The sequence below is a fragment of the Triturus cristatus genome, chromosome 5_1, assembly GCF_964204655.1.
Source record: "Triturus cristatus chromosome 5_1, aTriCri1.1, whole genome shotgun sequence".
Taxonomy (NCBI): Eukaryota; Metazoa; Chordata; class Amphibia; order Caudata; family Salamandridae; genus Triturus; species Triturus cristatus.
The window spans coordinates 749,002,908-749,074,996 of NC_140587.1; positions in this window are offsets into that span (position 1 = coordinate 749,002,908).

The window sequence follows — 72,089 nt, forward strand, 5'->3', positions numbered from 1 at the left end:
GGGGAGGGGGATATGTTATGGTTTTCAATTGCACTTTTTCTGATCTTTCATTGGTCTGTATTAGAAATTTGGAGAGTTCCAAGTTTATCAGTTGAGATATGGAGCTGCTCAGGGATTGTTGGTGAAATCCCAGACTCCAATATATGCCCATTTTACACCTACTTGGATGGTTTCTTTTCTTCACTGTAAGATTTGGCATGTCCTCTAGTGGGGCAAGGATGCAGGGTGTAGCTGAAGATGACTCCACAACCCCAGATACCTTCTCTGTGAGGTCCAGCTGAAACAGATTTGCTGCAGCAGAAATGTTAAGAGCAGGGTTTAGCCCAGTGACAACGCACCATGGCCAGTTTGGCTTGGATCGACTCCTGGAACTCTGAAGTTGTTTGGAGCTAAAAAGCTTCTAAGTCCCATTTTTTCAGGATGTTAGGAGGAGCACACATTGACACAGCCAAAGTTTTAAGGGCCTCAGGAACTCACTGACTCACTCCAGCAGAAGACATCAGCAGGGTCTAAGACAGGTCCATGTTGAACTGTTCAGCTGGGCTCTTCTGTTGAGGTTTGTGACCCTGTAGCCAACTAACCCTTGAATTCCACTTCTTTTTCATTAGTACAAGTGGACGCAGACAGAGCCTTTCAGGTCCCTTCACAGGTCTCAAACAGCAGGAAGAATCCTTTATCTATTCTTCGAAAGTTCCAGAGTGTTCAGTGGTACCACGTTTAAGGTTGGCACTTGCTTGTGATTGGAGGGGACTCCTGGCCCATCTCTAACAAATAGGGCACATTTTCCCAACACACGTTTGCAGCAGTTCCTGTGCCCTACTGCAAACATTTCCATAATGTCCCTCACTGCCTAAATTTAAGAAGGAGAAACACTTCTCCTGTTATATAGTGCCTGTGTCCCCACCCAGAGGAGTGGACATGGTAATAAAACAAAATCCCTCCTCTTTGGTCACTTCACAGTAGTTCTGCAGTCAACCTTCTCCCTACTGGGGTTGGAGCATACCTGACTGGGGGAACAAAGAAGGGGACCTGTCTTGGTGCCATTTGACATCTGCATGTGACAGGGAAGCCCCTTTGAAATGAATTACATTCCTGGGCACTGCCTAAATGGTCATCCTGCCAGATGAACAGAAACACCTCCCAACACTCAGTCCATTGTCTGTGCTCTGGGAGCAGTTTTCACACCCCATTCAGGGCTTCAGCAATCAGAGGGTTGCAGCTGAGGGATAATGCAAATTAGCATCTATAGACTTTAGTCAGAGAAAAGATAACTTTCTAAAAGTATTGTTTCCCTATACTTATTAATAATCTGACTTCACCAGTGAAATGGGCTATTAATAAATTGTACAAACAGTCTAAGAATGACATTTCTATGTGTTTCCTAGTCAAATATGGCATTATTAAAATGAATAGTGGTTCCCAGTGGTTCGCTATGCAGCAGCCTTGCAACTGGAAAAATAGCTTTTAGGTGCTGGTCACAAGTTTAATATTAACTTTCTACCAAAAGGGGATATTTTGACAGGTTAAATTGTAGTTTTTAAAGTGCCACAGTCAAACTACAATGGCAGACCTGAAACCATTTTTACACTGTCACTGGAGTGGGTGGCACAATAGGTATTGCAGTCCACTAGTGACATTTAACACACAGGCCCTGGGTAGACTTTGTACCATATACTAGGGACTTGTAGGTAAGTTAAATATGCCAGTTAGGATTATAACCAATTTCAACATGCTTTAGGGATCAGGGCACATACACTAGGGCCTGGTTGGCACAGAGCAAAGAATCAAACAAACCAGCAGCATCCATCCACAAAACAAATAGGGGGGGGGGGGGGGGCAAAAAAGAAGAGGTATTTTTCTACACCATGTGAAGGTTACATTAGACATATGTTTCTGTGAATGAGCAAGGAGTCAAATGCTGTTTGCATTTTTTCATAAGTTATGAAAAAACCCAAACAGTGTTAGGCTCCTTGGTGGGCCACAGATACACAGTTCTGTTCCCAAGCAAGGGACCAAGTGTAGTTAGTATTATTTCTTAGCCAGAGAAAAATTCCAAACATGTTCAGCCTCTTACTGGGGCACAAATGAGGGTCTATGTGCCCCAGCATGGAGAGTAAGAGGCTGATTTGATTTTTAATTATCCTAAAAAAATATTCAAACAGTTTCCGGCTCCCTGCTGGGACACTTGCATGTGTGTCTTTGCTCATAGCAACATGAGTTTCTGTTCCCAAGCAAGGAAATAGATGCTGATTTGATCTTTTCTTAGCCTATTAAAAATTCCAAACAGCATGCTGTTCCTTGCTGGGACACAGATATGTGCTTCTGTGCTCCAGCAAGAGGCAGAAGCTAACTGGATTCTTAGTCTAAGGAAAGACTGTACTTGTGTCGCAGAAAGAAGCCAGGCACAGTCTGGACTTTTTCTTAGGCCAATTAAAAATCCAAATGGCATCTAGCTCCTCAATGGGGCACATAAGTTTGTCTCCACACCCCAGCCAAGAGGTAGACACTGGTTGAATTGTTTTCCTACTGAGAAAAAATCTAAACTGCATCTGGCTCCTTGCCGGAGCAAGAAAGTGTGTCTGAGGAGACAGTCTCTCTATGCCTTTTTCAGGAGAAAAAAGTCTCCAAACAGTGTCTGGATTTTTGCTGGGGAACAGACACAGAGCTATTTTGTTTTACAATGACTCTCTTGGATCAAGAAGCACTGTGAAATTTTGTAGCTATCTGAGGCTGAATATCAAGTGGGGTTGGAAGGGAGAAGACAAGGAACAATTCTAGTCCATCTCCTTCCAATCCCCACCTCCTGGTTCTTTTCCTCTTTTGGTGAACTGGGAGGATGGTGGGAAGAGTAGTTGTAGGAGCTGGACTCCTCGTCCCACCCTCTATCCCACTTATATTTCACCCTGCTGCAAACTAAAAAGGGGACTAAGCTAGTGGGTAAGGCTAAGGAGGAACCAGAGGCAGTAATAGCTGCCTTCATCCCTTCCCTTTGCCCCATCTACCATTTCGATCCTAGGAGGAACCTGGCGGGACAAAGGAAACTATGAAAGACTAATTCACATGTGTGTGAGTGATGTCAGTAGTGACATCATCTGTATATAAATATGATGGCCTGAAAATGTGTGTGTGTGAGGGTATATGTGTGTGCATTTAAAATCACTGAAAAAAACAAAGGTTAAAATGACATTATAATTAGGTATGGTAATTTGTTAAAAAAAACCTCATAAATTCTCTGAAAGAAAGAAAGGTTAAAGTGACGGTATAGTTAGGTATGGTAATTCGATATAAAATACTCCAAAATTCACAGGGAAAACAAAGGTGTAAATTACATTATAGTTAGGTATGGTAATACAATTTTATCTTACATTAAAAGAATTCACTGAAAAAACAAAGGTGAAAGTGATGTTATAATTAGGTGCTGAAAAGCTAATGTTAAAACAAACAGAAAACACTGAAAATCACCAATTCGAGTTTACTGAGCTAACTGTAACTTGTGCCTCAGCAATGCACTACTTCTGACATGACTGACAACATGTTAACTGACATCATTGATGACTTCACTAGTGTACTTTACTAGCACATATGTAAAGGTCTCTCATGCACAATTTAATTCTGCGTGGATAAATCTGATATAGTTAACTTGGTTTTTTTTGCTGTGGGGGAATTGTATTTTTGTATGGAGAAATCCCTACCCCTTAACCCCTATTAAAGAAGGGGTCACTCTTCCTGTACCTACAACTGAAATATAGAATATATTTTCTCCCACAGCAATGCATTTGCCAGCGTTTCTAGTGAGGATATCTATCTGCCAGTGGTAAGTGTGGGTTATTACCTACCTGTGCTCATAGGATCCTTCCTGGAAATAGCCCAGACTCACGTCTGACCCTTAAAATGTAAATTTGTAGTCGCATATCCTCTTTTCAAATGACAATTTTCTGATTCTTTTATTAGGCTTGCCCCACAAATGCATGTATTTGTACATCTGGATTGGAGAAGGTGCAGAAATCGCATTGTAGGCAGGATCTAACATTTGCTATTCATGTTTATGAATTCCATTCCAAAACTGTTTAGTGCAATATTTTGTGTTATATCCCCGTGCAGGCGAAGGAAAATATGAAAGAAAAGATATATCACTTTAGTTCCAGAATAGAGAAACGTTTAGAATTAAGCACCTATAGTATCCCTCCACATAGACAAAAAATGTTTTCCCTTTGTTAAAAAGGCACCTCGTTGACCTTTTCATGGCTATTATTTGTACGTCCATTTATTATTATCGCAGTAGCGCATAGAGCAGAATATTCTGTTTTCAAGAGTCCCCCTCTGCAGGTCAGCCTGTATTTTAATGAAAATACTAGACCATGCAGTTAGCATTCCAGGACAGCAGAAAGTTTATATTTAATAACACAAGCTGCTTATAGGTTTGTACCGATTGTAACACCATGAACAGTGCCTTCTTTCGACACCCAATACATTTCTGTTTCATTTCTGTGTAATGGACCACCAGGGAGCATATAGCAGACATTCCCATGGCATGCACAGGGAGAATGTGAAAGCTGTTTGTACATCAGAGCATGACTTGCTAAAGATGTCTTTAGGCAACGTAATGCGTACTTCATGTATATGCATTTGAGATGTCCAAGGGACAGAGGTGCCTCTGAGGTATATTTAATGCAGGGCAACGTTTTCCAAAGTGAGTCATTGAACAAAAGTGAATCCTGTGTGGGCGGCGAAGGCCTGCAGGTTCTGTACAGTTTCCATTACATTAGATTTTGTCATTTACTTGTTCCTTTTCCCTATTAGTGGAGTCTGAAATTATCATTAGCTGGTGATGCTCTCAGCGCGCCAAGTTGTGACTTTCAGCGTGTTTTATGAGCCATTTTAAAAGAAAGATTTACACAGATCTGGAATAAAGTTTCTGTGTAGTTGTCATTACATGTAATACTCATTATGACACAAAAATACACAGTTATTGGTAGAATGTGTGTAGAACCAACCTTGGGGGAGCAGGGGTGCTCAGATACTAAGTTAAGGCACATGCAGGATGTTCAGTCCTCACCTGTTTATTGAGATGCCACTGAATTAGGTGTGGAAATCACTATTATGAATATCAGTTCAGCAGTTTGAATGCTGCCCATTACAGTCAGCCATGACAGTTCATAAATGAATTAGAACCATCTATCAATGACATCATGGTATGTGCTCATTATCCCCGGGCGCTGATGCTGCCAATGCAGAGAGGCTACATTCATACAACCAAGGTCAGCAAAGATTGAAATCGCCACCCAACCAAAAATACATTCTCACAGAGGAAGAATTCATCTTCTTTCTAAATCTGACCCTTCCACGTGATCTTAACCAAAGGTAGCCAAACCTCTTCAGGACCTGGTGAAATAGGGAAAATCATAGAACAAGGCGGGAAGAAAGTTATGCTTGTCAGAATAGAGCAGACACAGTCTCAGGAGCAGGGAGAGGAATAACTCTGGACACTCAAAGAAAAAGAAATCTGTAGATATCGAACTGACCCATGGTTGCCAACCAAAATGACAAAAGGAAAGTTGTGGAAACGTTCAGAAAAAAAGCATAACTGGAATGATGGAAAGCCTATGCCAGAGGCAAAACGAATCTCAAGAGACTAAATCCAGAAAATAGGTACCGACAAAGAGGAGATACATCTGTAGGGCACAGTAAAAAAAACGCATACAGAGGACGTCAGGGATAGTGAGTGAGAAAGAGCCACCAGATGAAGGAAGATATGGAAAATAGGTAGAGGTTGATGTCATCAAATTAGAATGGGTGATTGAAAGTGACATATGTTGGAATAAAGCAGGGCACATAATTTTATTGTCCTGGCAAGGTTTGTCAAACCCATGCGTTTTAGGAATGCCATGATATGTTCAAGCCTACAACTATCTGGTGCCTGAATATTGGACAAATATGGGATAGTTGCAGTCTTGAACATCTCACACCATTCCTATAGTGCATAGGTTTGGGATACCTTAGACTTATATACTAGAGTCGAGAGTCTGTCCACAGACCATTATTTCTCCTGCCATCATCCATTACTTGAAGTGTGTGTATACAAAATATGCCATATATTAATCATTGATTCATGATAAGTAACCCCACAGCAATGTTGACTCTGTGCAGAGAAAACCACCAAAAACTAAAACATTATGGGGCATATTCTCAAGAACGTGTGATAACCATCGCAAAAGTAACTTAATGCAACCTACCACATTGCAGTCCATCACGGAAAATTTACACCGTGTTAACCAAGTATTCACAACACGCGGTACCATGCGATAGTCACCAGATAACGCGTCAAATGGCCGTGTTAAAAGCAACGCCACGCCACAGAAATGCAAAACACGAACACAAAAAAAGCTGCAATGAGGCCAAGCGCGATACAAAAAGTTGTGAAAACCAGCCCCAGGCCTGCAAATCCCACATGTCTGGTGGGAAAATGCACTATAAAAGCAGAACAAGTAAAACACACCAGAAGCAATCAAAAGTGCGCAGCACCATGGATGCACCCTGACCCAGTGCAGAGGCCAAAGCGAACCCCACAAGCCCCACAGACCACCAGGTCAGGAAAGGCCAAGGAGAAGAGGGAGAGGAAGACGGGGTGCAGTCCGCAGGGAAACAAGACCAGCTTCACGGACGTGACAGAACACAACCAGCAACTGACCCACAATCAGACTACCTGGAATGCAGCTGGAGTGTCGAGGAGGACAATGGATGAGGCCAAGAGGCGCTGGCATGACCTGAAAACCTAAACCAGGCACAAACCGGCTGTCAACAGGAAGGCAGCAACTGTGACAGGAGGTGGGAGTCCTGCTCCACAGGAGTAGCAGGAGGAAATGGAGGCCAGTCATCAGTGTGGAGACGGTGCAAGGAGGTGGGAGTACGGACACAACTCGAGAGGACCGTGCACAACAACAACAGGGTGAGTAACGGCCAGGGACTGGGGGATGGGGGAGATGGGCACAATGGCACACATGCACAAATAAGCAGAGCACACTGCACATCCACAATGACCCAGGATCATGTCTCTCATCCCCGTGGCACACTGCAGCACACACACATAGCAATAACAGCACATCTACCTTGACGACAATGTGGCACAATGTGCAACCCCGACACTGCAGAACAGAGGACACAACTGGCTCCGCACACACACAGAAACCGGCCTACTACATCTGACAGGGCTGGAAACTGTGAAATGGAAATATACGCATACAACCTCATATCCGTCATGTAGTCCAAATGTACACTGTTGCTCATCTAAGTCCTGCACCACCCAAACAGTCACAATGTACATTGTCACACAGTCTGCATGTAACTAAGAAAATTGCGGCAACATACATGTCAACACAATGTCAACAGGCATCTCCCCTTCACATAGCAGAGGGACACACAACACCTCCAGCAGAGCACAGAAGACCACACATCAGTGATGCCGGAGAGGTCCACCACACCATCGACACTGATGCCCTACAACAGCCCATGGACATCCCACGCAACCCACCACCAGGACCAGGGCAGTCAAGCTACTTAGAGGAGAAGCCAGCCCCTGCAACAGACCACACAGCATGAAGCACCCGCTAGCACGGCTGGCTCACAACATGCCAATGACCCACACATGGCACCCCAATGCCACGTGTCAGGATGCCAAAAGGAGGTGACCCAACAGGTGTGGGTGTGGTCCGAACCCATCGAAGGTGAGCTAGCCCACATACGTGGGTGTCTATTACCCTTCAGGGACAACCAACACCCCACAAAGGTGACCCCCACTGCCATAGAGACACATGCAGATGCACATTCCCAGGACAGAACTATGCCCAGGGGCACGCACACATCAGTCACACACCCACTTTCACTCTGCGTACGAATGCCCAGTCCGCTCCCCCTAAGTGGGTGACGACAAAGCTACATGTCCAAGCTATAACCTGCTGCCTGTGGTGACATGTCCGCGTCCGCTGTACACAGCACAATGTAATGTTGTTGGGCCCAGGGCCCTCATGCATACAACAAGACCACAGGGACACTCACAGATACCATGTTGAACTGGCTACGGGCACGTGCGCCCTGCCCTTTTATTGGCAGGGCCACATGTACAGTAACGCCTGTGCCGGATGTGTGTGGGGTGAGTATAAGCCAGCCCACATGGAGTGCTTGGTGCTGGCAACAACTTGAACGGTGGACACCAGTGTAATGGAAACAGAAAACACATGCAAAACAGAGTCAACTGCTGGGCAACATGGGTGGAGCCGGAGCCAGTACAAAGGTCCCCCAATATTCAGTCAGGAGATTCCGTGAGTTGCAGTGCACTGAGGTGGGGGCACCAGGGCTGAGCATGCTCATGTGAGATATTGTCTCGGATTGTGTCTCTTCCAGGTATCCCTGCTGCAGCTGCAGTAGGGTGTGTTACACCTGCCACATCTCACCCATCATCGTCCCAGTTCCTCCACACTGCCTGAGGTGACAGTTGCGTCCGTAGTCCACAGCGCAATACCCAGTAATAGATTTGGGTGTGTAGCTTGACTACCAACTCCAGTCTGCATTCCTGCCATTGGGTTGTTGCCTCCTACCCTCCCATTGTCTGTGCCTTCTCCCGTCCGCATACTTGACACATCTTCCTCATCATAGTTCCAGGTCTTCCCCACTGCATGAGGTAACATTGTTGCGTGCGCTGTCCACAGCACAGTACTCAATCAGAACAGGTCCGTGAGTTGTGGTGCACAGAGTTAGTGGCCCCGGATGCAGTGCGGCCGGCACAAGCACAACGCCACGGGACGGTGATGTACAGTGCAGTGAGATAGGGACACCAGAGCTGAGCGGGTCCTCGTCGATGTCCAACGTGAATGACATGGAATGTCTCAGGGGACAGTGGAAAGTGTTCTTCAGGGCCTGATGCAAATGGCAGAACCAAGCAGACACAGGCAATATGTAGGAGATGAATGCTACAGACATATACAAATCAGTATTGGCTACATGATGATGATGACAACACCGAGGCCATAGTCTCCCACGCCACAAAAGTTCAACCAGGGAGTGTACATGGATTAAGGGGCACAGAGTAAGTGGCACCAGTGCTGAAAGAGATGCGGTCTGCGACGATGCATGTACAATGGCATAGAATATGCCATAAATAAATCATGTCTCAGTTTCAAATGTGTGACCCACTTGTCCACTGTGTATGCCGGTGGAGTATGTCAACGAAAAAGGAGGACTGAGTGCCTTGCTCGAGGAGGCCGTGATGGACTGAGCAGGCTGCCAAGGTCACGGACTTCGGGCTTGGAGGTTGCCTCGGCATGTGGTGGGCCCTCCTTGACACACGCCGGTGTCGGCAGGTGAGCAGTGAGGCCTGGCTGTGCCGGGGTGGGAAAGACGGGTTCGGGACCAGCGGCCCCGGGTAAAGCAGGCACACAGGATCGCAGGAAACTCCACTCAGGACTACGGCGTAGGCCTCGTGGTGGGGTAAGAGGCGCCGCCCTAGCAGAGACGGGCATTCCGGAAGAGGACCACGCCCAGGGCTACGTGCTTTTTATTTACACCCCTGCGCTGGCCTGGCATACACAGGGCCTGCCCACTCCGCTCACGCTTACAGGGGGTGACGTGACAGGGTACATTTCCGCAATCTTCCCCCCTGGCTGGGGTGACATAGTTGTGTCCACTGTCCAATACACTCCATACACCAGTGGTGTATGTCGAAATGGACATGTGTGTGGTCTGCATACTCCAGTCTGTCCAGCACATCCATGCCACACTTGGCATTGTGTACATACTCATTCATGGGTCACTTGGCTCCTTCGCACATGCCTAGTTCCCACCTCTTTCTGCTATGGTGTGGCTGAGGTGCCATGCCATTGATGGCTAATGTACATGGCTGGCCCAGGTTGTTCTTCAGGCTTTGGTTTGGGCTGGGCTCCTTTTGTGGTGCAGGCTGCCGTCCGACTGGGCAAGGCTAGCACCGCCATTATGGCGGTTGTGCCGGTCCCCGGTGACCTGGGGGGGCAGGTGTGTCACCGTGCCAGATGATGACGCCCCCCCCATTTTTCCATCATGCAGCCAATGAGGGCATGTTGGGGGCATGAACCGGACGCACTGTTGTGCTTCTGGTTCACATGATCCTAACAACTTCGGGGCAGACCGGTTTAGACCAGCATGCCCAGTGCCTCCCCTTTGTAAAGGGGTGCAGGGAGCAGGAACAGTCTCTTGTTCCTTCGCTCCCCCGCAGAACGGCACCCGTTCAATAGGCTCACAAGGTCTTTCATTTGGTCAACAGCAAGTAGGTTGATATTTTGATGTCTTCCCACCGATCTAAACGACATAGACTTGGGATAGTATGAATATAGGAACTCTGTTCCTTTTTACGTAGAGTGTGTGCTTTATGTTTCATGTACGTTTCTTTTTTTGTCTTTGTCCTTTTCACCCATCCTATCTTCACGCCAGAACACGTTATAACGTTAAAATAGCGTTAAAAGGAGATTATCATATCACTTTCTTACAGGTCACTGAATGCTCACGATGGATTGATCATTTAGTAACGTGAATATGTTTTTTATCTCCCTTTTGTGTTTTCTTTTAGGTATATCGACTGCATAGACCTATTGAGGCATTATATATTCCTAGGAAGTCATTTCTTCTTGGCACACACATTATTTTTTCACGTTATTACACGACACAGTGAGTATAGGAAGGGATCCTTAAGGTCCTGAAGAAGAAGCCTGGGGAGCTTCGAAACATGTCGGCAGACATAGGAGGCACAGCTCATTGAGGCATTTACACCTCCTCCCCCCACTTTTTACTAATACCAGCTCAACTGTATATTAAAATTTTCTAAACCAACGAGCCAGGTATTTTTTATCTCACATTTCCATTCACTCCAGACCCTTCCTCTCACACCCCCACACTACACATAGTTGTCTCATAACAACAGTGCTCCCACGCAAACGTAGGTTGTAGCACGCCCCGTCCCGTAGAGGGGCGGGAGGACCCCTATGATGAAGCATGACACCAAGGGCCCTTTTGTTTGTGAGGGGTATTTTAACAACTAGTGTATATTCTACACCAATGTGGGATATATACTTCTTTTTGGGAGATTCAGACATACAAACTTACCTGTGGGTGGATCACTATGTTTATTGAGTATTTGTAGTGGACCGGGACCTGGCGGCTGCCAGTCATTGACTTTGCCGTAGGCTCTAGAGGAGGTGCGCAGAAAGTAAATATATGCATGTTAGATTACGGTAGGAGAGGTCTCTGTTTTAGAACATGTTTAAAGTTAGTCAAGTGACATCATGTGTCTAACAATGTATCTGGACGTTCTGCGTAATTGTACATAATGTCAATATTATTCAATTGGTTTTAATTTCGTAATAAATACGGCTGGAGGGTCACACCGCCTGATCCAAAAACTGTGTGGTGTTAAATGCTTGCCTTGAAGGAGGGAGGGAGTCCCCATCCATCCAAGGGTGGGTCAGTTTGGGTCCAAGAAGTAAAAAAGGGGCCTTAGGCAGTACCAGGCCATATTTGCACCAGGTCGGAGCAGGTTTAATTTTCCTGCAGCTAACGTGCCTTATCGCATGTTTCGTGGTCTTTTGGCAGATCTGTCTGGTAGTTGAGAATGTTGTGGAGTGGTGTTGTCGCGGCTTCTTGCTCGGGAACTCCTACTCTGCATCTCATTAGTGATAGTTGCCGGGGCCAACTGTGGCAATGTTTTTTATAACTGCTCTTGCGGTTAAACTGGTGTTATAGTCTGTTTGCACCAGCTTGTGAATGGGGAGATACATTTATCGCAACTATGGCTGTGCTAAAGTGCCATTAACTCGGTGATAGCTCCTTGAAAATATGGCCCTATGTGAGGCTTTCCAGGCAGAAAGCGTTTGAAACCACAATGATTTCACATTGCCTGACAAGATGAATACTTACAAGTTCTTCCAATTGAGAAGAAAACAGATAGTCTGTGTAAGAGTCATGCATCTATGAAATGGACTACTTTTGTTCATAAATTATGCTAATAACAAGAAGGCATGCATGAAAGAAGCAGAGCATTGCACACTAAAGAAAGCAAATGGACTGCTGAGTGCTACCAATCCTAGACAAAGGAAGAGAAATTTGGACCCAAGGACTTGGATACATTCATTTCATTTCAAAATCTTTATTCGGTTAGAAGTGTATCAATATAACTGTTCACATAACAGCAAAAAATACACAAATATGTTAATCATAATAGCAATAGAATAAAATCATATATAAACAAGCATCATACTATGAACAGATAAAAACAGTTTTCAGTAAAAGCCCTCCTAATTTAAATCATTCAGGGTCATTGTGAGCAAATACAGAACTAATCTACAGACAGTATCCATTTGATTCATATTAAACATGATGACAATAAAGATTAATTCAATAAAACAACCTTCATAGAGCGCACATTGTGTTGCAGGCATGTAATGCAACTTTTAAAAATGTGCCTACATGAAAAGTTAATTAATCTTCCAATTTGAAAATTTCCATGCAGGCTACATCTAAGTGAATAGGCAATTTCTTTTTAAACGGTATCAAAAACTGTTTAGCGTATTCCATGTAAAAATTACAAAAAAATAAAAAGTGAAGTATTGTTTTTCCCACTCCGACCATCACATGGGCATGGCAATTGATCTAGATTAGCATTATACCCAAAGGGACACAAAGTAAGAATTTAGCTATGCCAGCCCTTAAACAAAACAGGAGTCCTCTCTCCCAGCGACCTATCGATTTTAAAAGATAACTAGATGGCATGTTTGAGACATTTTCAATAGACATGTAGGTTACCACAGTCATTTTTCTGGGACTCCCTTTTGTATCTTATTGAGCTATAATGAGCATATAGGGCCCCCTGAAAGACTTTTTTGGTCATATTATCTATTTCAGTAGGAATTGAGAAGACCTGTGCATGATTAATACAACTCAAACTCTCCCTCACTGCAGCAAGCCACGGTTTTTCCCTTGCCTTCTCACACTTGAGGCAGTCTCTTATTATCTCTCTAGTGAGGGACCCTGCTGGGTTTTTCCAAATAGCTAGCCAAAATAGGGCAGGGCGGGCCTTTATATAATCTTCAATGTAATGCAATTTTAATTTGCTGTGGCAAACATATTGTGTTGTGGAGATCCGTGCTCCGACGAGTTTTCGGCAGAATCTTCACGCTTGGTACTGTTATTCTTTGTGAAGCCCCAGACCTCCGCACCATATGTTGCTGTTGGAATACACTGCGTTTTATGGATTTTCATAATTGCTAAAATTACCCCTGTCCTTTTGGGCAGTGGGAGGCCAAGAATTGAATGAATAGCTTTAGAAAACATATTCCTGCTATATACACATGGTCAACCCCAGAACCATTAGCAGCAAAGACTAGCCCCAGGTAGGGAAAAGTGCAACTGTGTTGTAGTTTTTGATTGTCCACAGTGATGGAATTTAAAAAATACTTTTACGGCCCACAAGACGTGATAAACATTTTTTTACATTAGTGCAAAGATCTAAATTAGCTATAAAAATGACAAAATCCCGCACAAGAATACGTAAGGCATTGGGTGTGCGGTCCTTTCAGAATGCTTCATCAGTATACAATAGGGTGGGGTGTATCTTACCATTAATTCTGAGTACTATCAAAGATTTGTGTAAGCCATTGATATATAGAATGAAAAGCAGAGGGGCCAAGACACACCCCTGCCTGACCCCTCTGCCAACTTCGATGTTGTCTGAAACCTCCCCACCCTTTTTGATCTTCAACGGGCTTTCAGGTCTTTATGCAGGTAAGCTAAAAAAATGAACTAAAACCTCATCCAAACCATATTCTAAAAGAATAGACTGGTTAATAAAATCGAAGGCTGAGGTAAGATCCATAAAAGGCTAATATATTGGGGATTGCTGGGCTATAGTGTACTTCCCAATAATTAAGTTAAGATTTAGGCACTGTTCGATAGTGCCTTTTTTACTTCTAAATCCTAATTGGCATGGTTGTATAATACAATCCTCCTCAGCCCATGTTTTTATCCTTTTGTATAAGATCCTCCCTAAGATTTTCATCATCATAAGGGAGATTGGTCTGTAGCAGTTTGGCTGAGAGCGGTCACCCTTTTTAAAAATTGATACGATAATGCTTGTTGAACAAGTACTTGGAAGCGGGGCATTAGTTAGATTATTAAAAACATTTAATAAAAGCAGTGCCCAGAAATCGGGCTTAAGCTTAATCAAATCAATGGGCAACCCCTCAGGTCCCAGGGCTTTATTTCCCAAGCTCTGTTGGATGGCATCTTCAACTTCGAGTAAGGATATTGGGACCCCAGAAGGGACCTGGTGCTGTTGTATTTGTTGAAGCTGAGGAGATCATAGAAAATGGGCTTCCCATGACTCACTAATATGTTGCAGCTTATCGGGGTCAATAATTGTCCCATGGATCTCCTGTCTTTGACCGCAGCTCAAAAAGCATTCCCATTGTTTAACGTGGCAGACTGTTCAAGTGCGTCCTAGCACTCATTCACAAATTCTTCCTTCCTTTGTGAACCGGCTACCTTGTACTTTTTCCTTAGCAATTTGATAAGGGTAGGATTTCTGGGGTTTATTGAGAGTGCCTTGTGAAGCTGTCTATTAGTTAATGAACATTCACCGCTAAACCATCTCGGTCCATGCTGTTCTCTTGAGATTGGTTTAGATAATAAAGATGTGATTCCCTCACATAATTTTGAAAAGTCACCGATTACCTCTGGATTAAAATCTTGTAGTGACAAACATGAGTCAATAAGTCTCGGATAGTCCCTTATCATCTTGGAGAAGAGATTAGTGTAATTGACTCCTCTCCAAGCCAATCTTAGATTGTCTGTAGAGGGTGTCAAATTCCTAGCGCCACACTCATTATTATATATCGGCTTGGGGGAAATTCTCAATTCTATTTTAATAGGATTGTGGTCACCATGAGTAGTTGGGACAACCTCAGCTTTCACTAAGCAATTCTCATGGAAAGGAGAAATGAAAACATAGGGGCAGATTTATGTTTGACTTGCGCCTCATTTACGCCGCCGTTGCGTCACTTTTGTGACGCAGCAGCGGCGCAAATCCTGCGCCATGGTGCGGGGTATTTACAACGTGACGCATCTGGGAGATGCGTCACGTTGTAAAGCCCTGCGCCACATGTAGGAGTTCCAGGGCAGGTGGGGGCGTTCCGGCGCAGGAACGCCTCCTAAAAGTGGCTGAGTGAAATCTACAAGATTTCACTCAGTCACTTTTAAGCCCATGCTGCGTCAAAACCCTGCGCCTGCTTGAAGCAGGCGTAAGGATTGACGCAGCATTGTGCAGATAGGGCCCCCCAGAGCACTGCTGGAGCTGCGTCGCGCTTGCGACGCAACTCCAGCCATGCGCCACTTTTACGGCACAGATGCGTGACGCATCTGTGCCGTTTTTGCCCCATTGTGCGCCGCATTATAAATGCGGCGCATACATGGTGGCGGAGCTGGGGCGCAAAATAACTGGCGCATCCCTGCTGATATGCAGGGATGCGTCAGTTATTATAAATATGCCCCATAGTCTATAGTAGAGGTACTACCCCACCTCTAAATGTTGGATCGGGGGGGGGGGTCATTATTATTAGTTATAACTGCAATTTCCATCACATTGGTTAAATTATGATTAAGTAGATGGTCCCGTAATTCAACACCCCTATAACATGACTTCACCATAGTACTGGGTCCTATGATTGGCGTAGTTTCCCTAGGGATTTTGGCGTTAAAGTCACGCCCCAAACAGATACCAGCTATATTGCCGAATCTGTTATGATGTTGTAGGCTTGTAATCAAATTAAACAAGTTGATCAAATTTACATTAGGTGCAGAATGAAAATCATTGTTATAAAAATTAATTAAACATATGGATACACCCCTTCTACATCTTAACGCTTGAAATTTATCATTGTTTGTATCTAAAAAACCTTGACACTACCTCCCGCAGCAAGGTTGACCCGGATTGAGAGACCACCAGGTGGACGACCAAACATGTGAATTGGGGCAACAGCATTAAATTATTCAAACCCTTTGATGTATAAATCTTGCGTGGCCCAAGTCTCCTGAAACATAAGAATGTCCTGCTCTTGTACTATCCAATCTGGTAGGGATATTTTTTTAATCTAAACCGGCGACATTCCAACTTAATACACTTAGATTTGAATCATTAGTTACTTTAATTAGCGTATCATGTTCAGCTGGCTCTGAGGGATACAAATAAAGGTGGTCTCATTAGTTACCAGTGATAGCGTCAGTCAATACTCGGTATCCAAATCAGACAGTGCTAAAAACCTGTTATGCGTGATTGGGTGAGGGATGTCTTTTATAAAGTGTCAGGGGACCGGTTTGTAAAAATAGCCCAACGGTAATGGGTAAATGTGCGTGGAGTTAGTAGTAAAGTCCTCCTGTGCCTTCAATAGTGATCTGACCGTGGACGGCCTACGAACATTGAACGCTATGCAGTTCCCCTCTATGTTCTTTGTTGACACCCCCACCCACCCTACTCTTCGTACCATTATGATGTTATTCATATCTGACACCTTAAACCTCCTGTGTTTGGATAGCCAGTCCACACATTTATTACGCAATTGATCCTAGGTCTCCCCCCGTTTTTTCTTGAGGGTTGGTACCCCTACCAGCACCAGAACGTAAGGGCATGCTGCTGGTGGCAATCCTAAGACCTCCATGTTGGGGTCAAAGAGTCCCTTTCTCTGAGAATCAGGTGCGTTATTACTCAGACTGCCTAGCTTTGGGTTCACGCTAGGTAGGCTAATCACTAGTTTGGGTTGACAGGTGGAGGGCAAATTTTGGGCAGTCCTGGATGTGTTTCGTACACTATTAAAAATGGGAGGATTTTCTTGCGCAACATTAGGCTTTGGTAAGAAACACTCCTTAATTTTACATGAGCTTTCAGTTAGAGAACCATTAGACAAAATTAGATTTGGGATCAGTGGATCACAACTAAGCCCAGCATCAAATAGCGGAGTCAAACCCTCCCCTGTAATAGCAACAGTCTGATTAGTCTCTTGTTGTTGACTCATTTTGTTCATCAAAGTGTCCAGAAGATCAAAACGTTCCAAGAGGGAGGTAAAATTCTTGTCTATCTGATCTTTGATTCGTGCAAAGACAGTATCAACAACAGTGTCAAAAAACATATCCTCTGGAAACACTAAGTTCTGGTGTAACGGATGCAACCTCAGTCTGTGTACTAATAGAACTAATTGGTGCCACCTCTGGGATGCGAACATTCGATGGAGACTGTATCCACAAGCTCAAAACAGTACGTGATGAACTAGAACTAATAGGTTGTTTCCTTTTAGAACTGGTGGGCTTCCCAGGCTTCCTTTTACGCTTTGCCACTGGGACTGCAACTGGCGCTGGAATGTCCATATTTATATGCAGGTTGGTGGTGCCAACTCCCTTGGGACTACCGCTGGGAAGAGCTATATTGTTAGAGCTAGGTCCCGAAAGCATCGGAGTGCGAGGTGGGATTGTGTGCATGTGGCTGACTGCAGGTCGAGAAACAGAATCAGCTGGGGCCACTCCTACTATTGAATCGTTCAGTAGTGCCTCACTTCCCAGGGCCAAGCGTCGCTCAGTTAGGACGATACTAACGACCCTTTCTAACATACTATCAATGCTAGTGGTAGGAGACCGCAGAGGCAGTGTCCCTGTGCTTTTCCCCATGATTGTTGCTTAAAGTCCGTTCTATCAGTTTGTGGTGGTATGAAAGGGCACTCACCTCTGGTCACCTCAGTCACTTAGTTGCTTAGTTGTTAATAGATGAAAGAGGGGGGCCCAGCCCTGCCTCTTTCTGGTGCTGATGGACGCAGACGGCTACTCCCTTGGCCTGAGCTTCACCCAGGCACCCCTACGCATGTCCCACATCGCAGGATACCGAGAACACCTTTATGAGCCTCCGGCATGTAGGGGATGGCACGGGCACCTCCTGCTACTAAAGATGATGGGGGATGTAGTCCCCAGCTGCCCTGTGCAGTAAAGTGCTTGGTGTTGGTTTGGCACGGGAGCCCGAGAACCCCTTTATGCGCCACCGGCACGTAGGGATTGGCATGGGTGCCTCCTGGTGCTAAAGATGATGGGGGATGCAGGCCCCAGCTGCCCCGGTGCAGTAAAGTGCTTGGTGCTGGTTTGAAAACGGCTTGTGCTATATAAACCTCTTGGATACATTCTGACAACTTTATGAAACCGGCCACAACCCTTTTCACAGCACGGGGCAAGCAGGAATTACTGGGCCCAACCGTTGTGATTGCGGCCTTTTACTCATGTTGTCTCGGGACTTCACCTACTATGGGTTGTGAACAACTGAGCCAAGTACCCCTTCAGCACTTAACTCGAGGTAGGTGTAGGGCAAACCCAGACTCACAACTCAAAATACATCCAGCAACCCCAATAAATAACTGTCCAATCAAATACTTGCTTTTATGTAAAAAAGAGTATTTATATACTTAAGAAAGTACAATACGACACACTGCAAATAATATATATAGTCTTCTTGAGGCAAGCTCAGCAGCGTTACCTGGGTTAGCTTTCCTGTCCCACTTCCCCATTTACGGCTTACGGTTATAGCCCATTCATCATACACAGGTGGTGAGATCCAAACTGGGCCCCACTAAAGCGTTCTAGTTTCAGAAGTTCGACAGGGGATGTTGAGCTAGATCCCCAAGTTCCTGCTCTGGAGCATGTTAGTTCAGAGCAATTTTTCCAGTGCAAGGTGGCCCCTTTGTCAGTTTTCCCTGCTCTTTCAAAGTGGTGGTTCTGAGACCCTGGGCCCTAGGCAATCCGGTTGTGTCCAGATGGCAGGAAGCTGTCCTTGGTGCTCCGCTGATGTGGTAAGTCTCTCCTCAGATTCTGGGGCTAGATCTCCAGTGCTCTCAGACTGGGGAGTTGAAGTTGTTGCTCTCCTTCTGCTCAGGTCGCGGCCCGCATCTTCTTCTCAGCTGCATGTGGGTTCATGGTGACGCACCTCTTCCTAATTGATGGCCCTTCCCTCCTGGCACAGATGTAGGGTCACAGCAGAACTCACAGGGCGACCGTCTTCTCTCTATACCATTGCCCTCACCTAGCATATAGGGGTTGCGGGCAGTATCAACAAGGTGACAGCCCTCTTCAGGTCACAGCAATAGCCCTCCATCTCCGGCAGCACAGAGCTAAAGAGGTAAGATTTATTCTTCACAGCAGCCCCCACCTGGCAAGGGAATTGCACACTTTGACACACAAGTCAGCAGCTCAATCAGTGCGGCGGTCCAGATGGGCCAAAATCTCACACTCTGGGGATCCATACCATAGGATCCCTACTGGACCTTAGTTTCTTCAAGAAATCTTCTTCACATCACAGTGCCTAATCATCTTGGGTCAGGCAGAAGCTGGTGCTACAGGCTCCAGACAAGTGTTCTTGTTCCTCCTCTGAGATGTCCTATCACTCAACATGGGAGACTGGTAGATCATTAGCCTTTAGTCCTGGTTTCAAGAGGAAGAGATCAGGCAGAGCTTTTTCACACTGATGTAGAGCTTCAGTTTGGCAATTTGCGAGTCTCAAGTCTCCCCTTTTTATCATCCACTTCCAGATAAACTTGTGATTTAGTGTCTCTGTATTTGAACTTAGTGTTCTGGGGGTTGCTCACTTTGAAGTACCCCCTCCTTTGCTATGCTCTGCCTCCAGAGAGCAGCCTATCACGGCAGGACAGTCTCCAATTTTGACAGGCCAGGGGATTGACTAGAAGTTCATACCTGGATGTCAGCCTCAGTGATATGGGCTTCAAAAGGTTACCAAAGGCCCCAAGCCCTAATATTTATGATTCTCTTGTCAGCTCGGTCTCCTTCCTCAGATGAGCTTGACCAGGGACCTCCTTTCAGAATAAAAGGGCTCCTTGTGAATTATACCGAAGAGCCTGCCCTTGGGTTCCCTACCTAGCTCTCAGGAATGCAGAAATACACAAATCTGTCTAGAGGAAACCTCTACCTCTCCTGCTCCTCCAATAACCCCAGGTCTCCTAAAATAGAACCCAGTACCTTCTGTGTATTGTGCTGTTCACAAGAATACACTTACCCCTGAACACACACGCATTCATACGTGCACATTCTCCAATGTTCTGTGACTCTTCCTAGGCACACATACATCCTAGCGTGCTCAGGTAACCTCACACTCTGTCTTCTATCTGTTGTACCTTCACTCAGGCATATGCACATCCTAGAGCACACACACAGCTGCTTGCACTATTTCTCCTGCACTGCACCATCACAGGCACACGCACATCCTTGCGCGCACACGCAACCATGTGCACTATTTCTCTTGCACTGTTCTGAAGGTCCATTTTCAGCAAAATCCAAAATAAAATAGTTATAATACATATGCCATATTAACGTGTAGGGCTAAATGAATATAAAATGTGTTTAAAAATTTGAACATTTTAGTATGTAGTCATATTTGCACATACTAGGCCTCAAAATGTTTAAAATAGCATTGCTTAGTAGGTAGTTTGTGTAGATGTGCTGACGCACGCATAACATGTTTAATTTATGACCTCTCAATGATCATGATTTTTCAAAATAAATAATAAGTTGCACAAATGTTTTCATATAACTCTGCAAAATGTTTCAAGAAGACTGTTAGCATATGATTATAAATTGCTGTTTAGTAAAATAAAGAACAAAAATCTCACATAAAATACAGCATATGAACTGAACTTGACCTCTTCTATAATCTAATACTTGTTATACTACCAGGGAATGATGTTGGGCCAATGGTTTTCTTTTTGTTACTGCAGATGTTTCGATTTCTTTATAGATCATTGTTAGTGAAATGTACAGTTTGATATTTAAGAGCTTAGACATGGAGACTCGTGCATGAGAAAGAATTTTTGAATGAGAAAATATTCTAATATAATATAGAAAGATACAATTAGTTTCAAATTTAACATTGCAGTCTGCAGACTATTTAATTCATATAACCAGAAGAGGAGTGAGCCTGCTCCCAGGAGAACACTGAAATATGATTGGATGATACGAAAAGAAGAATAAGAAGACTGCAACAACATTTTTGTTTTTTTATCTATTCCTAGAGTAGGTTATCACTTGCCACATTCCCTTTTGCCACTTGCCAGACCCATTTGCCATACCACTGGGCTTTATGACTTTCACTCTTTTACCCAAAGTCTCTATCCAGCCCCCATTTTTTGCTGATTGTGGTTGCTCCTGCTGATTTATCAACCTTAATCCACGATGCTATGAGACTGCACTGAGCTTCTTGAAGGTCTCTTTATGGAAAGTTCTGTTTTGATTAATTATTGGTTTAACAAATTGATCTATGAGCTTTATGCTTAAACTCTCACTCTTTCAAGCTGCAACTCTTTATGGGTTCTGACTGACACAATTTTCACCCAATTATTAGAATGGGGATTCTTTCCTTCATTGAACATGCTTAATGCATACAGTTTACTAACTAATTAACCATTTATTTGATTATTGATTTCTGTTAATGATTGATTTATTGAAGTTAATAGAAATAATGACTTTGAATAAAGATGACTTACTAAACTTTGAATCATAAAACCCCTTAAACTTAAATCCAAACTCTCATTATTGACTGCATTTAAATAAAAATTGTGATTATAATTTATATGATGATTTGCTCCGGATCTTCTCTAAAACAACGGCAAAGGTTCATTTGATATTGACAAAGAGAATAACAGTGGGGATCAGCCTGTGTGATGGTAAACCAAACTTTTATTTAAACTGGTTCCTGATCCAGCAAACATTTGGTAGTGAGAGGATGGTTTATAATTTGAGAAAAGGTGGGATTTTCAAGGTGGTTCCTGTTTTAGAGGTGTGAGTATCATTAGGGTTATGCTTTGTTGGAAATTGCGATTATTGATTATTGTTGTGTCTTTTGGTGAGATTTTGAAGTGTGTGTGCCTGATGACTTGGTGATGTATATATTTGTTTATTGTGAAGAAGCTAAAGAGGTTGTCAGGCTTGATGTAGCCTAAGTTTCCGGGATATTGAGAAATACACTTAATAGATATTGAGAAAAGTGCAGAAAACAATTGATAGGGTTTTTGTATGGTATGGTATGATTTTGTTGTTTAGGTGGTGAGGTACCATCAACTACACAATTGATAAAGGGACTATAATGAAACTATTGTGGGTATACTAATATTGATTGAAGTTGGTAGAAACTAATTGCGCAAAAGGTGAAGCTATGTTGATTAGGGTGATTTGCCGCTGGTTGAGATTTGCATTTGCATGTGTGAAAATCTTTCTGTGTGAAAAAGTTGGAAGATGTAAAAACCTTAATATTCTGATTATTATTGATTTCTTTAGTGGATCCAACAAAGATTGTTTATTTATGTTTGTGTAAAGTTGAATTGTGTGCATGAGAGAAACTGTAAAGGAGGATGAACCGCTGCAAGGAGTGAGATCATATGTCATTGTTTACCACGCTGAGATTGGTTGTTTGGTGTACTGCTACACTGCGTTTGGTTGATGACTACATAGAGTGATAGGTCATAGGTCAGTTGCTGTGTAAGTGCGGCATTGAGATTGGGCAATGAGTCTTCAAAAATTAAAGCTATGACAGGATTAGAGAAAGAGATCTGATGTTTACGTAAGGGAATCTAAACAATGAATTTGAATCAAATTACTTGAAATTTTTGTTGATCTCTTATGAAAATCATGAAAATGTTTTAAAGAATTTAAGAACCATGTGAGACGATTCTAGTGCAGAAAGGTGAGGAGGCGCCTCTTGAGGGTACACCTGCACATTATATGAGGACAAAATTGAGGTTACATACATGTTTGTAGCTTCATCAATAGAACAACGTTACTAAGAATGAGGGTTCATTGAGTTTCACAAAATATGGTACTTTTGATCTCAGAATTATTGATAGATTGAAGGAGAAGCTATATGAAATGAAACTACCACCTAGACCCACACAGTACGAAGCATTAAATATTTGGGAAACGACAGCATGAAAAGAAAAGAGAGAAATACCAGAGTAAGACTATAAGAGCAGTGTGTAATCATGCAGATGCTCATTGGTATGACGAACAACAGAGATGGAGTAAAGCCATAGTAAAAAGAACTCGCCGCTTCCACCTATTACTACTGAGAAACCTGAGAAACAGACAAAGGATAAAACACAGGGGAAAGAAGATGACAAAGAAGCCTGTTGGAGGGATGAGCGGAAAAAGAAGCAAGGAGGATGAATGTGTTTCTTAATGTTGGTGTATTTTTATTTCAGGGTAGTTATATGTTGGAATATTCAGTAAGAAAGCGTCCTTTCAACTTCTCCCTCTGTTCTCTCCTTCTAGGTCGTCTTCTTCTTCCAGTAGGGTGTCACCAGGCAGCTCCAAATGCAAAAAAAAGAAGACGTAGGTGGAGGTAAGTATATGTGCTTTTTTCTAGATTAGGTCAGGATAAATACCTTCACCAAACCCAGGTGATAGTGGGAATCCTAATTATTTGACGTAACATGAATAAATAAAAATAGAAAAAACCATCAGGTCTTGCCCCGATTAAAGGCTCTTAGAATTAAACTTCCTCTTGTTCGCTTCATTTGTTTGGGGAGGTAAAATAATAATAAATAAAACAAATCTGTTTCTTGAGTGGATTACCTCTGTCCACTTCTGAAGGGCTACTTTAGTTCTATTATTGCACTATTTGACCACTGTGCATTTTCACTGACACCCATTATCTAGGTGTCCTTATCTATCACAAACAAAAACAAATTAGGAGGTACCCGGTTTGGATTAACCCAAAGTCAACCGTTACCTTGTGCTGGTTGAAGTATGCAGAGAACTCTAAGAGAAGGGAAATCAGGGGAAGAAATATAAGAAAATTGCCCTGACCCTCCTACCAGCCTCCCCATATCCACAAACCCAGCTCAACCCACTCCCGTTATGACCCTCCTCTGAGCCATATACCACAACTGATGCAAGTCTCCTGAGTTGTGGGTGCTTGTATGCATCCTCCATGGGCGACCACCACTCCTCACTCCACTCCTTAGGAGTCTTGTCATCTTCAGTCCTGGATTCACACGGGTAGGATTCTTCAGTGTTTTCCATGTTCTTGGCATTTTCCAGCCTCTTCTCTGCAGACTCCCAGCCCTCAACTTCTTGCGGGTTCTTCTGGGCCCACCTCAGATCTCCACCTTCCTTTTTCCATCCTATATGTCTGTCCAGCTCCTTTTCTCCTCCTTCCAGGTATTCCAAATGGTTCCCTATCTTTTCGGATCTACCTTCCACCTGTATGGGACAAGGATGTTTCTTTTTTAGTTTTGTAAATCTTGTCCTTTGTGTGTTCCAGGTTCTGCCTGATTGATCGGATGGCATTGGAAGAGGTGCAGACGAGGGAGGTAAGTAGGGGGATTGCATTGGGGTTTCTCTGTCTTCCCTCACATCGCCCAACACAGATAGTGATTCAGGGGAAGAAATAGTGGATGCATTGTTAGCTGCGCGTTCATCACCTTATGTGGTCCCTACAACAAATGTTGGTAATAATAGAACGATCAATACTACAGTGTCTACTGGCCCTGTTGAACAGAGTTTAATGCAGATAGAGAGACCCTTTCAGACATTCCAAGTTACTCCTGCACCTGTTCTTATAGCACCATCTATGTTAACACCATGGGTTACTGCTTCAATGTGACTGTTTCAGTACAAGTACCACAAATTGCGACAGCACAGATTTTGACAAGGCCATTTGTGACTGCCCCAGTAAATATTGCCCTGACCCCAGGAGCTTAAGGAGCTATAGGAGGAATGAATACAACAGGTTTCATCCCAACATCGTAGATATTGCAGATAGTTATATGGACACCACTGCAAACGATTCAATCATTGAGAGAAGAGAGAATTATTGACGTTATGATACCAATAGCCAAGGGAGAGATACATTTATTTGAAGACAGAATTAACTTTTCCACCATGGAATCTGGAGAATTTATTCCAAGAACCAAGTCATACTTAGCAGGATCTGTCTCCTTATTCGTAATTGTTCCGTGATTTTTGTGGACCCTGGGGTGTGACCACCTGACAGGCTAGCCTGCATCCGCACAGTGAATTGGGGTATTGATTGGTTGCACATGAACCCCATCAGCTGTTCACAACTTTAAAATGCTAACTCCTCTTAAGGTGCACCTGCTCTGTGCCACGCTACCAGAGGGTGAGCACAGGTTAATTTAGGGTGTGTGTCTGACTTACCCTCACTAAGATTGTGGTTCCTGCTTGGATAGGGTGCATACCTCTGCCAACCAAAAAACCCAATTTTTAGCAACGTTCTTCAGGAATGCGATTACACATACCTGAATTAGTCAAATGCATTCATAAATAGAGTGATTTTGAAAAATTAAAGAGCAAGTGGACAAGAAAGCATGAGAAGAAAAAGAAACAATCAGGGGCAGATGGGTAAAAAAAAAAGCCATCAATAGATCTACACGATTCGGAAGAAGCTTCAGCTTATCCATTGAAAGAAATAGCAGCTTGAGTGTACATCCATATACCTTGGAGCAGAGGGGATCATGCAGCATTTACAAACAATTTGCCAAAATTGAGAGATAAACCCATATAGAGGTACACACATGTTGACAGATTTGGTAAAATGTCAAAATAGCTGGGAATTGATTTGAATACATTGTTTGATAATGTAGGGCCAATTGATTTGTGGACTGAGTGTAAAGTTGTACAAAAGCCGCATGTAGAGCCAAAGAGAGATGCCCATGCTAATGCATCATCTCCTGTAGTTATGGGAAAGTAAGAAGCAGTGATTAAATTCCTGAAAGGCAAGTTACTTCCAGATGTCGATTGGGTAAAAATTAAAAGAACTTCACAAGAGCCAAAAGAATCAGTGCATGATTACTATGAGCGAGTGCTTCCTGTATTTCAACAACACAGTGGGAGAGAGTATACCAAACAGAGTGATACATGATTTTTTGTGACTCAGTTTCTCATTGTGTCAAATGGGGCCTCGTCAGGTCCCATAACCCAGGGTGCATAGCCCAATGATCCTCCATTTAGGTTATATGATATTCTCTGGTGTTGTCCAATTTTAGTTTCATGTTTATTCCAACAGTAATCCATATTTATACAGATTTTCATATATTCAGTCTTTTTAAAAGTTACACGAGTGCCAACTTCGTGTTTGCTCATAGACACAAAAGGTCCACAATCTATATAATTCAACAATGATGACAATCGATGTGATCCAGCATAAATATGCATTTCCAATGCATTTCGGTCACATCAGCCCTTCCTCAGGAGTAACTACAGTGAAAAACATGAGTATGAGACCCACATATCATCATCTAGCCCTTTTCATTACAAAATACAAAACAATCGCCTAAACTTAATTCTGAACTCAATGGATCTAATATGTGAATGAAAAACAGACCAATCTAACATAAAAAATAAAAAATGTATGTAAAATAAGATGCTGTGCTCAAAGTTCTGTGACCCTACTCCTCATGTGAAACCGGCAAATACTACTGTAAGTAACCCTGCCTTTATGCTCCATCGTGATGTCCCCAAGTGAACAAACAGAACTCAAAAACGCCATCCCATGCACCACGTACTTTAACCTAACTCACTATCACCAGTGCTCGTTATCTGTGCGACATGCAGTGCTATTGCTCTCTCTCACGAACACATTCCTCGATCGCTAAAGTGCGTCGGCTCGTGAACTCATATTACCTAAACCACAGTGTCAAAGAAAACAACAGTATCCACAAACTTACCTCCACCATACAGAAATCCACAACCTCTCAAACAAACCGTGCATGTTTAAACGCAGCATGAATGTACTAAAAAGGAACATTCAATGCGCTAAGGTTTAAATGAATTGTGTCACGTGATCTAATTGCGTGCAACCTTACATCTGTGAAAACAAACAAAATACTGTAACTGCCTTGTACAAAACATCTTTCTGTCAATGTGCCCATAAAACATAATAAAATTAACATCCAATTTATAATAATAAAATGTAAATGGAGCGTATTAAACCAATAAAAATATTGTTACTTTAAAAACAAAATATGCGCTGAAAAAAACGTTCACAGCAGAGGCAATTGCTCTTTCTTGACAATACTTTAAAAGAATGTTTATCTTTCAAAAGGGTGCAAACTGCATGTGGACTGAAAAAATATATATACATCACTGAAAGATGGCAGAATACACACCTTGTATATCTTATATTACACCATTTTTTAGAACTCTAGGCCCTACATACGGCCTGGAGCATTTAAAAAATGGTGTAAGGTGTGCATACTGCCATATTTCAAGTGGGTAAACTTGCCAAACTGCATGTGAAGACACTGCAGGGGCAGGTCTGAGACACATTTGGAAGGCTACTCGTGTGGGTGGCACAACCAGTGCTCCAGGTCCACTGGTAGCATTTGATTCACAGGCCCTGGGCATATGCAGTACACTTTACTAGGTACTTACCAGTAAATCAAAAAAGCCAGCATATCATCAAAACAGGAGGTCGGAAAGCAAAAAGATAGGGAAAATACAACAAAAGATGCCAGGTCTAACAGTGTATAACATGTATAATAACAATGTGGGGTTATTGGCAAATGTATTATAGTTGTAAGTGGGGTGCCCATGTCTGTGTTAGCAAAAGGTCAATCTTTAAATGGGCAGTGCACAAACAAGTATTAAGTTGTAGAGAAGCTAGTGCATGCTGTATTGATGTAAGTATGGAGACGGAATAGAAAGAGTCCTCAGATTGTATGAAGCATTCAGAGACAAAGATCATAGAGTTTTGAGTCCATAAATGTGTACATGTGCAATTGCTATAGTGATCTTCCTGAAAAGCACAGGTTTTTAGAATGCATTTTAAAAAAGGCAAATAGTTCTAAAGAGGTTGGTGCTAGGAGTCATGCCTAAAGAACATACCCAAAGATCTGAAATGCGTTACCTGCCATAAGTGCATCCCACTGATAAAAAACAAGAAGAAATTTGCCAGCAGATTATGGGGTGATAATGTCTAAGCAGCATAAAGTGAGAGAAGGATGTGCACAAGCGCAACTTACCTAACAAAGTCGGAGGGAGGCTGGGTTAAGGGCCTTTGCGGTCCAACAGGTGGAGTGATGTGGTCATGCTGTGTAGTCCATTACATGGGAAAGAGGGGAAGTAAAGTATGCCCTGTACTGTGCTCTCAGGACAGCAGTGGGCAAGGCGTACATAGGAAGGTCAAATGTACTATTCTAACTCCAATCCTAGAATATTTGGGGAAAGAGCAACTTCGCCCCAAATATTCCAGGAGGCTATTTACTATTCTAACTCCAGTCCTGGAATATTTGGGGCGAGTTATAAATTCCACAAATATTTTTAGGAAGGGTTGTGAAATAGTAACTTTAAATGGAAGCAAGTGGAGCCCTGAAGGCTCAGCTCAGGGCAAAAAGCTAGGAAAACTGGAAGTGGATGTGTGTGAAGATAAGGAAGTGGAGAGAAGGGTCACAGGTATTAGCTAATGTCACATGGCAAAAGAGCATGAGGGCAGGCATGCAGAAAAGTAGTGACATAACCTAAGATAATATGGCAATAATGCCTAAGCAATAGAAAAAAAGAAAAATATGTGTGCAAGGAGCGCTTGCCTAATGAAGTCAGAGGGAGACAGGGTAATGGGTCTCTGATGTCCAAAAGTAGGAGTGGTGTGGTCATGCTATGCAGTCCATTATACGGGATAGAAAAGAAGTGGATCTGATCAGAAGATGAGGGAGTGGAGAGATGAGCTAGAGGTACTAGCTAATTGCCCGTGTCAAATAAGCATATGAAGGCAGCCATATTGGAATGGTGGGAGCATAAGGATAATAGCTGTGTGATACTTCGTAAATCATAATAGAAAGACGTAGTCTGGTCATACAGCAGAGGTCGAGTCAGACTATAGAGGTAAGAATAAGTGATTCAGAGAAACCTTAAAAAAAAGGACTACCATGTTAGAATGGTGTTGAAAATGGATAAAGTTGTGGTCAGAGTGGTACGTATTACCCTCAAAAGTAGTGTGTATCTTCAACAGAGTTTCCTGAATATTGTAAAGCATGAGACAAAGAAAATAAGGCACCAGTATTGTAGAAACTGAGCAGAACATAAGTGGTGGTGTTGATGTTGCCCTCTGGAGTTTTCATGAATAATAATATGCTTAGTTGCCATATGTTGTTGTAGTGCTCCAGGGGAATATTTAAATAAGTTGTATCACCACTGAAAATAATATGCATTACAGCAAGTAATTAAGTAAATACATTTATTGTTTTAATTAATAAAAATTATTACAAAAGGCCGTGCGTGGTGTGTCCTTTCAAGAACTTTCTTCGGTCATTAATAAAAACAGCATCGTATCATTTAATTTAATACATTTCAAATGGTTTCAGAGAACATAAAATAGAAGTCCATAAGAACTTAATATATGCTCGCTGATTTGGGCCTGAGGTCTCACTTTCGACCAAGGCTCGATCTTTGCTTATGAGTTCTTTAAGTTGTTGTGCAAATTTCACTAGTCTAGCCAGTTCCATTGGTATCTCTAAGTTAAAAAGAAAGCTTCATTGCATCTAGGCATGTATGGATGCCATATTTTAAAAACAAGGGTTTTAATAAAGTGTAATGTGCATGTCTCAATTCAGGGAAGATACAAACTAGGTGGGCTAGAGACTCGTCGAACTGATGGCACAATCTGCAAGAGACGACCCCCTCTATGGATTTCCATTGGGTTTTTATGTCTTTTATTGGCATAACCATTAGGTTGACTGTCAAGATTTGCTTTAGTATTGATTTGTTCACAGCTCAGTCAAGGTATAGCTGCCTCAGTTTGTCCTTGTAGGAGCTGGCTAGAATCTCAATGTTGCTGCTAGAGGACTCTATAGCCCCGAAGTCGTCTTGCTTAGATAATAGTCTTACTTGCTTCCTTAAAATGGTTTTAAGCAGTCCCGGTTGATGAATAAAGTAACCCCAGTTGGACAAATCAAGGTGCAGTTGAGTGGGGGCAGTTGACAGAGCATCTGCCCAAGGACTGTTGCCTTTCGTGAAAATTTCTTTCAGGGTTGCTTTCATTGTGTTTGGAGGGCTGTGCATATCCCTCTTTAATAGCGGATGATCGATGCCCAGTGTTCATAAGACTGCTTACTTAGTCTGAATTCTAGCCATATAAGAGCATTCCGGGCGTGGGCTGGTATCTGGAAAATCGGTTTAAATTGTCAGCATTTGGCAGACTCCATGAGGTTAATTAAGGCCCCAGGAAAGACTAGTTGCCCATAGAAGATTGAAGGAATTAGCTTTACTTTTATAACCTTTCGGATAGGCTCAGTTGTCAGACTGCACAATTTTGAATTGAGTTTGAAGAGGGCATATATCACCACCTTGTTTTTTGATTCTATGGATGCAATGTGTGCTGTCGGTTTGCCGTTGCTCGTGATCCATACCCCCAGGTAGTTATACTTGGTTGTTGTAGATATTTTCAGGATACCCATTTTCCATAGATGTTTAAGGTTGTTAACATATTTTCCAAAGATCACTACCTTTGTTTTACTAGCGTTTGCTGTCAATTAATTCTTTTTCATTGTAGGTCCTTACTGCATCCAGTGCTCTTTGCAGGCCCGTCTTCGTGTAGTCCATTAAGACCATGTTGTCAGTGTATTGCATAAAGAACTGTCTGGTCGACCCAATTTTGGGCGCTAACAGGTTGGCTTTTGATATTGTTTTAACAAGGTCTGCAGTATATAAATTAAAAAGTAAAGGTGCCATTAAACAGCCTTATTTTAACCCTCGGTCCATGTAAATCGTCTTTGTGGCTCTATTCCGGGTTAGTTTGACGTGTACCCAGGTTCTGGTATAGAGGGCAATAATGGCGTTCAGCATCCTGGTTGGGATCCCCCAGTTTTGTCATTTTCACCAGAGTAAGTTTCTTTTGACACAGTTGAACGCAGCCGAGTAGTCAATAAAGCATGCAAAAAGGGAATGCTGTTTTTCCCGGGTGGGCTGTTCTACCAGGTAGGCTAGGACTAAAATGTTATCCAATGTTGACGCTCCTGCCCTAAAGCCAGATTGATAGACTGGTAGTGTAGATCTTGTAGGTGCAGACTTGCGTATGCCTTTGCCTCAATATCCAGAAGGGCTATCATCCTGTAGTTGGTTGGTTCTCCGGTATTGCCTTTTTTATGGATTGGTTGTAGTAGGGAGCCTTTCCAGGCTATAGGGACTGTTGAGCTAGTCATAAAAAACTTGCATGACAATAGGAGTATTGTTGCCTAGAATGTGCGGTCCTTTGTCCAGGAAGGCCATTTGGGGGCACATGCATCAACCAAACCAAAAGCGATTCCTTAATAGCGAGAAATAAGGAATCGTTATTAAGGAATCGCTTTTGAGCATGCATCAACAGATTCGGTAAATTTCAGCGATTCCTTAAAAATCGCTATATTTACCGATTAATCAATAGTGGGGCATGCAAACTCCAAATAGCTATTTGCGAGTTCGGTAATACCGATTTAGCTATTTGCGAGTTCGGTAATACCGAATTAGCTAATAGCGAATTCGGTATTAGCGAAATCGCAATTGACCGCGTCGCTCCGGGAACGTGCAGATGACATCACCAACCAGGAAATATTGCAGCCCCACCCTCATTGCCTCGACAGAGGAGCAAACAGGAGCTGTGAGTGAAGACTGCCTGTGCAGAGTGAAGCCACACCGACTGTGCAATTCGCAAAAGCCATTCATCATGGAGAAGGAAGTGCCATCCAGCGCTGAGTCAGCACGCAAGTGCAAGCGCAAGTTCTCGGACAGGGAGCTGGAGTACCTTATAGAGGGAGTCAGCAGCAAGCACGATCGCCTTTTCGGTAAGCTGTCCCTCAAGGTGCCTGAGCAGGAGAAGCGGCGCATATGGCTGCGCATCCGTGAGAGGGTGAATGCAGTTGGTGTAACGCCCCGCAGCATCGACGACCTCAAGAAAAGGTGATACGACCTGCGGAAGGGTGCCAAGGAGAGGATTGCTCCGGGAGGCGAGCAGGACCGGAGGCGGCCCTTCAACAGTACAATCCAACACTGCCCTGGAGGACCTGGTGGAAGGGACGATCGAGCGGGAAGCCGTCGTGGGAGTGACCCAGATGGACACGTCCGGCGCAGCCACAAGTGCCCAAGGTAAGATGCATGCCTGTGCCCATACCCAGCATAGCGTAAATCCATTCCCATGCCCCCAGCAGGACCTGAGTGTGTATGCAGCTTTGGGCCACACAGTTTTACTCTTAACACTAGTGCATCATGGGAGTTGTAGTCTAGTCAGCCCAGTGTGCATGTACAGGTGTAAATACAATTACGGATCACCACATCAGTTGAACATGGACATAGACTGTTTATTTAGTGGATCACAGAGGGACATGTACGTGTACAACACTACGGAGGTGTAACTATCCCACTAACCATGCACTGTTTCACACACAGATGCATCTCCTGGGGAATCGGACGACAGCGGCCAGCTGATCATATCTGAGACACCGGTGGATTCCGACATGGAGACAGCGCAGGATGCGCATCCATCACCTCCACCTGCCACCCCACCAGCACCAGCACCAGCACCACCAGCACCAGTACCAGCCACACCAGCACCAGCACCAGCCACACCAGCTGCAGCAACAACAGCCACTAAAGCGCAGAGGCGCAGGTCCCAAGTTGCGCCCTTGCAGGTGATGGAAACACCCTCCACACAATTGGGACAAAGTCTGCGCACCATCAAACCGCCTGCTGCACCACCTGGACGCGCCAGACTCAGCGGCGCAGGGCTCGGCCAAGTTCTGTCTCCTCAGGTGACCTTGATCTCCCACACACTTCTGGCATCGAGGAGAGGATGCTACGTGTACAGCGCCTGCAGGGATGACACATGGCAACAATTAGCTCTAATATCGTGCGCCTTGCTCGGGAAATGCGTGCCATGAGTGCGGCGGTTAGGGACATGTCCACTGTGGTGGCAGAGGGCAATGGGCACCTCAGGGAGAACATCCAAGAGCTCACCCGTGCCATGAGGGAGGGCCATGAGTGCGAGAGGAGGAGGCACCGTCAGCAGTTGTTGCGGTCCGCGGCCTCTACAAAGGCCATCACACGTCTCAGCAACAGCACCGCAGTGTTGGCATGCCACTCTGTGTCCTTGCAGGTGGACCTTGGGCACTTTTGCGGGGATGTAGCAAAGGCACTAGGGCAGATGACCGCTGCTGTCGAACACCTACAGAGCGGCACATTCAGTGCTGGTGCATTGGGAGGGGAAGATGGCAGTGAGGCTGCCTCGAGTGTCAGCAGTGTGTCGGTGGCAGAGGCCAGCACCAGGCGCCGCAGTTCGCGGGCCTCCACGGGGACAGGGCGTGGTGAGGCGTCGGACACACCTGAGCGGAGACTTGGTGTATGTGGCAAGCGCCACTAGACAGAATTACAGGCCTACCTGACCGTGGTGGGGCAACCATGGTCCTCCCCTTCCTGAGTCTGCACAGCCGTGACTTTAACGCACATTTGTTTTAACTTCTTACATGTGGTGCTTTTTTTCCATTGCTTGTTTTGTTGCACATACCGCAGTGCTACTGTGCATTAAACAGTTGCACCCCCAACAAATTAGTTATGTATCATTCTCACCTGATTCAGAAATGATGTTGCATGATGTATGTCCGCCTCCTATGGCCCTCTGCTGTGTTAGGGACATGTGCCTGTCGGTGTTGGGCGGGTGGTTGGTCATCCCGTTGGTCCCCATTCCTGTTCACCTCTATGGGTATCCCCCTTCTGGTCGCAATGTTGTGCAGCATTGCACATACGGCAATGATCCGGCAGCAGGTTTCAGGTTTGTATAGCATGGCGCCGCCAGTCTTGTGTAGGATTCGAAAGCGACTCTTCAGAATCCCAAATGTCCTCTCTATTACATTCCTGGTGCTAATGTGTGCTGCGTTGTAGCGTTGCTCCTGTGGGGTTGCTGGATTGATGTGAGGGGTGAGTATAAACTCACGCAGGGCGTAAGCACTGTCACCTAGAAGATAGAAGCAAAGACTTAGCAATGGTGAAGTTCATACATGTGTGGTGTTCATGTTGGGAAGCGGGATTTGTACGTACCAAGCAGGAGTCCCTCTCCAAATTCTCCGTTGAGTAGACGCCTGTGGATTCCACTGTTGCGGAATATGTAGGAGTCGTGTGTGCTCCCTGGGAATTGTGCCACTAGGTCCGTTATGATGTGATTGGCATCGCACACAACCTGCACGTTGATTGAGTGGTATGACTTGCGGTTACGGAATATGTACTCATTTGCTGCCGGTGGACATATGGCGATATGCGTACAGTCGATGCATCCAATTACATGGGGGAATTGTGCCACCTGGTAGAATGCCTGTTTGTTGCGGTCCAACTGCTGTGGGGTTGTGGGGAAGCTGATGTGGGAGTGTAGCATTGTCAGCATGGCATCTAGGAATTTCTGGAGGAAGCGTGAGAGTGCGCTTTGCGATACGCCTCCGGCTACCGCAATTACCCCCTGGAAACTTCCTGAGGCCAGTAGGTGCAGGCTGCATAGGACCTGGACGTGCGCAGGGATTGCATTGGTCCGGTGTGTCTGGTGCTGCAGTAATGGTTCCAGGTCTGCAATGAGGCGCATGATCATGGCACGATTGAGTCGATACTTCTCGTACACCTCGTCCTCATTCTGGCCGAGCAAGGTGATGCGCAGTCTGAAAACTCTCTCCTGGACCCTTCTCCTGCGCTGTCCTGCCGCATTGATACGCATCCTCCTTGCAAGCACGTAGAGGGCTGCCATTTTGTGGTAGCCAACAGGGTCTCCTTGGCCACATTTAAGGGGTTGGTGATTAACACAATCAGTTGCACCTGTAGAATCATTTTTTTTTATTCACAATTTTTTTTTTTTAACTTTATCTCCAGGTTCTGATTCCCCTTATTTAGCTCATGCTAAATAGCGATTTTTGGGATTTTCGGTATTTGCGACTGTTGTTGCATTGGGTAGCGATTCCTTATTAGCCATTGGCACTTGCCGGGAGCTATTAGTGATTTCGGTGATTGCTAATTCGGTATTTAGCGAATCGGTATTTTTGCATGTTGGTTAATTGTGATTCGGTATTTTACCAGATTTCATTTAGCGATTCTTTATTTGCTCACATTTTTGGTTGATGCATTGGGATTCGTTTTTTTTTTACTCGCTAACGGGTGTTATTAGCGATTCGGTATTTTACCGACTGGATTTTGGCTTGATGCATGAGGCTGTTGGTCCCTTGGCTCCTTTGCTTCTGATGTTCTTTAATATTATTAGCACATGGTTGTACACATCAGGAGGTTCGCTTGATTCTTCTGTGGTTGCTTGATTTACCAGGTTTGTGTGACCAGTGACTTTGTGTGGGCTGGGGCTAATGAGTCATCATTGATAGTCTGGAGGGGTGTCGTGAGAAGACTTGCAGTAGAGTGTTTGTACACGGTTGATCCATGTGTGACCTGGAACTCCATTTCGCCGGTCGTGACTGTACCCAAACAGCCTATTGATATATAGCCAAAATTCTGCTTGTCTACTTGGGATTAAAAGACTGGGTATGCAGCCATTGGGAGTCTTTTTGTTGCCTTTTGAAGTTCCATATGTTTCTTCTATGTGTGTTCCTGGCTGTCCTCCGTTTTTGGCATCCTATTTCTCACTCGCACGCTTGTAGTTGTGGTTGGCTTATCTCAGTGCCTTCTAGCTTAATTGGATTATTTTACACCGTGGCTTGTGTTGGCAGCAATGGGAGGTGGTCACTGGTCTGCTGTACTGGTTTTAGAATTCCACCAATTGTTCTTGGAGGCAATAGCTCATACAAATGTGATCTATAATTGATTTCTGTTTTCCTTGGCAGTCTCTAGATGTGGCGTGATTTTTGACCTGTACCTCTTGTGCAGACCTTAGACTATAGATGTTTAGAAATGTGTTGAGCAAGTTACCAGAACGGTCCCTAGGTCAAGGGGCATCTGTTTCTGTTCCCAAGCTGTGAGTGTTGAAGTCGCCGACCATTATTATCCCAGATATGGATAGTTGCTGAACAGTTCTTCCAGTGTGTTGACCAGATCCCTCATCTTGCCATGTCAAGGGCTGTCTTTGCAATTAAAGTAAATATTCAAGAGTAGAATCATTATTGGGGACCCATTCAGTTTCAGGCTTTGCAAATGTAGGGTTTGGACCATGTTCGTGCTTTTTGGGGATTTAACTTTAACTGGTGTGATGGAGATTTCCAAGCTTACGTATGTAGGGGCCGATTCACAGATCTGAGATAAAATCCTAAACTTACCACTTTTGGTATTCACAGAAGGCATTTAGTAGTAGTAAAGTTAGGACTCCTAACGTTACTGAAAAGAGGCCTGATGATGCCCTTATAAAAGGAGAGACACATATTGGCCCTACCGTTTCAGCGGGCAGGTCTTGGTGGATGCCATCCTCTCAAAATTGGTGAAAAAATCAGGGTCCGTACAGCTTGATATTTTTACAAGATGGCACTATGCATGTTCGGGTGAACTTGAGGTTTGGCAATCCTATCTGTCAGCCAGAGAATGGCCATATCCTGGACTTGCTGATTCTTGATTGGTAAGGTAGCTTGACCTTTTATAGCTGCTTGCAAGTTCTCCCATCCTGTTTGGCCATCTGGTCTTGTTGCTCCACCACTAATTGCAGATGCTGTTATCACTATGCTGACTGTTGAATCATGCCTTCCATTGATACAGGTTGCATAATGATTGCGGTCACAAAAGTCCCACTTCTGACACCACTGTAACACATTTCTCAATCATAACAAAATCCAGTTATTTTGTTTTAGGCTTTTATTGTCCAAACCACAGTTTAAACTAATAATTTCAAAAAATTCTATTCTCTCCACTGTCTTCACAGGTCTCCCGTGTGGCACTCCTTCTCCTGTGTGGCACTCGCTTCCCTCGAGGTTCTAAGAGCGTAGACCATCGCCAACATTGAAAGGTCTGGTCCCCGCAGAAGAAGAAGAAATAGTATACGAGTCTGAGCGCCAATTCTCTTCAAAATCAGTTAACCCATTTTACCCTGAGTTAGAGTCACCACTGCATGCCATTTACCTCTCGTGTAAGTCAACACATACCCTCAATTTGTATGGGCCCATTAAGCATACCCAAAAAGATGGAAAAATATTTATATCTTCCTAGTTATCCACAATTTACCCGTGCATGCTTTCCTCATGTCACCAAAAAAACATTTCCGGCAGGACTGGATAAAACACTTGCCTGAGGCCACAACCCTCTCTCCAGGTTGCGGCATCCGGGACCTCAATGTTTCCATCCTGGGGTCACTGGGCTTGACTGTGCTGAATTTTGGAATATCCGAATCTTGAGTCTTGGCCCCTGACCCTTGCGTCTCCTCCCACTGGGCCATCCTCCAGCTTCCAATGCTCCTTTCACATGGACAGTATGCCGGTCTCCCTTCCGCAGCTCCCAACTTCAGACTCCTTCTCTTTTCCTTCCTAGACACCTTCCAGTTCAGCTCCTTCCTCTGGCGAACTTGAATGCCTCAGTTATCGTGCTTTGTCCTCTTGAGCTCCCTCCACCCTCTCCTTCCACTCTCCCACTTCCTGTTCAGCAACTAGTATGTTCACCGCCCAATCCTTTGGGCTTTCCTGAGCTGCCACATTGAAAAGCTCACCTTCCCCGTTCTCTCCATTACAGATACTTTCCCAGGTATGGTGTACTCTACAAATCTGCATAACATAAAAACACTAATCCCTGAAGGGTCTCTTCTGTGACAGGCTTCCTTGAGTGCAGATACTGGGTTTGTCTAGATCGCAGTCACTCACGCTCAGCCTGCACAAAAGTTAACACTCATGTGTTCACCTGTTCAGACCTTGTTTTAAAAGGCAGAAAGGTGCAGCTAGCACTCTCAGTACATTTTGATAGAGTTTATGGGTAGTGAGACTAAGGTAGTGAGGTTCACAGAAGAAACCTATAAACTAGGTGGTCTAAAAAGGGAAAAATCTAGGATGATTAAACCCATTTTTGCACGGGTGCAGCGCTTGCAGGTAGTCCAGAATGCCGCAGCCAGATTTGTTCTGGATGTTCCTAGACGCTCTTCGGCCACGTGGGCCAGGAAAGCGCTGCATTGGCTACCGGTAGAGCATCGAGTACGGTTTAAAGTCTTATGCATGACTTACAGAGCCATGGCAAGGAATAGCGACACGGGAGTTGGTTCTATCATCTCCCACTATACTCCTGGAAGGGACTTGCGTTCCTCCAGGAAATTGCTCCTGACAGTCCCCCGCATACGAAGAGCTAAGTGGGGTGGTAGGGCTTTTTCCACTCTGGCGCCTAAATGGTGGAATGATCTTCCTTTGGATCTCAGGTCCTTACCTTCCCTACAGATATTCCTAAGTGCCCTTAAAACTCGCCTCTTCTTGCGAGCCTATGTGTAAGGTTGTACATTTCTATCTTTGTTTTGTTAGGCGCCTTGATACCTGCGGGTTATTGTCTTGCGCAATATAAATTCTTTATCATCATCACTTGTCAATGCTATTTTAATCACCTATGGATAGAAATTGTTATTTGGATGGGGTTGCCCAAAACATGCTTCTTCCATATCACTAATCCATTCCAAAACCTAAAATGGGTTAGTACATTGCAAAAAGCATTATTCGAACGCAAACTCTACATTGGAGGGTATTTGGACACAATATCATGTTAAGATTCCGGGAGACTGGAATATTGGATATTAAATAATGTGACACACAAGTATCGTGATGCACAAATATTGTTGACAAGAATGTCGTTTTTTGAAGTAAGCAATATCGTTTTAAATAATATTGATGTTTCAATATCATTTTTAATATTATATCGGTTACAAATATTGTGTTTTAATTATTTCAATGTGTTTTAGCTGATATATTAATTTTATTTGTTACTATTGTGTATATAAATGTTACTATTTTCTTTTAAATATAGCTTGTCATTTTAAGTGATTTAAATGTTTTATTTAATTTCCAATAGATATTTGGAGTGTCTTAGCAGGTTGTTGGGTTTGTAGGAGGATAGGGTGGGAAGTAATTAGGTAATAATTAATTATGAAAGATTTAATACAGTTTATTTAATTATATGATTTATATTTATTATTTAATTTATGGAAAACTATTTTACTTGTATTTTAGTTGTGGGCTGGTCGTTTTGTAGGGATCTGGATGGGAAGTTAATTAAGTAATAATGAATTAACTATTGAATATTATTTGTATATTAATTGTTTATTTGTTTTTTAATTATGTAGATTAGGGAAAACTGATTTATTGCAGGGGGATGCTAAGTTTGTAGGTCATTAGGGTGGTAAATTAATTAAGTAATAACTAGTCAACTGTTAATTATTATTTCTATATTAATTGTTTAATTGAATTGTACATTTGTGGATTATATTTTTCTGATATTTTGGTACTTACTATTATACGTATAGGAGCATGATATTGCGGTAAACAATATTTCTGTCAATTATATTTTTTTACCACAATATTGTGTCAGTGACCCGAATTTACCCGCGTTTACGACCATAAACATACTTTGTACATTTGTCCCTTTGCTGTCTAAGATTTGCGAGAGAGCTGAGCAGAAACTGAAGAACAATTTTCATCTGCTGAACAAGAAGCCGCTACACTTATAAACAAGCACTAGCAAAGCCAACACTTTACTAGTAACCCCTGTGTGCACAGCAACCATTTTGGAATGTTTTTTCATGAAGCAGAAGAAAAATTATTATATGATGTCCATGTGTGCATGAGCACATATGATATCACTCTTGGAATAGTTTTTCGTAAGCCTTAGAAAAAATATTCCAAGGTGGTTGCTGTGGATGCATTCACAAGTGAAAATTTTGTAATAGTTGAAAGACAGACAGAGCATGGGATGGAATGGGCAGTCGGATAGACTTCACATTTATATATAAAGGTACTGTGGTTGTCAAGAATAGCCAGAACAAAAAGGAGAGAGAAGAAAAGAGAGAACAATACTTCATGCACTGCCATGCCACGTCTTCATGGTAGCAGTAGAAAGATATAACCCATCTAATCGAAATAAGAAGAGATCGAAAAGTTTCTTGTGCAAGAAAAAAGCAAGAAAACAAGAATAGAGAGGAAAGCCATAGACAAGAAAGGCATTAAAACATGAGCAAGGAGTGGACCAAAGCCCAATCTAAGTGTATATTGGATACAATAGGTCTCTCACCAATTGACAGATAACTTTGTCTGTAGAAAAGGCCCAGGCGCTTCTTCAAACTCTTGCATGGGCTCAATTGTAATAACAATACATTGACTCTCAGCTGCCAAGCAGTCATTTGCTTCCACCGCTATCAGCTCCACATAACAGTTCTATCTTCTTTGATATTTTTGTACATAACTCAGACAATGCTGCAATCTGTGTGGCTGCTCAAGCATACTTTTACTTTCTGCATCCTATTCATTGATATGACATGTGAGAGAAGTGAAAAACAAAATGTGGTGTATCCTGCAACATGAGAGGAACAGGTTGGCAAGAAAATAAAAATTCATGATATGCCTGAGCTAACATACAGAAAAAAATATAGTTTTTTAATTGTACAGTCTGGGTTTAATTTAAAGGCAGATATAATCATAAGATTGAGACCAGGGAGATGTAATAACTTGTCATCAATATCTGGAGTTGCATCCATTTTGGTCAATGCAAAAATATTTCTGAGGCTCAAAGAATATCACTGATGCACTTCATAATACAGATTTAGGAGCTGGGTTCCCTCACTCCAGATTGACCAACAGAGACATGCAACAGCATACAGTAAATCCACGTGGAAATGATGCTATCATGAAGCTAGTATCTTTTATGGTGTGACAGGATGAATACTTGGGGCCTGATTCACAAACTTAACACACACTTTTGAGTAAGTTTACAACTTTTTGGTGTTCACAATCTGCACTTTTGTAATAACTTATGCTTTTGCATTACATCTAGTACTATACATGTCCAACCACCGGTACTGAAACTCCTTCCCATAGAAAGAAATGGAGACAGGGACTTACAAAAGTGTAAGTTGCTACAAAAGTTCAGTTTGTGAATACTAAAACGTAGTAAACTTATTCAAAAGTGCAATGTATTACAAAAGTGCAATTTGAAAATAGCACTTTGTAGTAAGTTATGTAGTACTACAATGCGTACTACAAAGTGCAGTTTGTGAATCAGGCACTAGGTTCAAAAGTGATACATCTAGTAAGAGAGAGAAACAGGAAGCTCCCATATTCAGGGGACATTACAATTAAGCAAAAAAAAAACACAAAGTTACATCAGGTTTTTCAGGGGAAAACTTTAAAGTTGGTAGAGGCCATTTTGTACTACTATGAACAATTGCAGCTGCCTCAGTCAGAACAATGCAAAGATTGCTGTTTTGTGCATGCACTGCAGAATATACTCTTCTCTCCTCTTGAATGGATCAGTAATCTTTTAAGCTTTCTCTTTAATGAGCATTCTGAGTTATGCCTCTATGTAAGGGTACTGGACTTAGGAGAGACTTAAATGTCAGATCCAATGAATCCAACACAGAACCAGGGAGGAACTTACATTTCTGTTCCACCCAATCCAACACCCACGGATATGTTCAGATGAACCTTAGCTTTGTCGTAAAGAGCCCTTTTGGAGCACAGAATTCCTCACCTTCCTTCGATAGCATAGGACTGAACATGAGACTTGTCTTAAAAAGGAGTCTAATCAGACATACTGCAAAATAAGTTAGATTTGCAAATGACGAAATGTTCAACCTGATAAAATTGAAGAACAATAATTGTCAGAATATTGTTTGATATAAATATTGTGTCCTAAATTTCATCCACAAAAATATTGCCCCATTGAAGTTAATAATAGAAAATTTACACCTAGTATGGTCATATTTTTGCAAAAGATATTTAGGACACAATATCAGGTGACATTTCAGTATGCAATATATTGACATACAGCCTCTGAGAAAGGGGAGAGAAATAGGGAGCCTGGATTGAGGAGACCTGGCATCAAGAAGAAAAAGGTTCACATGTAAACAACATGTGCAAACCACAATCAGCAAATTGAAAGCAAATCTACAGACACCAATTGAACTAAGTCATAAATATTTTTCAAAGAGTAAGTCAGATGTACACTTGGATAATGTCATAAGTACACATGCTGATTCGTAACTCAGAAAGTGTTAATCTGTGTACATAAATTAATACTCATGTTTGTTACTTACATAATGGATGTTTACATTATTGACACCTTATGTGGATTAATTGTAGGAAATCTGACATGCCCAGGGAAGTGACAAAGTCTCAAAAGGTAAATAGAAAGTGTTACAAATATTGATGTTTAGGTTTTGGACAATCAGAACTATGGAGAAATTATTTCTAAGTTCAGAGTCCATAACTTACAAAAAAATTGATCGAGATGATTGGTGCTGATAGTGTGCAGGTGTACATTAATCCATCAATTTTTTTTAATAATCTCTGGCACACACCAGCTGCTGATATAATCAAGACTTGACAAATCCAGTCTGGTGTTGGCTGTAAATGTTTGGTTTTGCCAATGTGTGTGAACATTTTTTAAGACAACTGTACAAGGAAGATACTTTTTGTAGAGTAAGAGCACATTGCGCGAGTGCAGAATGCTGTCACCCAAAGAGAGGCAAGCAAATGGTTGAAATGGACTGCCTCTTCTGCTCCAGACTGTATGACATGGTGGGTGGAAAAAATTGAATACACGATGCTGACCAATGCATGAAGAGACCTCGCTGAAAGCCTGTATAGGTATATTGTATACAACATTGTATTAAACTTTAAATGTTAAAATCTGAATGTCTAGGTGGTATTTTTGAGCTAATTGAGTTTTTGTAACCCATCATGTTAGATGTGTTACTTGTTCACGTTTCGCCTGATGCCCTGAAGAAGTCGTGGGTCTTACACCCGGACGAAACACGTGTTGGCTGGGCAACGGAATCATATTAAACCAAGAAAAAAGAAACTTGTTGGATTTCTGTAATTTATGTCTATACTGCTGCTCTTACCATTACTTTCTGTATTGATACAGTACTATGTTGAATCCATCATTGTTCTTTAGCTCACTTCGCCACCTCAATACGTAGAGGACCACAACTACAGAGACTCTGCACTCATGGCAGAGACTGCACACATAAAAAGATAAGTCTGTCCACATTTTTTTGTGCCGAGTTCCCTGCCCTAAGAGTATTGCGGGTTTTGGAGGTCTTCCCTGGATATTATATGGGTCCGATTTTATATTATTTATCTGTTGGGTGGTATTGATTTATAGAATTGAGTTTGTATTCTCCCAGCGCGCCAGCAAGTCCTCTCTCCACTTTGGTTGGAGACTACTTAGGCAGGCCTGATTGGGCAGCGCGCACTAATCCAGCGCGAACGCTATTCATGCAGCGCTTGTTTTGTGGCAGCGTCTGTATTTTAACCACTCGTTTTTTTGTATTTTATTAGAAAAATCTTTTAGTATTATTCTTTGGTCCTACCTGCCTGGCCACGCATACCCCCATCTCTGCCATCACACCTGCACGATAATTGTTGTATTTCACCGCGTTTTGCGGATCCTTCGCCCCTGACTCGCGGCGGCCATCTTGGGTGAGTGGGTCCCAGCGCGCCAGCAAGTCCTCTCTCCACTTTGGTTGGAGACTACTTAGGCAGGCCTGATTGGGCAGCGCGCACTAATCCAGCGCGAACGTTATTCATGCAGCGCTTGTTTTGTGGCAGCGTCTGTATTTTAACCACTCGTTTTTTTGTATTTTATTAGAAAAATCTTTTAGTATTATTCTTTGGTCCTACCTGCCTGGCCACGCATACCCCCATCTCTGCCATCACACCTGCACGATAATTGTTGTATTTCACCGCGTTTTGCGGATCCTTCGCCCCTGACTCGCGGCGGCCATCTTGGGTGAGTGGGTCCCAGCGCGCCACCAAGTCCTCTCTCTACTTTGGTTGGAGACTACTTAGGCAGCCATGCTTACGCGCAACGGTCACGTGCAGCGGGGACGCCGGACTGACGCCGGAGTTACGCCAGAGTTCAGCCCGTCTGTGCCCGTCCGGGCCCAGACGGGCCCAGGGCTGGTTGCTATGCCTGCCCTAGTGGAACCGGGCCACACTCGATTTGGGTATAGGAGGGAAGAACTTATGTCCTGGCGGTTCACGAATCCCGTGCCTTGTAGATATGTCTATGAGGGCGACCTACCGTTCCTGCCTTGTGGAACATGTAGTGGGGGTCGGTGTATGACCGTAGATAATTCTGTGCTTGCTATAGCGTTGCTGAATTGCCGGTCTGTACCTAGTCATGCCACAGAAATTAATTCCCTTATATTGGATCATAAGCTGGACGTGCTATTTTTAACCGAGACCTGGATCTCTTCCTGCTCGGGCCCTGACATAGTCACAGCTCTCCCTTTTGGTTTCCTAATGGCACATTTGGATAGGTCTGTGGGGAGGGGAGGAGGGATTGCCATCCTTTATAGGGATTCATTATTGTGTAAGGTGCAGGACGGAGGGATGAGTGACTGCGAGAGTTGTCAGTTCTCTCTTCGACTTTCACCCACGGCGTCTCTGACAGGTTTTCTGATTTATCGTCCCCCTGGGCCCATGGGAAATTTTCTTAATTCCTTCTTGGAATCAGCTGCGCTTCTTGCCTCTTCTACTGGCAATTTTATCGCCTTGGGCGATTTTAACATCCACTTTGATGATCCTTACAACTCCTTGGGAGTAGATCTACAAAGTGATCTTCAAGCCTTGGGGATCAACTTGGCTAATTCCGGTGCCACACACTGGAAGGGCCACTTGTTGGATCCGATATTTTCGAACTCGGCCTGCCTTAAAGCTTTTCCAGCGCTGGCCTTGCCTTGGACTGACCATTTTATGGTGCCTGCCCAGTGGCAGTCTGATATTCCAGTTACATCGGCTCCCAGGGTATACACGGTGGAAAGAGCCTGGTCGAGACTCTCAGTTGATACCTGGGCGGTCCATCTGGAGGCGTCCCGGCCTCCCCTTGGGTCCAATCCGTTAGTCGCCGATGAGAGGCTAAACATTTGGCTGACCAACTCGCTTGATGCTCTCCTCCCCAAGAAGAAACAACTTTCTATGGGTAAGAGAGTGGGATCGGCGCCCTGGTATACATCAGAGTTGAGAACTTTGAGAAGGGGCTGCAAGAGATTGGAACGGTCTTGGAGGAAAGATTGGAGCGAAGCAACCTGGAGAGAATACCGGGCGGCTCTTAGCACTTACAAATCTGCTATTCGGGTAGCTAAATCTGTATTCTTTGAGGAGAGAATAGGCTCGGCGGCCAACTCCTTCAAAAGAGTCGTTTAGGGTCATCAAAGAACTTTTAAAAGCTCCCGAACCTCAAGTCTTCCACGCTGACCCTCTTGGGAAATGCTCCGAACTTGCCTCCTTCTTTAAAACCAAAATAGATAACATCCTGTCATCACTCCCTCGGTTAGACGAGGAGATTTCCTCTGATGGTAAGTTTGAGTCTCTGTCCAGGGTGCGGACAGCGGAGCTGGCCTCTTTCGGGCCTGTCACTGTGGAAGAAGTTCTCACAGTTTTGACGACCATGAAAAGTGGCTCGCCTAAAGATCCTGCACCAATGAAATATCTTAAGCAGGTAGCTTCTATCATCGGTGGTCCAGTGACGGATCTGATAAATTTATCTTTTGCCCATGGAGTGGTGCCCCCGAGTTGGAAGGGAGCGGTTGTCAAGGCTCTCTTGAAGAAGCCTAACTTGGACCCCGCCGACCTTGCCAGCTTTAGGCCTATCTCTCTGCTCCCCGGCTTTAGCAAGGTAGCGGAGAAATTGGTGAATCGGCGCCTCTCGGGCTTCCTGGAGTCCAATTCCCTTCTGGGTGACTCTCAAACGGGTTTTCGCCCCGGTCAGGGGACCGATACTGCCCTGCTGGCAGTCGTGGAGAATGCCAGGAGCATTCTGGACACAGGGGGATCAGTGGCAGTGATCCTCCTCGACCTCAGTGCGGCATTTGACACTGTGGACCATCAAGTGCTTCTCCAACGACTGTCGGGGGTGGGGGTCTCCGGGCTGGCCCTGAAGTGGTTCTCTTCCTTTTTGGCTGGCCGAACGTTTGAGGTGTGGGAAGGCCATACGAAATCTTCATCGGTTCCTCTCCAGTGTGGTGTGCCACAGGGCTCATCGCTGAGCCCTACTTTATTTAACATTTATATGGCCCCCCTGGAGAATGAGATACTGCCCCTGAGTATCAAGATTATCAGCTATGCTGAGGATACCCAGCTGGTGGTAGGCCTCCCCCAGTCATCTTACCATCTCGATCAGCTGCATACGTGTCTGGATAAGATCTTCACGTGGATGTGTAGCTCAGCACTCAAGCTCAACGGCTCCAAAACGGAATTGATGATATTGGGGAATTCCCCTCCTACCTTGTCTCCGAGTAGCTGGCCTAGTTGCCTGGGAGCGGTTCCCACCCCCAAACAGGAGATCAAGAGTTTGGGGGTGTGGTTGGAGCAGGACCTTACCTTTAAGACTCACGCTAAAAAGACTGGAGGCGTGTGTTTTGGTCTGCTCCGTTCAGCCCGGAAGATTTTACCTCTTCTCCCAGTGGTCTCTAGGAGGTTACTTATTCAGGGGCTTATCATCGCCCGGCTGGACTTTAGTAATGTGCTGTTTCTGGGGGCCCCAGAGTCCACCTTAAATAAATTACAGCAAGTGCAGAATGCGGCCGCCAGGCTCCTGATGGATCTCCCCAGGCGTCAGTCTGCTCGACCTGCGCTGAAGGCGCTGCACTGGCTTCCCGTTAGGGAGAGGGTGAAATTTAAGGCACTCTGCATGGCCCATAAAATCTTGCAGGGGAAAGGCCCTCCTATCCTACGGGATATGGTGCAACCTTATAAGGCCTCTCGTTCCCTTCGTTCGGACCATCAACATCTGCTGCAGGTCATGAGAGTAAGGAAGGTAAGAACTGGGGGCAGAAGATTCTCCATCAATGTGGCCATTCTGTGTAACTCTCTTCCACTGTACTTACGCCTGGAATCAAGTTTCTTACGCTTCCGTAAGCTGTTAAAAACTCACCTGTTTCCTGCCTAATTTCCGGTGCCTCGTGTTATGGCGTCTCTTTCTGGATGAGCGCGGGGATGCCCAAGGGTAACCAGGCGCGTTATAAAACTCATTAATAATAATAATAATAATATATTTTGGCATTCTGTAATTGTGTGTAAATTTATTACACTATGTTCAGATCTGGCCCTCTCAGCAGGATCACCTCCAAACGTGTTGCCTATAACCCTCCACTTTTTCCCTGAATTTGTTCTTGTTGGCTTTAGGACCCTGTACATTTTACCACTGCTAACCAGTTAACATGCTTGTGCTTACTCCTCTAAACATGGTTAAATTGGTTTACCCCTGATAGGCATTTTTTATTTACTTATAAATCCCTTGAAGTGTGGTATACCATAAACGAAAGGCCTGTAAATAAAATCCTGCTAGTGGGCCTGCAGCACTTATTGTGCCACCCACTTATTTAACACATTATAACATGTCCCAGGCCTGCTGCTGCAGCCTGAATGTAGTTTAAACTGCCAATTTAATGTGGTTGTATAACGCCCTTGTCAAGCCTTAAACTCCCCTGTTACTACATAGAAGTAACCCCTAAGGTAGGCCCTAGAAAGCTTCTAGGACAGTATGCATCACAATTAAAAAGGTTGGACATGTACTTTTAAGTTTTACATGTCCTCGTAGTGAAAAACTCCTAGTGAGGCCTAACTGTCCTGTAGGATAACATTGGGTTGCCTTATTGCATTTAATAAGTGCTAACTTTCAATTGGGACCAGGTAGCCAGTTCATGTTTGGGAACTATGACATTGTAATGAAAAATCCTCTTAAATGTTAAAGTCAGATTTTTTCATTACAATTTTGAAAATGCCACTTTCAGAAAGTTGGCCTTTTCCTACCCTTAACCCTTTTGTGCCCTCAGACTTTCTTTTGTCACATGAATGGGTCTGACTGACAGAATTTGGGAATTCCTCCCAGATAGTCACATAGTAGAGGGATTAGTTCTGCCCAAATGGACCATCTGCATGCCCGATGGGGGTGGAACTGAGCACAGCTGAATCTGCTATGCTCTACCTTCACACAAAGGAGTTATCACTTACACATTGTCACTGCAAAAAGCTTGGAGTCAAGGGAGGAGAGCGGGAAATTCCATGCACTTCAAAGAGACTTTCTAGAAGCTTCAACCACCTTCCAAAGGAAGGTAATTAGGTATAAAAATAGGACCCTTCGACACATTCTTCAGTTCACTTCTGGACCTTGGTAAGGACTCTCTGCTGCTGTGACCTGCTGTGCATTCTGCAAGACTGTTTTTCTGTACCTGGAAGAACTGCTCTGCTGCCTGGAGCCTGCCTTAAACCCTCAGAGGCCAGTTCTGAGATTAAGCCTTGCATCTTCACCTGATCCCAAGACTAACAGAGTGGCTCCAAGAGCTACTTTGCTAGCCTCCTGTTAGGAGCCACAGGGAAACAAAAGGCCCACACCATCTTGAACATGCACCTGGACTCAGACTGAGTGAGTTCTAAACCCCTTAGTGGTGTTCCACCAGTCCTGGACCCTTGGTTGTGGTTCTAATGGTAATCAGATAGCCAAAACCCAAAACAGAGGACTTGAACAATTTTGACCAAAACCAAAATTACTCTGAGAACCAGAAGGAGATCAGGAACAAACGGCTCGCCTATCCACATGAAGTGAATGGCTGTTCAGATTGACATCATGGCTTCTCCCACTACATTCTTCTCCAGAGCAACAAATCCTGTTGAGTGGTCCTTTGCAAAAGGGGTATCCAGCCTCATGAAATTGTCTTCGGCTACAGCATTAAATGTGATAGTTTTTAAACATTAACTCAGAAACATTAATGGCCTGCCCTCCAATGACAATACCATTAGTGAACTAAGGCAAGTCAGTGGTTATGTAAACTCCAAATATTGGTTAAATTCTAATTATTTATCAAGCTACATTATGGTCTAATAAATCAAACATAAGAGTTTTTTCTACAGCGCACATCCTGAACTCAGGTATTCAGAAGTGATCTCAGTATGTGATAATAAAGAAAAAGGAGGCTATGTGATATTAAATGTTTGCCTAGGATCACATAATTTGGACAAGCAAGGAAGCCAACATTGATTTCATCTCATCTGGTTTCACATTTTGAAGTTCAGCCATTAGATTTAGGTCTGTCTCTCGCTCTCTCTCTCCTGTTTCACATTGAAGGTCACTGTTTTGTTGAATATTCTAGGCGCATGAAGAGGAAAAACAATACAGACATAGGAGACCCGACTGAGGGGCCTCGGACCGAAGTACCAAGTCAGAATGCATTTATTTGGGGGTGTCACACCTAAAACACCCCCAAAGTGACCCCCCCTTGGGGTTAATGCTATTGATTTTTATACTTCATATGCAAGTTCTGCATTTGTGGTGTCACCATCTACAAGTACATTATGTAGTACTTAAAGTAGTGCTACAGTAGAATTACTAACTACAAAATGCAATTAACAAACCTACAAGTAGAAAGGCCCACCTCCACCTCTCAAAAGTTTGCTTTCAGATGATCTCCAAACACATATGTTTACTACTTAATAGTAAGTTTCCTACTTAAAGCAGATGTTGGCGCAGATGCACAGCAGACGTGCACAGTAGATGTACCAACGAAATGCTGAAGGCGCGCCAAAGGCAAGCCCATTTGCGCCTGTTCACGCCCGATCGCCGCCAGAAGCCAGAACCCCTGCTCCCTTCTCCCCAGAAAGTAGTAACAATATTATAGTCACCTGTTCAGCGGAAGAACTTTTTCGCTTAGGAGACCACGGTAAGGTTCAAACTATAAGGCTCCTCGATGCAAACAAAGATTTTCGTCCTACCTCAAAGGTCCATTAACGTGTTTAAATTGCCACGTCCAAAGCCTTACGCTGAACCAAGGAGGAGAGCACCCTCTGAGCCCACCTACTGAGAACTATTTCACTGAGGATAACTCACCCCTCCATGCCCCCTTGGACCCTACCCCTCAATCTCCTTGGGTCTACAAGAAGTTCCTTTGCAACGTAAGATCATTACCCAGACACACAATTGGAATTTAGGACCTTTTGGCCCCCACAACCCCTGATTTGGGATTACTAACTGAGACCTGGCTGAAATCCACCTCAGGTCCCTCCATTGCAATAGTCCTTCCTAATAATTATCGCATACTGGGATTGGATAGAGTAGGAAGAATGGGCGGAGGAATAGCTATCATTTTCAAGGACTCATCGAAAGAATCCCTAATCGAGATTCTTTCTGAGGAGTGGGCTGAGACATTTTTCTTCAAGGTAGAACTCTCTCCCCAGACCTGTTTGTAAAGGAGCCCAGGTATATCATCCCCCTATGCCCACGGGAAATTTTAGTCTAAAACTTATGTCGCTTATTGCCACCCATGTGTTGTCATCAAAACATTTTACTTTACTGGGAGACTTCAATGTACACAGTGAAGACCCCTTAAATATAGATGCATTGCAACTCCTCGCTGACCTGTCCACACTAGGTCTTAAACAGATTGCCAAAGGACCCATCCATAATGCGGGGCCACATTCTAGATCTGATTTTCACTAATTCTCCCTTCGTGTCCAGTGTGCTTCCCTGCCCCCTCATTTGGACAGATCATTCACTAATTGGATTTCAGGTCTCGTCTACTTATGTTCCCGACTTATGTTCCCGACCATCCAATAAAACCTAAGCATTTTCCCATGAAGCAATGGGGCAAAGTCACCCCAGACACCTTCACTGAGGAGTCCACTACTCCTACAATATGCGAGGATCTGGATGTAGACAAGACATTAGAGGACTATCATGAGTCCCTAAAAACAGAAATAGACAACCTCGCCCCTATGAAAAACCAACATATATTCAAACATGGACCACATGCCCCATGGTATTCCCATAAATTGCGCAGGGAGCAAGCCCAGTGTAAAAAACTAGGGCGACAATGGTGGCAAACAAATATCCCCAGGGATAGAGAACCTTATAAAAAAAACATAGTGCTCTACCATGGCTAAATTTTAAAAGCGTGCAAGGTTCACATTTCACTACAACTTCAACAGGCTGGAAATGCATCCAAAGAGTTATACAAAGTCCTTAAATCCTTCACAAATTCGAAGGCCTGTTCAACAGATATCGGGCCTTAAGAAGCTTTAGTAGATGCCCTTGCAAACCACTGAGAAGAAAAAGTTATTCTGATTTACAATAACTTCCCTAGACCTGTGGTTCAAATGGGATCAGTACTCGACTCAATCCTTTCTAATTATGCAAGTACTAGGATCCCAGAAAATGTTGCACCTCTTAGGCCAGACTACGTTTGTAAAGCTTTGAAAGCAGCAAAATCAGGTTCTAATGTAGACATTGTTCCAGCTAGGATTGCAGCAACACTGGCTAATGAGCTCGCCCTGACCGTTTTCTCTCTACTAAACTTCTCGATCAACTCTGGAAGGGTTCCATTAGATTGGAAAGTCAATCCATAAGAAGGCAAACCTCCCAACCTCTGAACTGCCGACCTAATGCCCTATCTCGCTTCTTCCATTGCTGAGCAAACTTCTGGAAGGACACATTAACAAACAACTTCTGGAGTTTCATGTATCCAACAGGATTCTGGACTCCCCCCAATCTGTTATTAGACCCAAGCATAGTACCGAAACTGCTCTCATAGAGGTCACAGACCATATCAGATACTCTCAGGATGATAATCAGCCCTCATTGTTAGTGCTGCTTAACTTGTTCACAACTTTCGACACTATATCTCATCCTACATTACTTCAAAGACTACAGGAGATAGGTATTCGGGGCACAGTTCTGCAATGGTTCATGAGCTCCCTATCACAGAGAACCCAGACCATCAATCTAGGTCTATTTAAATCCCACACCCTAGAGCTTAACAAGGGGGTGCCTCAGGGTTCATGTCTTATCCCCACATGAGTTAACATCTATGTAGCCTACCCTTGCTAAAACCATTAGAGCCCATGGATTCAAACCTCTTGATAAAGACTCCCATGATACGAAAGCCTGTTTTGCGAATGGTATGAAAGCTATCTCGGATTAGATGACAGAGACCTTCCTTCAATTAAATGCTAGCAAAACCAAGATCATGCTCTTTAGTAGAACACAACTGCTCTGGTCCAAAGATTGGGGTCAACAGATTTAGGCACAGCACCTACCCCCAAATCTACAGTAAAGAATTTGGAAGTACGCTTGGAGCATACTCTAACTACTTCCACTGGTGATGCACAAAACGCTAGTGCAGGCACTATTGATCAGCTGCCTGGACTATTGCAGTGCCCTTCTAGCTACTACAAATAAGTCCCTACTTGCCAAATGTCAGGTAATCCAGAACACAATGGCCCGCCTGATTCAAAATATGCCAGCCAGATTAGCCTCTTCTCCCCTTCTACGATTGCTTCATTGGCTTCCTGTGCACATTAGAATCATTTTTAAGATATGTTCCTCAGTGCATAAATCACTGAACGGCAAAGGTCTAAGATACCTGTCTGAGAAGCTTGTTCTTTACCGCCGAGCAGACCTTTAATATCCACAGTCAAAACTTTCCTTACTGTTTCCCGAATTAAGAAAACACGTTCCAGGGGTAGAGTTTTCTCTTACTTGGCCACCTTCTACTGGAATTAACTACCCACTCACATTCGGAAATGCACAGACCACCTGCTTTTCAGAAAGCTTCTCAAAATGGAGCTATTTCCAAACTAGCTCTGCCTTGCCTGTAGTCACTCCGGCGCTGAGATCCCCTCCTGGGGTGATTCAAGCATTACAAGTTAAATTAACGACATAACATAATAATAATAATATTAACAATAGTAAAAATAATGGTATAAGTGGGAGGAACCAGAGCAGTGGCAGGAAAATCTGGAATATCTACTACAAAATGTGAGGAGTTTAGAGAAAGGGAGGAGGAATTTGAGAGGGACAGACTACTACAAACACCCATCTACAAAGTACTAAGCACATTGCTATTTACAAAGTACACTTTTAAAGTTACTGCAGCCCGAAAGGTGGCAAAACAGCAGTAAATGTACTCCAAACCAACATTGGAGTAAGTCAAGAACCAAAAAATGACATTTACAAGTATTGCAGCACACTGCATCACATTCCAGTGCAAATAAATAGAACGGGATTTAAATAACCTGAGGCTGTGAGAAACTTGTATAATTTGCTGTCACATAATTATGCAAAATTACAGCAAAATAATCCGAAATTATGAATAATTATGCAAAATGCATCTTGACCTTACAAAATTACTCGAATGGGCCGCTCAAGTAAACGTTGAGCTCGAAAATGTTTACATTAAAAAAATTGCTGCTCTGTTCAGATTTGTAGTTTTGTACTAAAAAATTACCTGAATGGTCCACTCAGGTACAATGTTTGTTGAATGCCCATGTTCAAGGAACTACCACTCGCAATCCTAATGCAGCTGTTTGAATTCAGGGGCAGGTGGTCTGTGATGGGAAAGCTGCTTGTTGGGGTGTGGAATGTCCATGGGGGGGTTGGGTGCAGAGCCTGGCTTTGCCACTGGGTCTTGCGGCCAACCCCCTGCTGTGCAACACTGAAGGCTGTATGCAGTGGGTGTTGGACGGTTGTGGGGGTTGGGCGCCTTGACTGGCATAAGCTGGGGTCAGCTGACTCCCCCACTGGGCGCAACTGAGTATAAATTGAACCGCTGTGATGTACTACTAATAGCCTCATATATTACATCACTTATGACACCTGAAATCTATGGTGTTGCAAGTTATACTTATTTCGGTTAGGTGTAGCTGGTGAATTTCAGTGTTTCTTTTGTAGTGCCTCTTGTGTGAATTTCTTACTGCATTCTTCACATATAACTCTACTCTACTCATTTTTTGTATTTCGGTCAAAGTACATATATATATATATCACTCAGCCACAGTCACTAACTATAACGCTATTAATGTTTTTTTTCCATTGAATGTCTAGTTATTTTTGTAAAGCATGCTTTCTCTAAGATACCAAACTGTGCATAGTAGGCCCATGGCTACGTAAGGAGGCTTTAGTATGCAGAAGGAGTGAGCTTCTGTCAAGAGCTGCACAGAGCACAGCTTCTGTGTAATAGGGGTATACCCACTTAATTTGGCTGGGGTGTCTGAATGGCGTGGGCTCTCTATGAAGAGCAGTGTAGAGAGTACAGGCTGTGCGTAGTAAGGCTTTGCGCAGCTAAGGGGACTTTGGTGTCTGGAGAGAGGGAACTCTACACAAAGCCTGCACACTGAGCGCATGTTTTGTAGTAGGGTTTTGCCCAACTAATGAGGCTTGGATCTGAGGAGGGGGTGGACTCTACGTACAGTCAGTGCATTGAACACAGACTGTGTGAAGTAGGGGCTTGCCCACCAAATGGGGCTTGGGTCTATGGAGGAAGTGGGCTCTACACACAGTCTGCGCACGAGTGTAGACTGTGTGTAGTAGGTCTTCTCCACTTCATTGGGCTTTTGTCTCTTGAGGAGAAATTCACTGAAAAAAACAAGGGTCGTTATTAGAGATTTCTTCAATGACATGGTGAAATAAGGTAAGAAATAATGCTTAAACAAATGTTTAGAAACTAGAAAAACACTGGAATTTACCACTTATAGTTTACTGAGCTAACTATAACTTGCACCTCCACCATGCACTGCTCATTACCTTACATATTACATCACTCATGACATGTTAAATTGCATTGTTGATGACATCACTGATGATATTTCAAATGACATAATTGCTGCTTGAATTGGCATACTCCTGATTGGCATATTTATCTTGCCTTTAAGTACCTACTATAATGGTACAAAGGCTGCCCAGTGCCTGGAAGTTAAATGCCCCTAGTGGACTGCATCACAAATTGTGCCATCCACTACACTGTCAGTAAAAACATGTCTTCAGGCCTACTATTGTAGTCTAACTAGAGCAGTATAAAAACTGCAACTCAATCTATCAAAATAATCCCTTTTGACAGGTATAAACCTTCCCTATAAATGTTAATAAGCTACCCCAAGTGGGTCTTGTAGCCCACAAGGCATGGTGCATGATAGTTAAAAGTAGGACATGTAGAAATGTGATGTGAACATGTCCTTACAGTGACTAGCACCCAAAAGCTATTTTCACTATAAGACGGCTACCTGGCCTAGAGAAACACAGGGAAGCAATATTAATTAATAATTCTGCGATCTAAGGGTAGGGGGCAGCTAGAAACAACAGTTTTTAATATTCATCAAAAGTCTAATTTATGGTTAAATCAGATTTTGATAAATATTAAGGAAAAGTAACTTTCAGAAAGTTATTTTTACCCTGTCTAAATTCTCCAGACCCTAATTTGCAGTAGGCTCCATTGGGAGTCCTCATAGTGCTCAAGCCCTGAAAGAGGTTTGAAAACTGCTCCCAAAGCAGAAATAAAGTTCTGGGTGGGTGGATTTGTATTTGTTCCTCTGGTTTGATGACCATTTGGACTGTTCCCAGAAACATAATTTACGTCAAAGGGGCCTCCTCTTTCACTGGCAGATGTCAGATGACACCTGGAAAGACCCCTTCTTTTGTTCCTCTATTCAGGCAGATACCAATCCTAATGAGAGGGAAGCTGCACCCAGAAATGGTTTGGAGTGACCATGGAGGAAAGGGACTGCTCATTAACCTGCACACACCTCTTAGTGGGCACACAATCTCTACACGAGGGGAGAAGGGTTTCACCGTCATGTAGGATTGTATGAGTAAGGCTACAAAAGTGGGTAGAGTTCACCCTGGAAACCTCTACGACATAGGTTAGGAAGAGGCCAGGAATCACCCCTACCCACAAGCTAGTGACAGACAAAGAAAAATTGAAGAGGACTAGACATGCTGTCTTGGATATGGGAGCAGCAATGAGGATAGGCCTGCTTTCTCTCGTAACCAGGACAAATAAGAGAATTCCAAGGGTCAAAAGGCTGAAGTCATGTCCAAGCTACAGGGATACAACAAGCTACAAGAGGCCTTTCCTTCAACATCCCAGCAGACCAGTCCCAACTGGACCTGTGCCAGAGGTGCTTTTGGCCTCTGCTGGAGTGAGCCCTGACTTCTGAGTAAGGTTCCTGATATCCGAAACCCTTGGTTCTGTCCAGCTGACCCAACCACCCCTGAAAACCTGAGACTTTTAAACTTTTTCAACTCTAAAACCATTAGAGGACAGTGACAAACCTGCCAAGTTGATCCATCTGAAGTGCGTTGCCCCTGGGTTGAAGATTCTGGTTTGTCCTAATCGGAACCACTGTGCATTAGTAAAATTGATTCAGTGGGACTTTACGTAGAAGCCATCCGGTCTCGTTCAAGCCCACTTGGTCTACAGCCTGCTGCCTTATCGGGTTAAGGATTTCGGTCTTTCATTTTTGATACTAAGGGCCAGATTTATTAAAATAGCATGCAATGCAGCAAGTCAACTTGCTGCTCTGCTCAGTGTGACAGGGACAGACAAAGGAGACCTTCCTGCATAAAACAATCCTTAGAGTAATTTTCCTCCTTTCACATGTTCTGCAGAATGATAGACAGCAGCTCTATCCTCTCTGGAAGTAGAAGGCTTCACTTCAATTCTGCTATTGCCTCAAATTTCCAATCGTTGATGTACTCTTTGGAGGTCACAACCTCTTTTTTCCACTTTTGTTTTGAATTTAAATGAAGATTAAGCTACTGATCAAAGAAGTTGCTTCTTCAGTAACATTGCTAAACGGTTGTTTCACCATTTGAAAATATTCCTGCATCAGGTGCAATAACAGGATCACTTGGCTCATGGTATTGTGTCAGTAGTTGATACTGTGAAAAAAATGGGGGGCAGCGCAGAAGGCAGTGGGAGGGAATAAATAAAAAAATTAAAAAGAACTTACTGCTGGCTGCCATCTCGGTCCTCTTCTGCTACTCTAGACTTCAGGCAAGCTCCTGTACTCCCTACACCAATCCAAACGCTGCTCTCAAGCTGGTAATATCCAGCATGAGAGCAGTAGCAGGATTGGTCTGAGCAGCCTGGTTTGCCGCTCAGTCAGGGCATGGGAGCCTGTGCCTGTCTCCACCCAGCTGTGCAACACAGCTTATGAGGAGAAAGCTAAATACCCATTTTGGTTTGGCCATCCTAAGACTGCTGATCAAACCGACAAGCGCATTTGCAGCTGCTGCTGTCAACGAGGATGGCCCGGCCCCTAGTCTGGATATGGCTCAGCAAGGAAAAATAAAATTATGAATTTTTTTTTTCAATGCTGCGAGCAGTGGGGTGATGCTCCTCCGCCTTAACTGGTCTTGTTGTCTTCCTGTGTCAAAATCTCAAAGGGCAGTAGCATTTGGATCAGGCACACCACTAGCCCCATTAGTTCAGCACTGTCATCATGATTTTGGCAGTTGTATCCCCTCTCCTTTGTAGGGTGCAATCATTAATAAGCCTGTACACGTCAAACAAGCATTCTAGCATGTAGTTCAAACAAGTTGGCGCCTCTTGTAAGGGCTTTTACAGGAACTCGATTTCTACACTAAATGACTCTTAACTGATTCCCGTTTTTAAAAGAATGACTAAAATTAGCGTAAACTTTGCAACAGGTGACCAGTGTGTTATAGACTATGGTATGTGCAATGCGCTAAACACATACTTCTTTTCTATTTACATCGGTTTCAGAGGCGCATGACTACCCGGAGGGGTTTCCAGTACTGCAACAATTCTCCAGCTGAAGGTATTATTAGAACAGAAACGTTTTTAACAGTTTCCTAAAATTTGCTTCAGAATTAGTTTGTCTTAGGTACTCTGAAGTATTATCCACAAGCTACGACTTTGACAATACTATTGTTATTATCAGTAGCAACAAATTTAATGCTGAGACCACTGGGTTGAAGCAATTCATAGACTCATACAAGATGTTAGCAGCTGTATTCAGTTTTACCATGGTGAACATCACAACGGATGCATTCAGCTGAATGCCCCAATAGCATCATTACAATTTGGACCACCTCCTAGCCTTGCCTAATTCCCTTGAAGGAAATCCAGTGAGCAGTTATGCACATGCAATCTGTTGTGTGATAGCTGGTCTACGAGTCCCTCATGATGTGGATGGGATAACAGCACTCTCCTTCAAAGCTTTGCCGACCAATTGCAGCACTTGTTGGTGCAGTGCTGGAACCACAAAAATGGAAAAAATGGTCTGGCTGGGATCCTTACAATTTTGACAAAGGGTTGACATAAATTCTAAAAACCCTCTCCTTCCACACAAGAACAAGCATTTGCAATGCAATCGGTCTCACCTTTGGGACCTTGTATGTATTTAGCTATGCAGCACATTAGCCTGGGTGCTGAAACAGCTACTGTTCTTTAAAATGGTGGAAAGTAAGCACCAAAATGCATGACACGCCGGGTATGTGATCACATGGAGAAAAATATAGCTATCAGCGGGATATGGTATAGTCCAAAGCAATGTTTTTAATATAAAATCAGGGCCTTTGGTGGTCATATCACAAAAAATACAAGATTTGAAACAAACATTATTGCCTACGGGTGCTTGTGGAAGACAATTTCTATGGACTGGAATCTAGAGAATGCTAAAGTGATTCTGGTATTTTACTGACCTCTGCTGGTTGTTTTCTATCATGGAAGTTAAATAGAGGTAGTTGCCAGAAAAATTATAAAAAAAAAGTCCCTCAGCAGAAAGCAATTCTGGTATTTTACTGACCTCTACTGGTCCTTTTTTATTAAGGCAGTTTAATAGAGGCAGTTGAACAGAAAGAAAGTCCCTAAGCGGAAGCAGACAAGTTCAAGGGCTGATCTCCAGAGCCCACAACGTACATACTAATATCTAAGTAGATACTAAAGTATATACAAAAGGTCTTGAATGCTCGACCTAAAACGGGAGGCAGTCAAGTGCTAACATTTCAGCCAACTTCCCATTGTGTAAATCTACTTTATTATGAGTCCGTTGTATGGCAACTTCTTGGTGAACGTAGCCTTTATAGTTGGTTGTTGTGGTTGTTTTCTTTGTGATACCTCCACTAATGACCTATGAGGAGCAGGGGGCTTCCTGGGCAGTTTGGGGTGACTGCATCCCTGCATCCCTTGTGCCATTCTAAGGTTGCTGAGGTTGTTGCAGGTGATGACTGCAGAGGGCAGATATGTATGAGGCTGACATCATATTATTCTTGCTGACAACCACCACTTTCTATCAGATCAACTTCTTTTACACTCTCACCAGCAGTATCATTTTGAGTGCTCTTCCCATGCGATTACATGTGGATTTTTCAGATGGGCCAGTTTGTACCACTAGTCTAATGTCCATCTGGCTTACCACAACATTAGTCTTGTGGTAAATTGAGCATTTTGTGATGAGCTAGTAATGCAGTCTGAGTGTAAAAACGTTTCAAAATGGGAGGGAGAGCTGTCTTATTATGCCAAAACCTGGAGGACATGTAGAGGTGGAGCTAGGGTCTTTTGTTTGCCTTTTAATAGGGAGGGGTGTGACTCCGGTAGGGGTGGTGGATGCTGCAGGTTTTTGGGGAGTAGTAAAGATAGAAGCAAGCTTTATGAGGGGAACTGCAGGACTACATAACTCAGAGTAGGTTAATCATAGACTTAAATAGAGGGAATCTGTGCTTCCACTGTGGCCCTCTCCACACGAACAATGACTAGTTCATCATCTCTCTCACTTCCAAGGCTTTGGGGAAACTTCCTATGCCCTTGTTTCTTGTGGCAAGTCTTGGTGGGGGTCCAATGCATGTCAAGATCATCAGAAGGGGGGCTTTAAGATGGAGGGGTGCACTATCTTTTCCGTGCCAGAGATCAAACAGCTGATGTGTCCAATGAAAGAGAAGTCAAAACAACATCTTGCTCTGCAACAAGCTCAGCTTCCAGCTCTGCTCCTTCTTCTGGAAGATCAGCTGTTGCAGGCAGTGGTTCTTATCATTGACTTTCCTTTGTAGATTCTGTTTGCTGTTGGGACCAATCCATTTCAGACTAACTGTTGGTGCGGGTGCCATGTATCATAGGGGTGATTCTCTTCCCATCCTTTTTCAGCCCAGAGGAGGGTGTAGCAGGTATGTTGCATCTCTGGAAAAAGGATGTGGACTTGATGCCAGAGGTAGCACTGACAACTGTCTACTTCTTCTCCTCACTTTCTTGGCAGGAAACTTTTTCTTTGGAGTCATCTTATTTACTTCTTGTATGGCTTATCACTCACCACAAGCAGACGCACTTAGCAGACTTCTCTCAATCTGTGTATTGTGCATGATGTCTTGTGCATCTGCTGGCAATAAAAGAATAAGCAGGAAGTCAGTGAAACTTGGTCAATCTAGTCAAAGAAATCCAAGTCATCATTATAATCAGAAATGTATAACAATAGTGTACCCCATGCATAAACAAACACATTTTTTGCTAGTCATTACACAGGAAAAGCTAACTTGGTATCCCTCCAGGGCTTATGTGACCCCTAAGTGAGGCAGGCAAAAAAGAAACACATTATTTAAATAACAGCTGATGTCCCTCCAGGGCTGATTTAAACCGTATGGGAAGGCACACAAAAATCGAATAAATTAATTAAATAATAGCTGGTACCCTTCCAGAGCCCATGGGGTGCCTATGGAAAGCCAGAGAATGCAGGCAAAAATGTAATATATTAATTAAATATTAGCTGGTGCTCCTCTGGGGCTCATGGGACCTCAGAGGGAGGCAGGAAAACAAATCTAATACCTTAATTTAATAATTGCCAGTGTCCCTCGGGCCAATAAGCAAAACCAACAGAATACTACAGTCACAAGCACAAACATATATGTATCTGGAAAAATATATTATGAAAAAATCAAAAAATAAACAATAATTACACAGGTTTCTTCTAATAACAATAATCCTAGAAAATCGAATTAAATGATGACTAATCCAACTGGTTCAACAAAATTGTGATTGCTCATCAAATAGCATGGGCCATCAAGGAAGGCAGCATGTAGAACAAAGGCAAAACAGCTGTTGCTGTATGGCCAGCAAGGAAGAAACCATGGAGAGCAAAGACAAAATGGTGACCTATGTCACACGCATACACACAGGGTCTACAAAATGGCTGTCACCGCATGGCCAGCAAAGAAGGAGGCATGGAGAGCGAAGACAAGATGGGTGCCAATGGGATAGACACCTATACACTCTGGATCCACAAATGACCGTCACTACAAAGGGCTATGGAAAACATGGTTGCCTTACCCTGGCAGGAGCCCCCTTTTTCTACATGCCCTCTGTCAACAAAATATTACAGTGAAAGTATTGCAGAAATATACAACGTAAATATGATTGGGCATATAGGACAATAAATTCAGTTGCACAGCAAGATGGAAACAGTGAGAAAAGTTTTAAATAAAATGAGAATTCTCATTGTCGTGATTGTGCCCCGAGTGCGGACACTCCTCCATGAGGCCCTTTGTGAATCAGGTCCTAGGATTGTAACTTATCACTCGCATTTTGTAAATATTCTTATGATCACTATCTCCAGATTTTCATAGGTCTAATAATATGCCTTTTATTTGATCTTTTAATTTTGATTGCTTTTAAAGTTATATAATCCTGTTGGCAAGACCTTTCTAAATAATTACTTCTTACTAAGTGAATGTTTGTCTGTAATAATCACAGAATGTTAACTGTCTCTTCAACAAAAGATTAAATATGATTGATTTTGGTTACTGCTTACTAACTTTCTTTCTTTGCATTCTTCCCTTACTTCCTCCCCTACTTTAATTTAGTATTATTACTCTCATCATTTTCTCTTTGTTGCTTTCTCTTGTCCCTTTCTTTCTTTTTTTTAACGTTATTTATTCCTCCCTTCTTCTCTCTTTCCTATACAAACCAATAGTTTATCCTAAAAATTTAGTATGCATTGTTTGTTTGCTTCTTATTTTATTTGATTGTAACTGTATTCTTCCATTTGTTCTTTCAATAAACGTTATTAAGCTCAAAACCACTGTTTAATTTACCATTGATGTTATAAAAAGATTAAATAAATGTCCATCATTGAAAAATGAAGATACCCATTGAGGCAACTAACACATGTTATCAATAATCTTTGCAAGATTACTTACATTGCAAAGATTCTTAGATGGGTCAAACCAGTATGTATGTTTAATGTTTCTGTGGTCATCTTTGTCTTAATTTCAGAATAAATGCATATAAGTCATGGATGAATTGATAGTGCTTTGCCTGAGGAATCAACTGTGCATAACTATAAACAGTGTAACTATTAACAGTACTGTGCAATCCATATTTAATATTTGGAAAGTTCAACATTTGTCCATCTTGTCATAAAACTCCCAGGAGTCGACAAAATAACTAGCAATCTCTTAGATTATGTGACAATTTCGGATTTTTGTGACATAGTTCCCGTTAATCATGATTATTTTTAAATAATGATTAAGATTGTATTTATTTACTGATTGTATTCCTATACTTCATTATTAAGCTTCATTCCTTTTTTACAATATGGCGCATAATTGAGTTTTTGCCTACAAAATGCTTAATGAAATCACATCACTTTTAGAATAATCCATAGTCCAGTGTTACAAAAATGATTACTGTTCCCAATGTTTTTGTGAATGACATGGATATACTCATGCATGTTTCGTGCATTTGATCTGACCATGTGTACTTGTAAATATGTCATTATAAAAATAGGCACAAATGCTTACTACAAAAATTGGATAGTTACACCTATTGTCTTTGCCAGATATTTTATTAGTGTAACTTTTTTGTGCGACTTCGATGAGTAGTTTACATTTTTATATTCAGTTTGTTAAATGTTGCAAACCACCCACCTGATTGTAATATTTACTGTAGTACCCATGTTGGTCATCGATTGAAAACTGTGATTTTGAAGAATGCGGATTCATTCCTCTCCACAGGATGCATGGTGTTTGTTAAATGATTGCAGGTTGTTTGGATAAACAGTGACATCTGAGTTGTTAATCATTGTGACTTATTGACTCAATAATATGTATTTCAAACAGAGTGGGTCTTCCTGCAATACTAACCAGTAAAGTAGTCTGAGTTTTATGGGGCTTAATGCGAGCGAGGTAAATGGCCCCCTGGGTCAGTATTAAAATAGAGGTATAATTGGAGTGGAGCGGGGGAATCTCATACTTCTGGACCCTGGTGTCGCTGTACCTGCTGCACTAATACGAGTGGCTTCCAGATTCGGGTAACAAATGTCATCACTCTATCCCTGTCTTGCATTCTCTACACCATGGACATCGATTCACCAACATGCCAAGGGTATCGGCAGTGACATCATATACCCTTTAGCTTTAATAATGTCACATGAAGTGCCATCATACGAATTTTGACCCTGCAACATCCCAAGAAGTGATGCACATAACCTTAATTCTGATGACATCACAATGATTTACATTGCTGAAATTACATAATTGGAGAACAAAGGGTGGGGGCTTCTCTTCCCTGAGAATGGTGTGAAAAAGGTGGGCTTTACCAGTGCATTTTAATGCACAATTTTCACGTACATTTGCTAAACAGCCATAGGCTCTTAACACTCAATAAATGTTGAAGTCCTTTAGTGGTGTGCCAAGCTACTGAAATCTGACAGTCCCCATGAGTTCACCCAATTATGTTCTTAAAATGTCCTATGGGTGCCATGGTGGCCCCTTTTGCCCAAACATTAAATACAATATGCCAGTGCCAGAATTTTCCTAATAGTATTTCTCTTGCAGTATGGAGTTCATTTATGTCAAAGTTTGTGTCTAACATATCAAGGACCGCATTATGCCATGGATGGCCCAATGATCTTTACACACTTGTCTTCCAATATGCGAAGAATTTCCTTCAATGTGCCATCCTCAGCAATTTTTCCACAAGTGGCAACTATGCCCAGAATGTCCTCCAGGAGGCCAGCCCTGGAATTATTTTCATTGGTGCGCCATAGCACAATTTACCTACAGAGTGCCAGCAGTAGCATTTAGCTGTATGTATCCCATTTCAGGGGTGCTTCTGTAGGCCAAGAAACATGGCAGGTCCAATAACAGATCTGCCAGCATAACAACACATTCTTACTTACCTTCCCTTATTCACACTCATACTATCATTAGCACTGACTTGCACTCATTCATTTGTACCCACTCTCATGCATTCACTCTCACCCTGAATAACTCATTTGCACTCTCTCAATCACTCTTACTCTAACTCACGTATACTTACTCACTCATTTTCACACACACACACACACATCCACGATTCTATATACAAACATACATGATCACACTCTCTCACCCAAACTCACTCTCACGCACATGCACACACACAACATACATTAAAATCATTTTATTTTTCTAATTTAAGATGTCAGTGAAGGTCCAGATCTTGCTGCTCCACTTTTTAATACAATATTAGTAACAAATAAACTATTGCTCACTATTAATGTACTAAAGATTTGCAGAAAACGAGGTTAGAGCCTGACTACAAAAAATACAAGACACCCCTTGTGTTCTTGGCACTGATTTGACCACCTTTGAGATCAGGGGTTGCAAAGGCAGTGCCAGGGGTAGCAAGGGGCAAGCTAGGTGTTGCAACTGCAACCCCTGGTGACCCTTAAATGAGGTCCATGCTCAACACCCCATCCCTCTGTCCTCTCATTTCCTGTTTTCACATTCTCTTCTTTATCCTATCCCTTTTCTCTCTTCTACTCTCTTCTGTCTCTTATTTGAATTTATCTCTTCCCTCCCTTCTCCCCTGACATCCTTATTTCTGGCCCTTCTATTGTCCTCTTCCCTTGTAATTTGTCTCATGCTTTTCTCCTTTCTCCTTTTTTGTTATTCTTAACTCATTCTCCCATTCTGTCCTTGTTTCCCTGTCCACCTCTCGTTTCTAATATTCACTTTCTCCTTTTCTACCATTTGTTTAATCTTTCTCGTATTTCTCACTTATCATCTACTTACTCTGTACTATCCCCCATGTATTCCTGAAGAATAAACACAGATCCAAGCCCCGGGAAGCCAATAAAATACCTGCTGCTGGTGCCTGGCAGATTGGGCCCCTTACCACCTCTGGGTCTCAGTGCAATGGGCTGGCTTCACCACCGGTAACTACGCCCCTGACACTGACTAATTAGCTAGTAGTAGATCTTTGCAAATTCACATTTCATCTTTTTGAAGGTACATCATTCTGTGTCTAAAAAATTAAAGATATCAATTTGTGTGGCTACAGCAATAAGCCATTTCAACCAGCACTACTGTAGAAGCCTTCCTTGAGTCATCGGAGGTTCAGCCAACTATTTTAGAAGTAATTTTGACAACATCGGATGTCATCTAGCTCTTAAAAAGTCATCACCAAAGCGTAGAAACTTGAGCTAGTCTAAAATGTGGCATACATTTACCCTGCATGCCTTGATAATTGCGTAGCTTATGACTGTGTTTACAGTTTTTTAAGCAATTCAATTCTTCCATTTTTGGTATCCATTTTCCTTCTGCATTGCCTTTCCCCATAAGTTTTGTTATGAACCCCAATGTTCCGCAATATAGACCTCGATATTTTACCTACATCTGTCCTACCATTGTTCTACATAACGGGTCTGACGCTGACCTTTTACCTAGTTAGGTGCTACATGACTGTTGTGCGTTTTTCTCAGAAAACTAGCCTCATGTATTATGTATGAGGATTCTCAGTATCACAGTAGGATTACCATCTTCTGCATAATAACTCTGTATAAGGGTCACCTCTATTGTCATCCTTGCCCGACATGCCAATAGTACACTTCTCGGTAGGACCCCTGGGGGTACCTTTCGTATATATAAGCACTAAATCTTCACTCGGCAAACCAGAGGAGAAAAAAAACTTCCATGCTGACGCTATACACTGAGGTCCATGCACGCAGACACTCTAGCACTCAGTGGTCTGACATCCTTTGCGGTGTGTCCATCTCAAGACCATGCCGGGGTCCTTCATTCTCTCACATCAGGTAATGGGGTTCATTTATCCTAAGGGGATTCTTGACTCTACACCTACATACATGCTAGGTGCTCTTAGGTACATCTAGTTAGGGTTGCATAGTAGCAGTACACATTTTTACTGTCATGTATCTATATGCCAGCATATATTCATGGTTTTCGCACTATGGTGGAATTCTACCATTTCTTTAGCCTGCTGGTGCTTATAACCATATATATGTATTTCTGTCTCATGGTTGTTGTGAAGCACATGTATTTTACACTAGAATGATGCTGGTTCAATAACTGCTTATTGAAAATGTCCCCACCATTTATTCTGTGTTTCTCTCTGAGACAAAGTGAGAACAAGTGACTAAGCGAAAAGTACTGTACTGTTTCCATGATCCCTGAGGGGTCAGGGTTTTCATGTTTGATGGTTGCCAGAATCTATTCACTCCTTGGTAGTGGCATTGTGAGTTAACAGGACTAACAAACTAACATATCCTGTGGGGCTGTCCGGAATCAGTCTGGACACCAATCCCATAGTTTATGTTGTCTAAACGAGCAGATCCTACATAGATTTGTAAGACCGACACGACATGGCGCTGCCAACGTTGGTTTGGTTCTTATTTAATGATCAAATCTGTGTAGTTCAGTTGTGCTTTTCTCAGAGACCCCTACTCACATTTGCCCAGAGACGTCTGGAGTGGGAAGGGAAAAATCTGCCACAGCTGAGTCTGTATATCCTATGTATTGGCTGTAGGTTTATTCAAGCTTGACGGGTTATAGTTCCCAACATTGTGCCTAAAACCTTATCTCATTCTCCTTGAAACTCTTCTCAACAATATCTGTCAAAGAGAATGTTGCGGCAGCACTAAATGAAAATTTAGCAGGGGGAGCAGGAAGGTGCTATAAGCATTTCAGAAAATGTCAGAAATGCACTTACTTTAATACTAGCAGTGTTTGGAGTCTCAGCAGTAACATTTGTGATTGAGGCATTCAGATTGGAGGTATTCGAGTCATAGTTTAAATTCCCACCTGCAGATGCACGCACAAACACATTTCATTCTTACACCCCAGATGGAACACCGTAGGAATACTCTCCACACGAGGACATTGAAGTTCCTTTCAGTTACCAGGAGCATGTAAAGTGGTCAGAGGCGCCCTCCCACACACCACAGATAAAGTAAAACTCGGTCCACTTAGCAGAGATAAGCAACTTGACCAGTCCTAGCGGCTTACACACCGCATCCTGACGTTAACACATTGCCAATAGCAGACCTATGTCTACTTCACAAAGAAATGATGAAACTTTATAGAAATCTGACACAGTTCATTATGAGAACACTCACACTTCAACCAACTAAAATGACCCTAGCCGGCCTACTGCAAGGGACTGCAAGGAAAATCACCCCACAAATGCTGAACGCGGTTATGAGAAGAATGCCATCTAAACGTGAGCAAATGCCATTCTGGATAGCACAAAAAATAGCATAGTTAGAGGCAGTGTTTCTACACACAGGCCCACTAGAATAACACAGAATACTGACAATTTGCTTTCCAATGGAAATTGCTCCCCCATTAGAGGACTTTATGACTTGGGGTGCCGTTTTGACTCATGGAATCCCCTCAATAGCAATGATACCAGAATTATTAAGACCACTGCAAAATGAGTATGGAGCAGAACCTGCTCTAAACTTGGGGATGAAAGTATTAGGCAATTTTTCCCAGGTATGTACAATTATGTTAGATAATATAAAAGGGGAGGGAGCAGCACTGGCTATATGCCACCGCCTGAGGGAATGCACTCCTGCACAACAGGAGCAAGAATTACCCAAAACGGGGGAGGGGAAACATGGCGGCCAGCATGTAGCCAGTCGCGGGAGAGTTCCTGGAGCGTTCGTGATTCCGTAATGTGAACGGGTAGGACGGGTAGGACGAACAAACTTTGCCCCGAGATTTGGAAGAAAACACTTACTGATGCACGTAATGCACGTAATGTGAAATCCTTTTTGTAAAGTGTAGCGGATTAATTCACTGGTCTCAGCTGCGGTTTTCAAAGTTCAGCGCGGTGGGGGTTAGCGGTTTCTGGTGTTGCGGGTGTCTCTGCTTTGACTTCGGCGCTTCGGCGCTCTGGCACTGCTCGCCACTCATCGGTTTGTGATAGAGGAAGCGTCCTCCATCGGCATATTGGTACATTTGCTTGCCTGCTTTATCGAGAGGCTGCCGTCCCCGTTTGTAGTGTAGTGCAGTGCAGTGGGAGGCTTTGGTTCCAGCTTCAGTGCTGTTCGTCGCTTTGAGAGGCTGCAGCTCCTTTTTTTGATCCTGGTGCACGGAGCGGCACAGCAGAGGCTTTGACGCTTTGACGCTGCACGGTTGGAGGCGGGGGCAAAGAGAGGTGGCCAGCTCGGTGTGGGGACAACGGCAACACGGCGTCAGAACAGTTGTGGTGCAGAGGAAGAGGCGCAGTGGCTAGGATCCCCTTCCAAAGGGTAGGAGGCAGGGGTGGTGGCTGGAAGGACGGAGGTACAGGTGACCATCTACAGAGAGGGGAACAGTTTGCCAAAACGGTCTATCTACAGAGTGTAGGCAAAATTGTGCTGGTTTGTTAAAGGGTGAAGTAGAAGAAGAAGAGGAAGTAGTTCCAGTTCATGTTGATTCCATCAGTTCTGACTCCAACAAAGGTAGGGGGAAGGTTATATATGAGGGCACACGCACAGAGGGGGTCTCTAGGTACACGCTCTGTAGTTCCGCAAAAGTAGTGGAAAAGGGGGTTAGCCAGCAGATACATGGATTACTGAACCGGAAAGAGATTTCTGTGAAGAGAGACAGGAGGTTGAAGGGAGAGAAGTGGGTGGGAGGAAAGGAGGTTGTCAAGGTGGATAAGCCGCAGATAGAGGAAAAAGAGGAGTGTGCGAGGTTACAAACAACATATACCTCACTTAAACATTCGTTACCTGTTGACCCCAAGACAAAATACAAGAAGTCTGCATTAAGGAAAGGGGCGCAGGTCCCCAAAATAAAAATGACCCCATCCCTAAAAACGTATTTTAAAGTTCTACCAAAAATTCTAATTCTGGGAGAAAATACGATGGCGGGCGTGAATACTGGCCAGGAAAAGGAAGTTATGAAACAGTTAGTAGCCCCTGAAAGCCACCCAGATGATCCCAATATGGCAGGTCAGGGAGATGGGGTAGCAGAATCTCAGAAAACTAACGTTCCCGATATTGACACAGGCTGTCAGCCTTCCAGTAAAAATCCAGATAGCCTAGGTCCTGTTTCCAAAGACCCTGCACAAGCCCCTTACTACCTACAGAATGATGATGCTTCAGTTGGAGCACTCTTAGCAGTACTATCAGCAGAAATCAAAAGCAGGTTCGAAATATCAGAGTCAAATCAGCTGGAGAAAAAAGTAATGGAAAGGAAGATTGACGACCTAAGCAGTAGAACTACAATATTAGAGGAGGAAGTCAAGGTGGTTAGGGAAACGGTACAGGCATACTGCGCTGAAATAGATAAACTAAGGACTGCAGAGAAAGAGAATTTAGACAGGGTCGAAAGGTTGGAAAATTTCCAGAGACAAAATAATCTGAAAATTCTTGAAAGTGCCTGAAGGTAGAGAGGGAGATGACATCAAAACATATGTAGTAAAATTGATCAAGAATATGCTGCAGATGGAGGCGTCAGAAGAGGAGATAGCAAAAGACATACAACGAGCCCATAGGGATCCCTTTAGACTCAATACAAACAGGTCCAAACCCAGGAAAATTGTGAATAATTTTTTAACATTCTCTTTAAAAGAGAAAATACTATCAAAAGCCCTGGAGATGAAATCTATCGAGGTGGATGGTGCTAGATACGAGATTAGGTCAGATGTTTCTGCCACCACCTCTAACAGGCAGTGGGAGATGGGACAAAGAATTGACAGGCTAAAGAGTTTTGGAGCCTCAGTACAGCTGAGGTTTCCTGCTTTTTTAAAGGTCATGTTAAATAGTAAAATCAAAATGGATGCATTTATTAAAAACTTACAACCAGGTGGCTAGACTCCTCTCCTGAATTGTATTACATAAGCACTGCACTATTTCATAAGTATTATATTAGTGTGACAGGGTGTAAAATTCCTATTTCAAGGGCATGAATTTTATAAATTTAATAATAGGATAATGGTAAAAATTGAAATTATTTAGATATAGTTTCTACCTGATATATCTACTTTTTATATCACGTACGCTCTAGGGGGGGTCACCCATATGACCTCAGGTCATGAGGTAACAGGGGAGGGTTTCCCATGGGGAGGGGGGTACAGGGGGAGCAAAGGGTGGGGAGCAGAGGGAAAAAAATAAAAAAGTTCCTCTATTGTCTCTAGAAAGTCTTTAGCTGGTTCTCTGATCTTCTAGAAGATGGGTGAGAGGGTAGGGAAAGTAGTAAAAATTAAAATCTTGTCCTGGAATGTCAATGGTCTTAGGGTACGAGGGCGGTGCGTCAAAATTATACAATATCTAAAAGACTGTCCAGCCCAGATCATTATATTGCAGGAAACCCACTTGTCGGAAGAGGAGGCTTTGGACCTTTTTAGAGCCCAAAATTGGATCTCCCAGGTGGTGTGCACATCCTATACGGGTGTAACAAAGGGAGTGGCGATCTTGGTAAAAAGGGGGGCACAGGTGGTTCTTGGGCCACAGATTTCTGATAAAGCTGGAAGGTGGTTAATCGTTAGAGCTAAGATTTTGGGGCAGGCCCTCTCTCTAGTCTAGTGGGATATTATGGCCCGAACAGAGATGATGTCTCTCCTTTAGGAGATTTGCTAGCAGAATTAATAGAAGTTCACGATCCTATTATCATGGCAGGGGACTTCAATGCTGTTTTGGATTACTCCTTAGATAGAACTTCACATAGCAGAGCAGGCGCCAATCTAAAAATGTCCACTTTAATCAAGCAAATAGTAGCTCAGTTGGGGCTTTGTGACATCTGGAGACAGAAGGCAGGGAAAATAAAAGGTTTTACCTTCTATAATCAAAAATATAGGCACCAATCGAGGATTGACTATTTTCTTAAAGATAGGGATCTGGTAGATTGTGTCCAAAAGGTTGAGCATGTGGGAGTTCATTTGAAGTCACAACAGAGAATCTCTCATTCCAGATGGACCCAAGACCGTACAATTCTGCAAGAAGAAGAAGCTATGGCAGCACTATCTAGAGAGACAGAAGCATTTTTCCATCTTAATCAGGGGTCAGCAGCATGTGGATCAATTTGGGATGCATATAAAGCCTTTCTGAGGGGTAGGTTAGGGGCGCTAGCAGCTGAAAAAAGATGTAGTTATTAAAAAGAAGTGTCAACTGTCGAGGAACAGGTTCAGGCCCTTGAGAAAGATCTGACTGATCCCATGACAGATGAAGAAGCCCGGGAAAGCCTGTTTAAAAAAGTACAGGAAGTGGGGAGCCAGAGTCTTTCGAACTGCAATAGAAATAGGGTTGGTCGAGGGATTGTGCAATGGGGTGGTGCTCCATCTAGGGATATGTATGCAAGGTTCGTTTCAATGTCCTACTGTTTTCACTGTTTTACAAAACAATAAAATTCTTTAAAAAAAAAAAAAGTACAGGAAGTAAAAGCTAAGCTGGCAGTAATTATACAAGAAAGGGTAAGAAAGAAATGGGATGCCAGCAGATTGGCTCATTTCGAATACAGTGAAGGCTGCAGCAAGCTGCAGGCCTGGAAGGTCAAAAAGGAGCAGGTGAGAAGCAGGATAGAGCAGGTTAAATGTGAAAAAACTGGAGATCTTATTAGTGACCACAGGTAGATCGAGCATGCTTTTCATAGCTATTACAGTGGGGTATATCAAGAAGATCTAAAACCCACTCAAGATGAGGTTGACGTTTGGCTGGAACAGGGCTCAAGTAGTACACTTTCAGTAGAGAAGAGCAGGCAGCTGAATCGGCAGACTGAGGAAGGGGAAGTGGATACTGCATTAAGACAGGGTAAGAAAGGAAAAGCCCCTGGCCCCGATGGTCTACCTCTTGAGGTATATAAAGTACTGGCTAGTGTACTATAACCTATCCTTGCAGAATTTTTTAATGAGTTATTTTCAATGGGGGCTAATTTGC